The sequence below is a fragment of the Oncorhynchus clarkii genome, chromosome 10 (assembly GCF_045791955.1).
Source record: "Oncorhynchus clarkii lewisi isolate Uvic-CL-2024 chromosome 10, UVic_Ocla_1.0, whole genome shotgun sequence".
NCBI classification, from domain to species: Eukaryota; Metazoa; Chordata; class Actinopteri; order Salmoniformes; family Salmonidae; genus Oncorhynchus; species Oncorhynchus clarkii.
In genome coordinates this window covers 14507586-14579674 of record NC_092156.1, presented here as the reverse complement: position 1 = coordinate 14579674, position 72089 = coordinate 14507586, and the positions used below count along the sequence as shown (strand labels likewise).

Sequence of the window (72089 nt, the reverse complement as noted above, 5' to 3'; positions counted from 1 at the left end):
GGGGACCGCCACAGGAAAGGAAGACCGAGAGTTACCTCTGCTGCAGAGGATAAGTTCATTAGAGTTACCAGCCTCAGAAATTGCAGCCCAAATAAATGCTTCACAGAGTTCAAGAAACAGACACATCTCAACATCAACTGTTCAGAGGCGACTGCGTGAATCAGGCCTTCATGTTCGAATTGCAGCAAAGAAACCACTACTAAAGGACACCAATAATAAGAAGAGACTTGCTTGGGCCAAGAAACATGAGCAATGGACATTAGACCAGTGGAAATCTGTCCTTTGTTCTGATGAGTCCAAATGTTATATTTTCAATTCCAACCGCCGTGTCTTTGTGATATGCAGAGCAGGTGAACGGATGATCTCCGCATGTGTAGTTCCCACCGTGACACGTGGAGGAGGAGGTGTGGGGGTGCTTTTCTGGTGACACCGTCTGTGATTTATTTAGAATTCAGGGCACACTTAACCAGCATGGCTACCACAGCAATCTGCAGCAATATGCCATCCCATCTGGTTTGCGCATTGTGGGACTATCATTGTTTTCAGCAGGACAATGACCCAACACACCTCCAGGATGTGTAAGGGCTATTTGACCAATATGGAGAGTGATGGAGCGCTGCATCAGATGACCTGGCCTCCACAATCACTCAACCTCAACCCAATTGAGATGGTTTGGGATGAGTTGGACCACAGAGTGAAGGAAAAGCAGCCAACAAGTGCTCAGCATATGTGGGAACTCCTTCAAGACTGTTGGAAAAGCATTCCAGGTGAAGCTGGTTGATAGAATGCCAAGAGTGTGCAAAGCTGTCATCAAGGCAAGGGTTGCTACTTTGAAGAATATCAAATATAACATATATTTTTTATTTGTTTAACACTTTTTTGGTTACTACAGGATTCCATATGTGTTATTTCATAGTTTTGATGTCTTCACTATTACTCTACAATGTAGAAAATAGTACAAACAAAGAAAAACCATTGAATGAGTAGGTGTGTCCAAACTTTTGACTGGTACTGTATGTGTAGAATTTATTATACAATAGACAACATCCATAACATTTACATCACAATGACAGAGTCATGTCTTAAGTGCAAAACTAACAATTGCTCAATAATCCATGCCTTCTGGGAATGCTATAAAGTCCAAATGTTATGGACGGAGTTAGAAAATTGGCTGTCAAAAGTATTTTAAAATTACTTTTAATCCTTCTGTCTGCATATTTCAAGACATGTCATATGAGGGTGGAGTGAGATTTGTAGATTTGTAGTGTTTGAAAAAATAAATACAGTCGTAGATTGAGAAAATCTTATTACATGGCCCCTTTGCTCTAAACAGTTTTTGTGTATCACAAGAAGCAATGCATATGAACCATTCATAAAAGAACAATAGCATCAACATTAATAAATGGATGTATTTTCAGCTCTTAATCCCAGCAGCACCAGCAGCCTTCACAAGTAAATGGAGGATAGAAAATGTGGTAAGACTATTACAAGCGCCAGGATAATAAAGAACACAGCAAAAACTCCTATGTCTGATCTTGTGAATTTCTAAGCATTATGAGAGCCAAACAGCCTCTCTGAAGCCAAGGTCAAAAGTGGGGAGTGTCACACAGAAAAAAAAAATCATCCCAGACTTTTTTACAAGCTGGCAAAATCCATGGAAATAAAGGGAAATATTTAGAGAGCTGTTGCTAATTGGTTGCCTGAGTAGTGGTGAAAGCCGAGGATCAGACTTAACTTCTCACTCAGGGACAAAAAGGTCAAGGGAAGAGGGGATACCTAATCAGTTGTACAACTGAATGCATTCAACTGTAATGTGTCTTCCGCATTTAACCCAACCACTCTGAATCAAATTGTGGTGTGATGGTTAAGTAAATAATGGTGAGATGTGTGATGAAAACGAAAGCTCTGTAGCTACATATACTGCACATGGGACAGTGTGTCAATGGTACTAATGCATGTAGGCTAACAAGAGCACTTTCGTACAGTGGTGTAAAGTACTTAAGTAGTACTTTCAAGTATTTTTACTTAAGTCGTTTTTTTGGGGTATCTGTACTTTACTTTTTATATTTTTGACAACTTTTACTTTACTACATTTCTAAAGAAAATTATATACTTTTTACTCTATATATTTTCTCTGACACCCAAAAGTACTTACATTTTGAATGCTTAGCAAGACAGGAAAATTGTCAAATTCATGCACTTATCAAGAGAACATCCCTGGTCATCACTACTGCCTCTGATCTGGCGGACTCACTAAATACACATGCATCATTTGTAAATTATGTCTGAGTGTTGGAGTGTGACCCTGACTATCCGTAAATTAAAAAACAAGAAAATGTTGCCGTCTGGTTTGCTTAATATAAGTAATTTTAAATGATTTGTACTTTTACTTTCAATACTTAGGTATATTTCAGCAATTACATTTACTTTTGATACTTACGTATATTTAAAACCAAATACTTTTAGACTTTTACTCAAGTGGTATTTTACTGGGTGACTTTCACTTTTACTTGAGTCATTTTCTATTAAGGTATCTTTACTTTTACTCAAGTATGACAATTGGGTACTTTTTACACCACTGCTTTTTTTAATTAAATATTATTTACACAGTAATTATATGGATTACACCATTGCAACAACATGTCAAACAATTTATGAGTTTATGCAAGAAACACTATTTTCCACTGCTTCTTACAGAACTGCGGGACACTTTTCTTTTACCAATGTACTGTGTGGAATTGACCAGTAAGATACTTCATAATTCATAGGACCAAGGACTTAGCAAAGTGACTAAGGCTGACCCCTTGAGGAATAAGAAGGGAATTAGTGGAAGCAGTTGTTCTACAGTAACCTACAGGGCCAGTCTGGTCTTGTCTATCGGTGGACAAACATGATTTTTGCCCCTTTATCTGACTGTAAAATCCCAGCTCAGACTCAGAGAGCACAATGCCAACTTTCAACTTCACCATACCTGTCTATTTTCTGTCTATTGTCTGTCTGTAACTCCGTCACAGCACCATTTCACCAAGTCAAATTCCTGTACATGCAAATGATTTTGGCAAATCTGATCAAGGTTTCTAACAAAAATATGTGATTTGTTCTGTTTTTTAAATTTGTGGTATAATTACTTAGAATCAGATCAGTACTTTACAGTCTTAATTATAATTGTTCTTGTCTGTGTCACTGCCAGAGAATTCTAGAGGTTTAAGGAACATTCTTTCAAAATGAACTAGCATGTCCTATAGTGCTATATCAGAAGTCACATCACTCATTTTACAACACAAAATGATTTGGTCCAGTCTGGGATTGATCCAAATTCCCTGCAACAGATGTATTTAACCCATGGAAGAAGATATAGTGTGAAATAGAAAACCACTGGATTCATGAGACATTTTACTATGGTTGGAGCACTAATATATTACATACTCGCACATCATTTTTATCATCACATCTGTCAAGTGAAAAAATACTGACGCCAGAAGAATTATGCTTTAATTCGATGAGTCTGCCTTTATTTTTGATCCCGCAACTTATTTTCTCGATGGTGAACTACTTTCCAAGACAATAATGTAATGACAACCGTCTGTGGTATTTGATTAGTTGTCTATTACCAAGACACTTAAATCATGCACTTTGTACATGAAATCATATCCAAATTTCCCCCTCAAAGAAAACATCTATAATTCATAATTTCATCATGTCTAATACATTTTTTCAATTGATGAGAACAGTAAAGATATCATTATCATTTTGCCACAGTGACACCAATGGTACACTATATATACATAAGTATGTGGACACCCCTTCAAATTTGTGGATTTGGCTATTTCAGCCATACCTGTTGCTGACAGGTGTATAAAATCAAGCAATCTCCATAGACAAACATTGGCAGTAGAATGGTCCGTACTGAAGAGCTCAGTGACTTTCAACGTGGCACTGTCATAGGATGTCACCTTTCCAACAAGTCAGTTCATAAAATTTCTGCCCTGCTAGAGCTGCCCCGGTCAACTGTAAGTGCTGTTATTGTGAAGTGGAAATGTATAGGAGCAACAACGGCTCAGCCGCGAAGTGATAGGCCATATAAGCTCACAGAACGGGACCGCAGAGTGCTGAAGCGCGTAGTGTGTAAAAATCTTCTGTCCTCGGTTGCAACACTCGCAACAGAGTTCCAAACTGCCTCTGGGAGCAACGTCAGCACAAGAACTGTTCATCGGGAGCTTCATGAAATGCGTTTCCATGGCCGAGCAGCCGCACACAAGCCTAAGATCATCATGCGCAATGCCAAGCGTCGGTTGGAGTGGTATAAAGCTCACCACCATTGGACTCTGGAGCAGTGGAAACAAGTTATCTGGAGTGATGAATCACGCTTCACCATCTGGCAGTCCGACGGACGAATCTGGGTTTGGTGGATGCCAGGAGAACACTACCTCCCTGAATGCATAGTGCCAACTGTAAAGTTTGGTGGATGAGTAATGGACTGGGGCGGTTTTTCATAGTTCGCGCTAGGCCCCTTAGTTCCAGTGAAGGGAAATCTTAACTCTACAGCATACAATGACATTGTGCTTCCAACTTTGTGGCAACAGGTTGGGAACTTGACTGGTCTGCACAGAGCCCTGACCTCAACCCAATCGAACACCTTTGGGATGAATTGGAACTCAGACTGCGAGCCAGACCTAATCGCCCAACATCAGTGCCCGACCTCACTAATGCTCTTGTGGCTGAATGAAAGCATGTCGCAGCAGCAATGCTCCAACATCTCGTGGAAAGCCTTCCCAGAAGAGTGGAGTTTGTTATAGCAGCAATGTTCCAACATCTAGTGGAAAGTCTTCCCAGAAGAGTGGAGGTTGTTATAGCAGCAATGTTCCAACATCTCGTGGAAAGCCTTCCCAGAAGAGTGGAGTTTGTTATAGCAGCAATGTTCCAACATCTAGTGGAAAGTCTTCCCAGAAGAGTGGAGGTTGTTATAGCAGCAATGTTCCAACATCTCGTGGAAAGCCTTCCCAGAAGAGTGGAGGATGTTATTGGAGCAAAGGGGGGACCAACTCTATATTAATGCCCATTATTTTGGAATGAGATGTTGGACGAGCCTTCGCATACTTATGGCCATGTAGTGTATGTAGGCATGTACTAATGAGAACTGTCGGCTCAGTTGGCGATTGATTTACTTGTAAAACAAAAACTAAATATTATCCAGTGATATTAAATATTTTGCCGTTGTTTATCGGACAATACGGTCATTGAGCTGGATTTATGAGGGAGGGCCTTGTAATCGTTTCACTGCGGCTGGGGCTAGTCTGTGTGAAACTGGGAAAGGCGGGGTTAATTAAACCAATCCAAAACAAATAAATGTTTGGCAACCCATGAAAGGCTGTGGGAAACGTTCTGAGATTGAACCGGCTTTGGAATCCTAAACCTCAAGCTTTGATGGTTTTGACTTGATTCAGAGACTGAAAACAGAGATTGGATGTCCCAATTGGTGCTGAACTGTTTCACCCTCTTTTTATAACCAAACAGGCATGGCTATAATGCACACTGATACCTATTGTTAAATGTATATTTCTTAAAGTAATTGATTACATTTAAAATTCTCACACTGTATTTTCCCTTTTAGGACATCTGGATTCATGCAGCTGAGATTTCTCTTCACCCTGGATAATGTTATTACATGGAAATACTATCAGGAGATAAGCTACTGTATTACACAGGAAGCTGCTGTGTTACATGGGAAGCTGCTGTATTATATAGGAAGCTACAGTATTACACAGGAAGCTACAGTATTACACAGGAAGCTACAGTATTACACAGGAAGCTGCAGGACGATGTTGTGATGATAGTGTGGTAGTTATATCCTTGCAGAAAATAAACAATGACCCCTGAACAAGGTGATTCATAGTCAACTAACTCTGTCCCTGTAATGACAAGCGAAACCCAACCCTAAACCATACTTACTCATGTATTTGGGAGAGAGAGTTTGGTGAGAGTTTGTATGTGTGAGAAATAGATTTGAACAGGCTGCTTCTCACAGTATATCATCTAGTTGTGGATAAATCCTGGGAACAAACATTCTCCCAGGCCTGGTCGGCTACATTTAATTTACAGTGAAGTCACCCTGGAAGCGCTACACAATCAAACAGGCAAAACGTCAGTACAGAGACAAAGTGGAGTCGCAATTCAAGACGTATGTGGCAGGGATTACAAAAGGCTGTTCTTTTTGCTTCCGGACAAGCTACAGTGCCTTGCAAAAGTATTCATCCCCCATTGGCGTTTTATTTGGATTTCATGTAATGGACATACACATAATAGTTCAAGTGAAATGAAAAAAAATAACTTATTTCAAAAAATTCTAAACAATATAAACGGAAAAGTGGTGTGTGCATATGTATTCACCCCCTTTGCTATGAAGCCCCTAAATAAGATTTAAATACTATGCATGCCAGTCTCTCTTGGCTAAGAGCTGAGGAGAGACTGGCTCTCCAGAGGGTGGTGCGGTCTGCCCGAAGCATTACCGGGGGAAAACTACCTGCCCTCCAGAACACCTACAGCACCCGATGTCACAGGAAGGCCAAAAAGAATATCAAGGAGATCAACCACCCGAGCCAAGGTCTGTTCACCCCACTATCATCCAGAAGGTGAAGTCAGTACAGGTGCATCAAAACTGGGACCGAGAGACTGAAAAACAGCTTCTATCTCAAGGTCATCAGACTGTTATATAGCCATCACTAGCCAGCTTCGACCCGGTTTTACGCTACCCTGCACTTTAGAGGCTGCTGCCCTATATACATGGACTTGAAATCACTGGCCACTTTAATAATGGAACACATGCAGCTAACACAAATATTATTGAAATGTCTGCTCTACCCAAAATTACAACCAACTAATTACAGCATTACCACAAAAATGGAAGAGGAAAGTGGAACAAGTAAGGAACTTGTCTGTCAGCCCTGCATTTTAATTTATTTAACTAGCCAAGTCAGTTAAGAACAAATATTTTCAAGGACAGCCAAGTGGGTTAACTGCCTTGTTCAGGGGAAGAACAACAGATTTTTACCATGTCAGCTTGGGGATTTGACTTTTCGGTTACGAGTCCAACGCTCTAACCACTAGGCTACCTGCCGCCCAGCATTAAAGACCAAAATTGGTTCAAAATTGGGATACATAAAAATACATACCAGTTTCATTTAAGGTCCAAAAAATTGACAGCTGTGCCATATAGATTGCAACAATAGTTGGGAAGAGACTTGATTTACAGATTCCATGGCTCATGGCTCAAAACTTAGAACTTTTCAATTTAAATTATACAAAATGTTATGGGGGATACAACCTTCCCAGCTCTGCAGATTTTGCTGCGAGGAGGCAGAGTCATTAGATAATTTATTTCGGTACTGTCCATATGTAGCTCGTTTTTTGTCACAGGTCTAGGAATGGCTGAAAAATCACAACATTTACCTGGAGCAAACACAGCAGATTGCAATACTGGGTGATTTGAAAAGTCATAGTCAAATCGATCAACAATATAATAATTATTTTGGCAAAAATGTGTATCTTTAATTTACAAACTGTATAAACTATGAGAATAGAAAGGTTCAGAACTTTTGTGAAGCATCACAGTACAGTTAAAAAATATATGGCAAATAGACATCCAATATGGATGTTGTTAAGAGATAGATGGGAGGGGTTGAATTGAGATGAAGGGTGGGACTAATAACAACAAGATAACAAATGTAAAACATACGGGGTCTGTAAAATGTATATATGTTCAGAACTTTTGTGAAATAGCACAGTTACAAAAACTTGGCAAATAGAAATCAAATCAAACTGTATCAAACTGTATATATATATATATATATATACACACATACATACATACATACATACATACATACATACATACATACATACATAGGTTTAATAAAATAAATAATATATATACACACACATATGTGTGTGAAATATATATATATTTTTAAATATATGTGTATATATATATACATACAGTTGAAGTCGGAAGTTTACATTACACCTTAGCCAAATACATTTAAACTCAGTTTTTCCACAATTCCTGCCATTTAATCCAAGTAAAAATTCCCTGTTTTAGGTCAGTTAGGATCACCACTTTATTTTAAGAATGTGAAATGCCAGATTATTAGTTGAGGGAATTATTTCTTTCATCACATTCCCAGTGTGTCAGAAGTTTACATACACTAAATTAGTATTTGCTAGCATTGCCTTTATATTGCTTAACTTGGGTCAAACGTTTTGGGAAGCCTTCCACAATAAGTTGGGTGAATTTTGGCCCATTCCTCCTGACAGAGCTGGTGTAACAGAGTCAGGTTTGTAGGCCTCCTTGCTCGCATAAGCTTTTTCAGTTCTGCCCACACATTTTCTACATGATTGAGGTCAGGGCTTTGTGATGGCCACTCCAATACCTTGACTTTGTTGTCCTTAAGCCATTTTGCCACAACTTTGGAAGTATGCTTGTGGTCATTGTCTATTTTAAAGACCCATTTGCGACCAAGCTTTAACTTCCTGACTGATGTCTTGAGATGTTGCTTTAATATATCCACATAATTTTCCATCCTCATGATGCCATCTATTTTGTGAAATGCACCAGTCCCTCCTGCAGCAAAGCACCCCCACAACATGATGGTGCCACCCCCGTGCTTCACGGTTGGGATGGTGTTCTTCGGCTTGCAAGCCTCCCCCTTTTTCCTCCAAACATAACGATGGTCAATATGGCCAAACGGTTCCATTTTTGTTTCGTCAGACCAGAGGACATTTCTCAGAAAAGTACGATCTATGTCCCCATGTGCAGCTGCAAACCGTATTCTGGCATTTTTATGGCGGTTTTGCAGCAGTGGCTTCTTCCTTGCTGAGTGGCCTTTCAGGTTATGTCGATATAGGACTCGTTTTACTGTGGATATAGATACTTTTGTACCAGTTTCTTCCAGCATTTTCAAAATGTCCTTTGCTGTTTTTCTGGGATTGATTTGCACTTTTCGCACCAAAGTAAATTCATCTCTAGGAGACAGAACACGTCTCCTTCCTGAGTGGTATGACGGCTGCGTGGTTCCGTGGTGTTTATACTTGCGTACAATTGTTTGTACAGATGAACGTGGTACCTTCAGGCATTTGGAAATTGCTCCCAAGGATGAACCAGACTTGTGAAAATCTTGGCTGATTTATTTTGATTTCCCCATGATGTCAAGCAAAGAGGCACTGAATTTGAAGGTAGGCCTTGAAATACATCCACAGTTACACCTCCAATTGTCTCAAATGATGTCAATTAGCCTATCAGAAGCTTTTAAAGCCATGACATAATTTTTTAAAATTTTCCAAGCTGTTTAAAAGGCACAGTCAACTTAGTGTATGTAAACTTCTGACCCACTGGAATTGTGATCCAGTGAATTATAAGTGGAATAATCTGTGTGTAAATAATTGTTGGAAAAATTACTTGTGTCATGCACAAAGTAGATGTCCTAACCGACTTGCCAAAACTATAGTTTGTTAACAAGAAATGTGTGGAGTGGTTGAAAAACGAGTTTTAATGACTCCAAACTAAGTGTATGTACACAGGAAGAGAAGAAGGAAGGAAGAGAAGAGAAGAAGCAGCAACTTCAACTGTATATTTACCTAAAAAATATATGGGGGATTGGAAATGATGCTGACAGTTACATTGATGGAAGCTACAATCTATCCACCCCCTAAGAATAAAAAATACAAATAAATAAATAAAAATACAAAATGGAACACTTGTCACTTTAATAATGTTTAAATAATGTTTACATACTGCTTTACTCATCTCATATGTATATACTGTATTCTATTCTACTGTATTTTAGTCAATCCCACTCCGACATTGCTCAATCTAATATTTATATATTTCTTGAATCCATTCTTCTACATGTGTGTATTGTTGTTTTGAATTGTTAGATGCGACTGCACTGTTGAAGTTAGGAACACAAGCATTTCTCTACACCCGCAATAACATCTGCTAAATATATGTGACCAATAAAATTTGATGAAATCTGTTGTGGTTTCATGGAGAGCTACATTACAGGTTTGCTCTGGCAATGACAGAAAAAGATTAACCAACATACTGTATATCAATCAACTGTTATTGATTGTTATCAACTGTTATTTCTCTAGATTTTCTAAACTAGAACAACTGAAAACATTAATTCAGGCTAGATTGATCTCTTCTCTATAACACTGTAAAAATAGAAAGGCTCAAAACACAATGATTGTGTAATGAAACCATGAAAAGTGGTGCATCTAACCTGAGATCTGGTGTTTGGAGGGTATTTGAATGTAAAGTGTTATGATACACAAAAACTATTCTAAAACAGAATAGAAGTACTCTGAAATTGTTCTTCAATCTGAATATTGGTGTCTTTTATAGTGTGAAAACACTCAGCGCATGTAAAAGGCAGCATCAAAACATATATTTAGAAAACAATCAAATTACGAATGCAAATGGTTTTTGCCTAAATATTGATTGATGATAAGAGTCTTTGGAGAATGTTTTTTGTGGAATTCCACCTTCACTTTTTAATTGCTTTATTTATACAGATTAGAAACAGGAGACAGAGAAGGAATGAAAGTGGGACAAGCGGAAGCCGGAATTGGACCCCCGACTTCTGGGGCAGTAAGATCGTCTATTTAATTGGAATTTCATTTAAATGTACTTAATATAAATGTATGCAATGATTTGTTAATTTAATTTGACCAGGCCTCGCGGGTGGCGCAGTGGTTAAGGGCGCTGTACTGCAGCGTGTGCCATCAGAGTCCCTGGGTTTGCGCCCAGGCTCTGTCGTAACCGGACGCGACCGGGAGGTCTGTGGCCTAGCGTCATCCGGGTTAGGGAGGGATTGGTCGGTAGGGATCTCCTTGTCTCATCGTGCACCAGCAACTCCTGTGGCGGCAGGTCGCAGTGCCCGCTAGCCAAGGTTGCCAGGTGCACGGTGTAGCCTCCGACACATTGGTGCGGCTGGCTTCCGGGTTGGATGCGCGCTGTGTTAAGAAGCAGTACGACTGGTTGGGTTGTGTATCGGAGGACGCATGACATTCAGCCTCTGAGACAAGATAATACTACAACAATTGGATACCACGAAATTGGGGAGAAAAAAGGGGTAAAATTCAACAACAAAAAAATGACCAAAACATTTAAGAATAAATCCAACAATGTTTCTCAAAATATAAGTATATTTTAAAACAGGAATAACCTAGAGAAAATTGAGTGATTGAACGATTTCGAAGTCCGCTTTTAATCTCTTGCCGTGTGGCTATGTTTTTTTATTTAGGCCAGTTGAGCCAGTTCTCATTTACAACTGTGTGACAAAAACAACTGAACAAACATACAGTCAATAATACACTAGAAACATCTATGTACAGTGTGTGCAAATGTAGAAGAGTAGTAAAGGCAATAAATAGGCCATATAATCAAAATAATTACAAATTAGCATTAACACTGGAGTGATAGATGTGCAGATGATGATGTGCAAGTAGAGATACTGGGGTATCTTACCAAGAGGGTAAGTAACAATGAGGTAGTTGGGAGTGTTATATACAGATTGGCTGTGTACAGGTACAGTGATCGGTAAACTGCTCTGACAGCTGATGCTTAAAGTTAGAGAGGGTGATATAAGACTCCAGCTTCAGAGATTTTTGCAATTCTTTCCAGTCATTGGCAGCAGAGAACTGGAAAGAAAGGAGGCCAAAGCAAGTGTTGGCTTTGTGGATGACCAGTGAAATATACCTGCTGGAGCGCGTGCTATGGGTGGGTGTTGCTATGGTGACCTGTGAGCTGAGATAATGCGGGGCTTTACCTAGCAAAGACTTATAGATGACCTGGAGCCAGTGGGTTTGGCGATGAATATGAAGTGCGTGCCAGTCAACAAGAGCATACAGGTCGCAGTTGTGGGTAGTATATGGGGCTTTGGTGACAAAACGGTGACAAAACGGATGGCACTGTGATAGACTTCATCCAGTTTGCTGAGTAGAGAGTTGGAGGCTATTTTGTAAATTACATCGACAAAGTCAAGGATCGGTAGGATAGTCAGTTTTACGAGGGTATGTTTGGCAGCATGGGTGAAGGAGGCTTTGTTGTAAAATAGGAAGGCGATTCTAGATTTAATTTTGGATTGGGGATGGGGATGCTTAACGTGAGTTTACAGTCTAACCAGACACCTAGGTATTTGTAGTTGTCCGCACAAGTCAGAACCATCCAGAGTAGTGATGCTAGTCGGGCGGGAGGGTGCAGGCAGCAATCGGTTGAAGAGCATGCACTTAGTTTTACTAGCATTTAAAAGCAGTTGGAGACCACGGAAGGAGTGTTGTATGGCGTTGAAGCTTGTTTGGAGGTTTGTTAGCACAGTGTCCAAAGAAGGGTCAGATGTATACAGAATGGTGTTGTCTGCATAGAGGTGGATCAGAGAATCACCAGCAGCAAGAGCGACATCATTGATATGTGTTACCCCCATAGAGACTGCCAGCGGTACGGACAACATGGCCCTCCAATTTAAAACAATGAACTCTGTCTGAGAGGTAGTTGGTGAATCAGGTGAGGCAGTCATTTGAGTAGCCAAGGCTATTGAGTCTGCCGATAAGAATGCGGTGATTGACAGAGTCGAAAGCCTTGGCCAGGTCGATGAAGACGGCTGCACAGTACTGTCTTTTATCGATGGCGGTTATGATATCGTTTAGGACCTTGAGCGTGGCTGAGGTGCACCCATGACCAGCTCAGAAACCAGATTGCATAGTGGAGAAGATACGGTGGGATTTGAAATGGTTGGTGATCTGTTTGTTAACTTTGCTTTCGAAGATTTTAGAAAAGGCAGGGCAGGATGGATATAGGTCTATAACTGTTTGGGTCTAGAGTAGAGGTCGACCGATTGTGATTTTTCAACGCCGATACCGATTATTGGAGGACCAAAAAAGCCGATACCGATTAATCGGCCGATTTAAACTTTTTTTTTTTATGTATATGTAATAATAACTATTACAACAATACTGAATGAACACTTATTTTAACTTAATATAATACATCAATAAAATCAATTTAGTAAATAATGAAACATGTTCAATTTGGTTTAAATAATGCAAAAACCAAGTGTTGGAGAAGAAAGTAAAAGTGCAATATGTGCTATGTAAGAAAGCTAACGTTAACGTTCCTTGCTCAGAACATGAGAACATATGAAAGCTGGTGGTTCCTTTTAACATATTCAATATTCCCAGGTAAGAAGTATTAGGTTGTAGTTATTATAGGAATTATAGGACTATTTCCCTCTATACCATTTGTATTTAATTAACCGTTGACTATTGGATGTTCTTATAGTCACTTTAGTATTGCCAGTGTAACAGTATAGCTTTCGTCCCTCTCCTCGCTCCTCCCTGGGCTCGAACCAGCAACACAACGACAACAGCCACCACATCGAAGCAGCGTTATCCATGCAGAGCAATTGCAATAGAACTGTGACCATGATCACAATTGATAACTTCCAATTTCATCAACTAAAGATGGCCATTAATAATTGCATAATAACACAAGGCTACAACAACAATAAACTGAAGTTATAGGCTATTTATTAACCCATAAGATTCTAAGCCCTGTCTAGGCCCTAGGGTAGGGGGGTTCTACTAAGCAATATGAAATTGTTTTAAGAAGGTTAATTTTGCCATTTGATTTAGAATTTGAAGACCCCTTGAAGTATCAAAAAAATGTATACAAATATTTTTATGAAAAAATATTTTTGGCCTTACTGCTGTTAGCCCATACAAACACATTGAATAACAAATTCACTACATATTCACTGCATGGAACAACAGATAGTCCCCCTGAAAAAAAATCAAAAGGAAGTTTTTTCTGAAGTGTCTGTCCTATATCTGAGATATAACAATAATCAGGAAATATTCTTCAATTTTTTTAAACGTATTTAACCCCTTATTTTTTGGCAGGTTCTACTAAACTACAGTGCCTTTGGAAAGTATTCAGACCCCTTGAAGTTTTCCACATTTTGTTACATTACAAATGTATTCAAATAAAAATACTTATGTATGTAAGGTATTTCAGTTTTCAGACCTTTTGCTACTCGAAATTGAGCTCAGGTGCATGCTGTTTCCATTGATCACCCTTGAGATGTTCCTACAACTTGATTGGAGTCCACCTGTTGTAAATTCAATTGATTGGACACGATTTGGAAAGGCTCACATCTGTCTATATAAGGTCCCACAGTTGACAATGTACGTCAGAGAAAGAAAAAAAACATGAGGTCGAAGGAATTGTCCATAGAGCTCCAAGACAGGATTGTGTTGAAGCACAGATTTTTGGAAGGGAACCAAAAAATGTCTGCAGCATTGAAGGTCCCCAAGAACACAGTGGTCTCTATCATTCTTAAATGGAAGAAGTTTGGAACCACCAAGAGTCTTCCTAGAGCTGGCCGCCCGATCAATTTGAGCAATCGGGGGAGAAGGGCCTTGGTCAGGGAGGTGAACAGGAACCAGATGGTCACTCTGACAGAGCTCTAGAGTTCCTCTGTGGAAACGGGAGAACCTTCCAGAAGGACAACCATCTATGCAGCACTCCATCAATCAGGCCTTTATGGTAGTGGCCAGATGGAAGCCACTCTTCAGTAAAAGGCAGATTACAGCCCCCTTGGAGTTTGCCAAAAGGCCACTATAGGACTCTCAGACCATGAAAAATGAGATTCTCTGGTATGATGAAACCAAGGTTGAACTCTTTGACCGGAATGCCTAGCATCACGTCTGGAAGAAACCTGTCACCATCCCTACGGTGAAGCATGGTGGTGGCAGCATCATGCTGTGGGGAGGGTTTTCAGCAGCAGGGACTGGGAGACTAGTCAAGATCGAGGGAAAGATGAACGGCGCAAAGATGAAGTACAGAGAGATCCTTGATGAAAGGATAAACATTTGATAAACATTTTTATTTCACCTTAGTGCTATTAGCCCATACAAATTAATTGAATAACAGATTCATTACAGAGAACAGATATCCCCCCCCAAAAAAATCTAAATGAGGTTTGTTCTGTAGTGTCTGTGGGCAATTAAATATAACTGTGACCATGATCAAAATGGATAACTTTGAATTTCATTAACTAAACATGGCCATTAATAATTGCATAATAACACAAGGCTACAACAACAATAAACTGAAGTTATAGGCTATTTTTTACATCCATTTGCCAGCTCCAGGTAGGCTACACAAGTGGCAGGCCCCATCCACATCGACGGGGCAGCAGTGGAGCGGGTCGAGAGCTTCAAGTTCCTCGGTGTCCAAATCACTAAGGACTTAAAATGGTCCACACACACGCGCTGCCGTGAAGAAGGCGCCTCTTCCCCCTCAGGAGTTTGGAAAGGTTTGGCATGGGCCCTTTAATCCTCAAACAGTTCTACAGCTGCACCATTGAGAGCATCTTGACTGGCTGCATCACCACTTGGTATGAAAACAGCACCGCCCTCGATCGCATGATGCTACAGAGAGTGGTGAGGACAGCCCAGTGCATCACTGGGGCCGAGCTCCCTGCCATCAGGACCTCTATATCAGGCGTTGTGAAAGGAAGGCCCGGAAAAATTGTTAAAGACCACCCAAGCCATAGTAGACTGTTTCTCTGCTTCTGCATGGCAAGCGGTACATCAAGATGTGACAAGGCATTCGTTATTGAGAGACGCAAGCCTCCTCAAAGCTATCACATATGCCATGCTTTGAAGTAGACAACATCTCCTTTTGTTGTCTGAGTTCTTCACACTTTCCATTGAAAAAACAATAGATTGTAGATAGAGGAACATTTCTCAGTGGTGTTACACAACAAGCAAAAGATACAGCAAGTTTCCATTGCGTAACCGTCTGGAAGTTATTGCCCATTATGGCTTATCAGTTTGAAAATATGTTCATTTCAAAAGTATGATTGATTCAATTGTCATTTCTCTGTTCTAGGCTACATCTTGTCAAGGTACTATAGTACTAACTTGAGAATGAATCTTAACTAGGGCTTTGGATCTTTGTTTATTTTGTGGTCCAACCTTACCTTAAGGTGCAAATGGCACCAACACATCAACCAGAGTTACTTGCCAGGCAGCAGCAGAGTCATGAAATTAAGTTCAGGCATAGAGATACCATTCCATTCTTTGCCTCTTTGATGTGCAGCAGACACCTGGGGGGAGGGCAGGGATATGGAGGATCTGTTGATTAGAGGATCACATATTCAGTACACGTGTTGATGTTAAGTGCACTGAGGTGCAGGCCTCTGATATAGTGGCCGTACAAAAGCTTCAATACTGCAAATCTCTCACTTCTCTGAGCCAAACCTCTGCTGTGGTTATCAATGGAAAAAATATAAAAATTGTTTCATGTTGAACATTTTTGATTTGACACCTTGGCTCTTGGTTTATATTTAGTAAACCAGACATATTGATAACATATCTACGGAATGCTAAATAACCAATGTAATTATTGGCCTACCACAGTGGTACACTTTAGGGCAGGGATCATTAGCAAGATTCAGCCGGTGGCCAATTCTTTCTTTAGCGGATGGTCAGGGGGCCCAAACATAATTACAAATCATTTGTGGACTGGACATTTAGCGCAAGAAGTCCAAAAAGTAACACTTGACTAAAACATAATCATTTCAAACTTTGCTTACTTTTGTATACGATCACATACACTGAATGTACAAAACATTCCAAGACAGAGAAGGTGAATCCAGGTGAAAGCTATGATCCCTTATTGACGTCACGTGTTAAATTCAATTCAAATCAGTGTAGATGAAGTTTAGGATATAGGTTAAAGAAGGATTTTTAAGCCTTGAGACAATTGAGACATGGATTGTGTATGTTTGCCATTCAGAGGGTGAATTGGCAAGACAAAATATTTAAGTGCTTTTGAACGGGGTATGGTAGTAGGTGCCAGGAATGGTCCACTACTCAAAGTACATCCAGCCAACTTGACACAACTGTGGGAAGCCTTGGAGTCAACATAGGCCAGCATCCCTGTGGAATGATTTCCATGCCCCGAAGAATTGAGGCTGTTCTGAGGGCAAAAGGGGGTGCAACACAATATTAGAAAGGTGTTCCTAATATTTTGTCCACTCAGTGTATTTCTCTTATACTTTAGAATAGATTTCCCAAATTAAAAAAACTTGGAGCTGCTATGCTGGTGTTTTTAGTCTTTCGTGTCCAACAATTTACCAAAACACGTAGACAAAATTTGGGGGGGGCGAAATAAAATCACCTGCGGGTCAAATTAAAGACCACGGGCTGCCAGTTGGGGAACCCTGCTTTAGGGGGCGTATGCACCTGTGAGGCATATTGGGAAAAAGAAATTGGGCGATTGCAGCAATACTTTAGTTCCCACAAGAAAGCTTGTTCTATACTGGCAGCAGGTGCCTCTGAACATACATACATGATTATCAGCACAGATCTCTCCACTACTGAGAAACTGTCTGTTACCCATCTTACTACATTTCCTTGGACTACAGTGTATGGCAGCTAGATAAAGATCAGTCTCACACTTGCAACAAAACAAGACAACACAAGCAGGCGTGACTGTGGAGTGACTCAAGGCTCAACTGTTTGCGTTTCTGTGTACGCGTATGCGAGAACAGCTTTGACCACAGTCAAGCCTAGACATTTTTCGTACCTTCTAGCAACGTTCAGATAGGAAACACACATCTCTTTTTTCCCCTATATAATGCCAACTTCTGTGACGCTAAACTGACGAAAACCAAAGGCTTTCAAAGTACCCCTTTCATATTGTTTCAGCTCATCTGTGACATCACTAATGTTGTGCACCAGGACAACCAATATTAGACCATGGGGATTTCAAAAAGACGAAAGTACAGAAAATAACTGAATCTCCTACTAACTACTTATTGTATTCTGTGTCACCTCCTCTCTAAATAACATTTATATAAATTATGTTTTACTTAGAAGAGTGGAGACAATAAACAATCCCATCTTCAAAAACGTCAGTTACCATATTACATTATTGCCCATACCCACTGAGCAAAAACAGTTTGACTCAACATTGTTTCCACATCCTTTCATCCCAAAAATGTAATATAATGATGTTGAATCAACATGAAAAACTGAATGGATATTGAAAAAGTCATCAATGTAAGGGAGCGGTCGAAATTTACACAATTGTTACCCAGAGGAAAATCAGGAGGGTAATGCTTTAATCATTTCAGTCAGGGGGAGGGTTTAGTATTTCTTTATTTAGTCCAGGGGAGGGTCCTGTAATCGATGAAATGTCATATTGCTCAGGGTTTGAGAATTAGTTGGTTATAATATCTCGATGTGTGCCGTGATGGTGCCCCTCATCCATGATTCTCTGCTGGGGGCGCAATATCAAGTGTGTCTAGAATGGTCTCAATCAAATGATCTATAGCCTATACTTAAGCAATAAGGCAGGAGTGAGTGTGGTATATGGCCAATATACCACGGCTGAGGGCTGTTCTTCTGCACGACGCAATACGAAGTGCCTGCATACAGCCATTACCTGTGGTATATAGGCCATATACTACAAACCCCTGAGGTGCCTTATTGCTATTATAAACTGGTTGCCAACGTAATTAGAACATAAAGATACATGTTTGTCTGATATACCATGGCTTTCAGCCAATCAACATTCAGGGCTCGAACCACCCAGTTTATAATATAGGCTATAGGCCTAGGAAGAACATGATCGGAGAAGCACAGGGCAAAGTTATATTTCCAAGACAATGTACTTTCTTCCTGAGTGTTTGCACTGCTGGGATGGTGTAAACTACCGGTCAAAAGTTTGGACACCTACTCACTCATTCAAGGGTTTTTCTTTATTACATTTTTTTTTTACATTGTAGAATATTTGTATTATTTTTTTTTTAAATTTGTTTTTATTTATATTTTTATTGTAGAATATTAGTGAAGACATCAAAACTATGAAATAACACATATGGAATCATGGAAAAAAATGTAATGGACCTGATTATATAAAGCGATCTATAATGACTCTTTAGTCATTATGCTTTATGCTAGAAACTAGCTGTAAAATGCCGGGGAAAGACGTGACTCCTATGCATATGGGATATTATGTGACAATTTATTTCTTGCTATAGATTTTCAAGTTTCAAAACTGTAACTCAGCCACTCAGAAACATTCACTGCCTTCTTGGTAAGAAGCTCCAGTGTTTTGTGTTTTAGGTTATTGTCCTGCTGAAGGTGAATTTATCTCCCAGGGTCTGGTGGAAAGCAGATTGAACCAGATTTCCCTCTAGGACTTTACCTGTGCTTAGGTCCATTCCGTTTATTTTTTATTCAGTCCTTAACGATTAGAAGCATACCCATAACATGATGCTGCCACCACTATGCTTGAAAATATGGAGGGTGGTACTCAGTGATGTGTTGTATTGGATTTGCCCCAAATGTAACACTTTGTATTCAGGACAAAAAGTGAATTGCTGTGCTGAATTTCTTTGCAGTATTACTCAGATGCCTCGTTTCTCCGATCACAGCCGTTAAACTGTTTTAAAGTCGCCATTGGCCTCCTGGTGAAATCCCTTAGCGGCTTCTTTCCTCTCCAGCAAATGAGTTAGGAAGGACGCCTGTCTCTTTGTAATGACTGGATTTATTGACACAACATCCAAAGTGTAATTAATAACTTCACCATGCTCAAAGGGATATTCAATGTCTGCTTTTTTACCAATAGGTGCCCTTCTTTGCGAGGAATTGGAAAAACCTCCCTGGTCTTTGTGGTTGAATCTGTATTTGAAATTCACTGCTCGACTTAGGAACCTTACAGATAATTGTGTGTGTGGTGTACAGAGATGAGGTTGTCATTAAAAAATACACACAGAGTGGGTCCATGCAACTTATTATGTAACTTGTTCAGCACATTTTTTACTCCGCAACTTATTTAGGCTTGCCATAACAAAGGGGTTGAATTCTTATTGACTCAAGACATTTCGGCTTTTTCATTTTTGATTAATTAGTAAAATGTTTGAAAAACATAATTCCACTTTGACATTAGGGGGTATTGTGTGCAGGCTAGTGACATTTTTTAAATTATTTATTTATTTTTGAATCAATTTTAAACTCAGGCTGTAACACAACAAAATGTGTAAAAAGTCAAGGGGTGTGAGCACTTTCTGAAGGCACTGTAGATGTATGCAGTGCTTTTATTATAATGGAGATATTTTCACCCCTACTCTTGTCTGTGGTGGTCTGCAAATCCACAACCTTCTGGCTACTTTGCCATGTAATGCTTACAAAATGAAGAACAGTTTCTAAAACTGCATATCTAAGGCTCTGGTCTGTCCAAGAAACGAGGGTAAGCATAGGCATGTTCTCTGCTATCCACTTTGTTTTAATAATTATTTTTATTTACATTTGGTAAATCAGCTAACTTCACGTTAGCTGTCAACTCAACCAAACGTAAATCTAAACTAAACGTTGAACTGACAACTGTGCCCAGTGGGTAGTTTATTGAGGGTAGAAGGTCTTTGGAAAGTGACTATTTGAGTAGTAGCAGGAACATGGGGGAACAGCCTGGTCTCATTGACTAGACGTAATATAGTAAACGTAAACACTGCAATTAGTATAATATGTTACGTTTGGTATGGGTACATAAGACAGATAGTTACTTAAGGCAAAAATAAAAGTAAAATTGTTGGTTGGGGTGGATGGGTGAGTGTATAGCAACCCAAAGGCTGTGAGTTTAAATCTCATGGACAACTTTAACGTTTTAGCAACTTTTCAACTAAATACTACTTTTAGCTACTATAATGCGAACGTCTAGGAACCCAAAGAATGTGAGTTTGAAACGTACTACTTTTTAGTCACTTTGCAACTACTTAGCATATTAGCTAACCCTAACCCTAACCATTTTAGCTAATCCTTCCCCTATCCCTAGCCATTTTAGCTAACCCTTTCCCTAACCCTAACCTTAAAACCATTTAACCAAACTCCTAATCTTAACCTAAGCCAGCTAGCTAACATTACCCACCTAACTAGAATACGTAACATATCACACGCCATGTACAAAATGGGTGATGGACATCCACAAAATAATACATATCATACGAAACTTAAAATATCATACTAAAGCACAGATTCAAATTTACTGGGGGGGTGGGGAGGTCCAATATAGGGTAGGGTTGTCAAACTCTTAATTTGCTTTGGGGAGGTTGTGGGGTCATTTGGGGGTCACAGGAGAGGGTAGTGCGTTTTTTCACTGGTATACATTTGTTCTCCTGCTCGTATTTTCCCTTTAAACAATGACTTGGATTACTTTTTTGAAAGTTATATATATATATATACACACTCAGTTGAAGTCGTAAGTTTACATACGCTTAGGTTGGAGTCATTACAATTATTTACACACAGATTATTCCACTTATAATTCACTGTATCACAATTCCAGGGGGTCAGAAGTTTACATACAATAAATTCACTGTGCCTTTACACAGCTTGGAAAATTCCAGAAAATGATGTCATGGCTTTAGAAGCTTCTGATAGGCTAACATTTGAGTCAGTTGGAGGTGTACCTGTGGATGTATTTCAAGGCTGACCTTCAAACTCAGTGCCACTGCTTGACATCATGGGAAAATCAAAAGAAATCAGCCAATCAGCCCGTTTATAATAGCAATAAGGCACCTTGGGGTTTGTGGTATACATCACTTCGTGATGTGCGTTTTGTACTAAATTTGTGTTTCATTTATTTTTAATCCCAGCCTCCGTCCCTGCAGGAAGCCTTTTGCCTTCTAGTAGGCCGTCATTATAAATAAGAATTTGTTCTTAACTGACTTGCCTAGTTAAACAAAGGTTACATTTAAAAAAAGTAAAATGGCCAGTATACCACGGATAAGGGCTGTATCCACGCACTCCGCATTGCGTCGTGCCTAAGAACAGCCCTTAGCCGTGGTATATTGGCCATATACCATACCTCCTCATGCTTATATACAGTGGGCAAACAAGTATTTAGTCAGCCACCAATTGTGCAAGTTCTCCCACTTAAAAAGATGAGAGAGGCCTTTTTATCATAGTTACACTTCAACTATGACAGACAAAATGAGAAAAAGAAAATCTAGAAAATCACATTGTAGGATTTTTAATGAATTTATTTGCAAATTATGGTGGAAAATAAGTATTTGGGCAATAACAAAAGTTTATCTCAATACTTTGTTATATACCCTTTGTTGGCAATGACAGAGGTCAAATGTTTTCCGTAAGTCTTCACAAGGTTTTCACACACAGTTGCTGGTATTTTGGCCCATTCCTCCATGCAGATCTCCTCTAGAGCAACAATGTTTTGGGGCTGTTGCTGGGCAACACGGACTTTCAACTCCCTCCAACGATTTTCTATGGGGTTGAGATCTGGAGACTGGCTAGGCCACTCCAGGACCATGAAATGCTTCTTACAAAGCCACTCCTTTGTTGCCCGGGCGGTGTGTTTGGGATCATTGTCATGCTGAAAGACCCAGCCACGTTTCATCTTCAATGCCCTTGCTGATGGAAGGTTTTCACTCAGTCGTCCTGGTCCCTTTGCAGAAAAACAGCCCCAAAGCATGATGTTTCCACCCCCATGCTTCACAGTAGGAATGGTGTTCTTTGGATGCAACTCAGCATTCTTTGTCCTCCAAACACGACGAGTTGAGTTTTTCCCAAAAAGTTATATTTTGGTTTCATCTGACCATATGACATTCTCCCAATCTTCTTCTGGATCATCCAAATGCTCTCTAGCAAACTTCAGACGGGCCTGGACATGTACTGGCTTAAGCAGGGGGACACGTCTGGCACTGCAGGATTTGAGTCCCTGGCGGCGTAGTGTGTTACTGATGGTAGGCTTTGTTAATTTGGTCCTAGCTCTCTGCAGGTCATTCACTAGGTCCCCCCGTGTGGTTCTGGGATTTTTGCTCACCGTTCTTGTGATCATTTTGACCCCACGGTGCCGGATCTTGCGTGGAGCCCCAGATCGAGGGAGATTATCAGTGGTCTTGTATGTCTTCCATTTCCTAATAATTGCTCCCACAGTTGATTTCTTCAAACCAAGCTGCTTACCTATTGCACATTCAGTCTTCCCAGCCTGGTGTAGGTCTACAATTTTGTTTATGGTGTCCTTTGACAGCTCTTTGGTCTTGGCCATAGTGGAGTTTGGAGTGTGACTGTTTGAGGTTGTGGACAGGTGTCTTTTATACTGATAACAAGTTCAAACAGGTGCCATTAATACAGGTAACAAGTGGAGGACAGAGGAGCCTCTTAAAGAAGAAGTTACAGGAATGTGAGAGCCAGAAATCTTGCTTGTTTGTAGGTGACCAAATACTTATTTTCCACCATAATTTGCAAATAAATTCATTAAAAATCCTACAATGTGTTTTTCTGGATTTTTATTTCTCATTTTGTCTGTCATAGTTGAAGTGTATCTACGATGAAAATTACAGGCCTCTCTCATCTTTTTAAGTGGGAGAACTTGCACAATTGGTGGCTGACTAAATACTTTTTTGCCCCACTGTATATATAAACTCAGCAAAAAAAGAAACGTCTCTCATTGTCAACTGCGTTTATTTTCAGCAAACTTAACATTTGTAAATATTTGTACGAACATAACAAGATTCAACAACTGAGACATAAACTGAACAAGTTCCACAGACATGTGTCTAACAGAAATTGAATAATGTCCCCCTGAAAAAAGGGGGGGGGGTCAAAATCAAAAGTAACAGTCAGTATCTGGTGTGGCCACCAGCTGCATTAAGTACTGCAGTGCATCTCCTCCTCATGGATTGCACCAGATTTGCCAGTTCTTTCTGTGAGATGTTACCCCCCTCTTCCACCAAGGCACCTGCAAGTTCCCGGACATTTCTGGAGGGAATGGCTCTAGCCCTCACTCTCCGATGCAACAGGTCCCAGACGTGCTCAATGAGATTGAGATCCGGGCTCCGCTGGCCATTGCAGAACACTGACGTTCCTGTCTTGCAGGAACTCATGCACAGAAGAGCAGTATGGCTGGCGGCATTGTCATGCTCGAGGGTCATGTCAGGATGAGTCTGTAGGAAGGGTACCACATGAGAGAGGAGGATGTCTTCCCTGTAACGCACAGTGTTGAGATTGCCTGCAATGACAACAAGCTCAGTCCGATGGTGCTGTGACACAGCTCCCCAGACCATGACGGACCCTCCACCTCCAAATCGATCCCACTCAAGAGTGCAGGCCTCGGTGTAACGCTCATTCCATCGACGATAAACGCAAATCTGACCATCACTCCTGGTGAGACAAAACCGCGACTCGTCAGTGAAGAGCACTTTTTTTCCAGACCTGTCTGGTTCAGCGACGGTGGGTTTGTGCCCATAGGCGACGTTGTTGCCGGTGATGTCTGGTGAGGACCTGACTTATAACAGGCCTACAAGCCCTCAGTTCAGCCTCTCTTGGCTAATTGAGAACAGTCTGAGCACAGATGGAGGGATTGTGCAGGTGTTGCTACATGTGGTCTGCCACTGCGAGGATGATCAGCTGTCCATACTGTCTCCCTGTAGCACTATCTTAGGCATCTCACAGTAGGGACATTGCAATTTATTGCCCTGGCCACATCTGCAGTCCTTATGCCTCCTTGCAGCATGCCTAAGGCACATTCACACAGATGAACAGGGACCCTGGGCATCTTTCTTTTGGTGTTTTTCAGAGTCAGTAGAAAGGCCTCTTTAGTGTCCTAAGTTTTTATAACTGTGACCTTAATTGCCTACCGCCTGTAAGCTGTTAGTGTCTTAATGACCGTTCCACAGGTGTTCATTAATTGTTTATGGTTCATTGAACCATTGTTTCTCCTAGATGTTTCCACTTCACAATAACAACACTTATAGTTGACCGGGTCAGCTCTAGCAGGGCAAAAATTAGACTAACTGACTTGTTGGAAAGGTGGCACCCTATGACGGTGCCACGTTGAAAGTCACTGAGCTCTTCAATATGGCCATTCTCCTGTCAATGTTTGTCTATGGAGATTGCATGGCTCTGTGCTCAATATTATACACCTGTCAGCAACGGGGGTGCCTGAAATAGCCAAATCCACTAATTTGAATGGGCGTCCACATACTTTTGTAAATAAAAGTAATATGAATATCATACAGTAGACATCTAAGCCTTTGAATGTAATGCCCTGATACATTTAGTGCTCAAATCTCTGACAATGAACCGTGAGGTGGACAATTATTGTTTAAGGAAAGTAGCCTACCCACCCCCCCCCCCCCCCCCCCCCACCCCTCATAACAAATAGACTATAAAGTTTTGCAAATGCTACACATTGAAACACAAGGAATTGTGTTTTTGTAATGTGTTATAGGCTGTTTTTAATGATATGTTAATGTGGCTCATTTAGCTAACATCCCTCATTTATTGATGATGCTGGCTGCGTTGCGTTGGATCTGAATGGATATGGATGTCCATTAAATTTCTCAATTGTTCGGTAAATTAAAATCTTCCCTGTCATGTTTTCCGGCGCCAATTCTTCCTGAAGGAAACTCAGAAATGTTATGAAGATTTTAGAATATTCACATGAAACTCTGTCGCCAACTGGATGGGAACCTTGCTATTGACGCCCTAAGGTCTCTGGCAAGTGGGCTAGTCCAGTGTCACTTTGATTATGCCTGCACATCATAGTTCACCAGCAGCCCCAAACATCTAAAGAACAAGCTACAAGCCAAACAAACCTCTAAGAATTGTAGTCAAACTCCCCCCTCATCCTCATCTGGAGGTTGAGCATTGTTTTGTCTCTATCTCTGTATCTATGTAATTGTATACGTATTTATGTAAAAATTAAGGACACAATGGGAGTAAGTCCCCGACTTCATTGAGCACTTGTTTTCTTTTTTACTGACAAAAAAATCTATCAATCCTAACTGTGCAGTGGCCAATGGATGAATAGAAAGAGACATCTATTACAAAACACCCAAATGTTTAATGACATTCGAAGATTGTCAAGCCAAGCCTTCGATACTGGGTAAGGCTACGATACTGGGTAAGCCTACGATACTGGGTAAGCCTACAAGGTAGGGAGGGATCTATTTTCTGTTTGTGGAGATTGACATAGCCTATTTATTATGTTGATGAAAACGTAATACATGATTTTGAAGTGCCCAAAGTCTGTATGCTTTGTTTATTGGTTGTGTGGTGCATTGGCCCAGAAACTTGTTGGTTGAAAATTCGTTGCATATTTAATATAATTACAAATATGGCATCAAAATGTTGAAAATCTAACTTCCCCCTAGCTGATCATTGTCTGCAGCCAGCTCTGGTCGTAGTGTAATGAAACAGGAAGGGAGAGTGAGCTGTGGTGGTCGGTGAACCCTTAACCTTCTGGCTAGTAGCTCTGCCTGACATCGATTGTGCCACAAAAGCATGCTGAAGTGGTAAAGTCAACATCCATGTTTATAATCACAGGGTCACTACAGTTATTGTTAGGAGGGTCATGCGAAAATATGAGCATTTATTTTTATGAAACCTTGAGTTGGACTAAAGTTCGATCTGTCCCTGCATGGAGTGTCTTGGATTTACATACAGAATATTACTAAATGCTCTGAGCCCAAGTTGCAGGAAATGGGTGACGGACATCCACAAATGAATACATATCATACTAAATGGAGTCTTGGATTTACCTACAGAAAAATTTGAAATTCTCTGAGACCAGGTTGGAGAAAGAATATGATTTATGCAACCATAACCAGTCTGGGTTGTGCCAGTATACACCAGGCTCCAGTGAAGTCATTGACTCATGAGAGGCTTGGTTGGATGGGAGGGTTTTGGACCTCGCTTGAACCACTGTTTAGAAAAAGATGACATAGTGCTTTATTTATCCATATGTTGTAAATCATGGCATCTGTTTATAATATATTTATTTACTTTGTAGATGTGGGCTCTGGGTTGATTTACAGTTTCAGTTGTGTTTGTCTTCTTTGGGACATGATTGGCAGTTGGTGATGCCTGTTTGAAGTGTGCATTGGTTGGCTTTGATGCATGGGGATGAAAGGAGCATTCAGATATTACTTGAGGATAATATAAAAATGAATTTGGCTGCAACTTCAGGCGACTGACAGGCGACAACTGTGAAGTTGTTGATAAAATGTGATTCAGGATACAATGACACTTATACAAGAACAACAAAATACAATTTTGCATGTCCAAAAGAGCAGTTCAAAAAGTGAAGGAAATACCTTAACTTGAATTGATTAAAACATTCAAATAAAGAAAATAGACTCTGTGTCTGTGACAGACTGTTTCTTGGTTATGTATTATGCTGTTTATAACTGCTCTACTGTTACAATTCATATCACTAATTATCGTTTTCTGTCATGACTTACTTCAAGCCATCTTAAGGAAAATACAATTACAATCATAAAACACTGCATGATATCATTTTGGAATTAATCGATTATAACAGAAATTCAATGACAAAAACAGTCCCTATTTACTTTGAAGAATTAGCTCAAATGAAATAACATACCACTTAAAGTATTATTAATTAAAATAATATTTGAAATGTTGCAAATTGAACAGATCCATCAGATAGTTATGTACATGAGATTTAAATATTTTTCATAGTTAGTAGTTATTTTTGGGCCAACAGTATGAGAACGTTAACATCAATTACTTCAAAATGCTGAGGGTTTTCATTTAATTCAGGTGTTGCTATTTTATGTGATATTAATATGTTTATTAATATGAGAAATATTTTTTTTTAACTGAGTTAAACAGATATGTTTTTTAAAATCAGTATGTTGATCTTGTGAATAACATCAAAACCAAAAGTTTAATATAATTAAAAAAATACTAATTGTTTTAGTTCATACACTAACTTTTTATAATCAAACAAATAACTTCAAAAAATACTAAATTAAGACTTTGAGAGTGTCCGAATACCACAAAATGTAAAATTATTAGGAAAAAAAATTATAGGGACAGTACAGGGACTGACTACTCTTTACACATTTTGGCCCACATTTTCAGATATCAAAATACGTGAAAACGAACTGTAGGCCTAGTACTTCTGTCAGGAGGGACATCTCCCACCAGAGAACAAAATTAATTTGATGTTCTCAGTTGCCTTTTTTGTAATTTTATGAGAATTGTTTCAATGTGCTTTGTGGAAAGAGAGAGGAGTCACAGAACATTGATTACACTGTCATCTACTGGCCAAAACAGCTCACAGCATCTACCATGTCCTCTTTCAATGGCTGTTCTAACCCACCGGGCAGTTCAACGTCTAGTTGAACATTTGGTTGAGTTGTCAAATGTGAATTCAAAGTGAAATCAACCAAAAATGTCACCATGTCATTTAGATTTAGGTTAAAAGTTTCCCACGTTCCATCAGAGTCCTGGGTTCGCGCCCAGGCTCTGTCGTAACCGGCCGCGACCGGGAGGTCCGTGGGGCGACGCACAATTGGCCTAGCGTCGCCCGGGTTAGGGAGGGCTTGGTCGGTAGGGGTGTCCTTGTCTCATCGCGCACCAGCGACTCCTGTGGCGGGCTGGGCGCAGTGTACGCTAGCCAAGGTGGCCAGGTGCACGGTGTTTCCTCCGGCGCATTGGTGCGGCTGGCTTCCGGGTTGGACGTGCGCTGTGTTAAAGAAGCAGCAGCGGCTTGGTTGGTTGTGTATCGGAGGACGCATGACTTTCAACCTTCGTCTCTCCGGAGCCCGTACGGGAGTTGTAGCGATGAGACAAGATAGTAGCCACTACAACAATTGGATACTACGAAATTGGGGAGAAAAGGGGGTAAAATTCAAAAAAAAAAAAAAAAAGAAGTTTCCCACGTTGATTCAACGTGGAAAAAAGCCACTCTAGCACAGGTGGGATTACAAATGTTCATAAACGCGTGTAAAACAATCCACTTTCCAAACATCGTTATTTGGTTGGGTCTTTTGCCCAAAGCTCCCGCCTATTTCTCTCTTTGGATGGTGGATACATCTCATTACTTGAATATTATTCGATGAGGGGGTTTACATCAACCGCCTGTACTCAAAGGTGAGTGAGATGATATGCTAGTTTCATGAATATGCATAGCCCTTCTCAAGTTTTTCTCAAAGTTTCCGGGATGTCACGTGCATCACACTTATATCAGTACACAAGTAACAACCGTACGAAACTTCTATTAGATTAAAAAAGCCTCACGTATCAAAATAGCAATTCATTTTTACCCTGACTAAATTCAACACTCTCTCTTTTCCCCCATACAAAAACTCCTCACATGTTTAATAATTCATGATCTGCTTAATCTGGACAGATTTTGGGCGGTGTAAACACTCGTTTCGCCTCTTCCAGGCTCAGCCTTTTAACGTCTCATCTGAACACAGGGCAATTTATTATCTTGAGCATAATATCATTTATTTATATGACATTGAAAGTGAACTGGTATAGACGGTATCACATTGTAGTTATTTTCACTAGATAACCAGGAGGTATCTGCTGTCATCGGCACCCTATCTATGACAGAGGAAGCCATGGGGTTTGGCAGCGTTCCACACACCCACTTCTACACTATTCTATGAAGACATGTTACACAGAATTTCACAAAATATGCACCCATGCACTGCACGCACAAGGTTTAAAATTGTGCAGAAAAACAGTATGCTATGAGAACTGGCACTGAGGAGAAAAAAATAATAACTAAAAATAGCAACTGCGTGATGGATAGGCCTACACTTCACAATATGCAACATTTTGAATGTACAAAATGCCAATAAAAACAAGAGCATTTTGAGCATGATTTTGCCTATTCATCATTATCGGGCTCCTGAGTGGTGCAGTGGTCTACGGCACAGCATCTCAGTGCAAGAGGTATCATTACAGACTCTGGTTCGATTCCAGGCTGCATTACAACCCGCCGTGATTGGGAATCCCATAGGGAGGCGCACAATTAGCCCAGCGTAGTCTGTGTTTGGCCGGGGTAGGCCGTCATTGTAAATAAGAATTTGTTCTTAACTGACTTGCCTAAATAAATAAAATCACGACGAGGCCTACAGTGTTATGGATATAAATGGCATTCATCCCTAACCTTTTATTGAAATATTTCCATCATGAATAAGACTGTTTCTTTCCACTATTCATAGGCCAGACACTAACACAGTTGCTGGGCATGGATGCAGCTACTGCCCTACATACAGTGCCTTGCGAAAGTATTCGAGCTGTTTTGCAAGGAGGAATGGGAAAAAATGTCAGTCTCTCCGATGTGAAAAACTGATAGAGACATACCCCAAGCGACTTCCAGCTGTAATCGCAGCAAAAGGTGGCGCAACAAAGTATTAACTTAAGGGGGCTGAATAATTTTGCACGCCCAATTTTTCAGTTTTTGATTTGTTAAAAAAGTTTGAAATATCAAATAAATGTCGTTCCACTTCATGATTGTGTCCCACTTGTTGTTGATTCTTCACAAAAAAATATAAAACTGTATCTTTATGTTTGAAGCCTGAAATGTGGCAAAAGGTCGCAAAGTTCAAGGGGGCCGAATACTTTCTCAAGGCACTGTAGGTCGACTGAGATGAGTGCTTAAAATCAAATCAAAATGTATTTGTCACATGCACCATATACAACAGGTGCAGACCTTACAGTGAAATGCTTATACTTACAAACCCTTAACCAACATTGCAGTTTTTAGAAAAATACGTAAAGAAAAATAAGTAATAAAAGTAACAAATAATTAAAGGGCAGCAGTAGAATAACAATAGTGAGGCTATATACAGGGGGTACCAGTACAGAGTCAATGTGGAGACTATATACAGGGGGTACCGGTACAGAGTCAATGTGGAGGCTATATACAGGGGGTACCGGTACAGAGTCAATGTGGAGGCTATATACATGGGGGTACCGGTCAGTCGAATATAAACACGTAGGTTGAGTTATTAAAGTGATTTATGCTTAGATAATGACAGAGTAGCAGCAGCGTAAAATGGGGGGGGGGGGGGGGGGCAATGCAAATAGTCTGGGTAGCCATTTGATTAGATGTTCAGTAGTCTTATGGCCTGGGGGTAGAAGCTGTTCAGAAGCCTCTTGGACCTAGACTTGGCGCTCCGTAGCAGAGAGAACAGTCTATGACTAGGGTGGCTGTAGTCTTTGACAATTTTTAGGGCCTTCCTTTGACACCGCCTGGAGGTCCTGGATGGCAGGAAGCTTGGACCCAGTACTGTACTGGGGCGTGCTGTCAAAGGCAGTGATGCAACCAGTTAGGATGCTCTCAATGTCGCAAATCCTGGCTCTTCTCCTATGCGGACGGTTTTGGGTATAAGCACATAATGGTGGAGATATGTGATGAGGTAGGAAGAGATTATCCTAGATCTGTTGTAAACGGCGGCGGGTTTAAGCCTACTGATGATGCGATATGCAGGAATAAAAATATCAACAGCGCGTGCGCCACAAATAATGCAAGAGGCGAAGGCTTTTTTTCACACGCCTGCGTGACTTCTAGAGTGTGACGCTGTAGCACCTCCTCTTACCCCTCCCTTTGTCCAGTTGACAGGATCCTTCTCAGGCAGGATTGGAAACCACTGACAGAGGTATGTCGAAATGTAATACTGTTGCCTATTATGGTGCACTATTGTGATGGACATTGACCTCTTGGCTTAAATGTTAAGAGATGGCACGTGCATTCACCGCGAAATCAGAAGCAGCCCAGGAGGAGAGATGCTGATAGGCATGCAGCAATGTTAGCTAGCTAGCTGAACAAGGCCTCAAGTAGCTAATACCCTGCTTGAGGTCAACTAAGTGTGGCCAACAATTATTTGGATTTATTGAGTTTAGTTATTTTTTCCCTCTGCAAATTGATTAAAACCGCTAGCTATAACCACCGATTATGCGAGGTATGCAGTTGTCCCGTTGTCTACAAATTTCTTGCTAAACCCAGCAGCTAGCTGGGAAAGGAAACTTAAGATGTCCAAGCAGTGATGCTTGTGTCACCTTGTTTCATAACCCCTTAGGCATCACGTAGCCAGGTTGCCTGGAAACCCGACGATGAGTTGAATTCTATGTCGGCAGAAATGAGCGTTTGAATCAGGAAAGTTCTCTCATCACCTCTAATTTACAAGCCAGAATGTCGAATACAATTATATTTGAACTTACTTTACCGGTTGTCCGTGCGGTTGTTCCTTTTTCAGTTAGGAATGTAAGAAATAATTCCACAGGTACGCTGCAATTGAACTTTGAGTGACCCGACCAAATTCACATTGACACATCTAGATAATTTATTTCTCATTGAAATCTAGTCTAGGAAGCCGTAGATCTGTTCTATGTGCACTATTCATATGCTTCCCGTTAAGTTCCTTTTGCTTCTTTTACGTTCGGTTTTGTAAATGAACTTCAAACAGCTGAAAATATATTTTACAGCGGTTTAGATGGTACAATAATTGTCTACACAATTGAATTTCTGGATCCAGGAAATGGTGGAGCGATTTCTGCATATTGCACCCTTATATAAACGTCAAAGCGCGGCATGTGCACATTATGAAAATACATGCATGCATACACGCCAAGTTCATGCACTTATTTACATGGTTCTGCTTCAGGTGATAGAAATAGAAAAGGACCAATGTCAGAGCAATCGGCAGACTGTTTAAAGGTGCAATATGCAGAAATCGCCATTAACCTGGTTGCTACAATTCTAATAGTCAGGCTAATTTCAGTTTGACAAAACAAGCAATGTTTAGAGAATAGTTCTAGGGATGAGCGATTATGTCGGTGGACATATCGGAATAGGCCAATTATTAAACATGTCAACATCTGTATCGGCCCGATGTCTTGTTTAACACCTATGTTAAAAACCCATGTCAAAGCTACCGTGCATACCTATATAACGTATGTGCATGATGTAATGACGCCACATAACATTTTGTGCTACATGTACAACACAGCATTCCTAACCTAGCCCACAATGTCTGCTATGTGGATCAAGCAGTCAACAAGTCGAGCAGTCATTTGAAAGAGTAATAACATTTCAGCGAGACAACTCAAAGGTGAAATCCATTAAAGCCAAGAAAATGGAATTCATTGCCCTTGACAATCAACCGTTCTCTGTCGTGGGTGATGTTGACTTTCGCCGACTGGTCGAGCACTGGTATACACTACCAAGTGCGCTGTTTTTCAGATGTTGCTTTACCGGAGTTACACAGTAATAGCGTCACTGCTATTAGCTTCACGACATACATTCTATGGAACGCCGTTTGCGTCTTTACATGTCAAAAAATATACATTAGCACTGTTAAAGCTGTACAAAAAAGTCTGCAAACACTGGCCATGAACGATGTGTTTTACAATACCGCGTTGGTAATGAAGCATCATTTGTTTGACCAGTAGAAACTGATGTCATTTTCATTATTCTTAGCAATGATTTAGGAATCCTATTAGCTAGGCAAACAACCTAGTATTAGCTAGGTTGTTTGCCTATTGAAATTGAACTTCATGAAAATAAATACCTACCCTGTTGCCCAAAGCTAACGTTATAAGCAGCCAGCTAGCTTCATCTCATTCATATATCTTTATGTACATATTCTTTATCCCTTTACACTTGTGTGTGTATAAGGACATATCGGACGTTTTGGAATTGTTAGCTAGATTACTCGTTGGTTATTACTGCATTGTCGGAACTAGAAGCACAAGCATTTCGCTACACTCGCATTAACATCTGCTATGTGACAAATAAAATTTGATTTGATCTGGCTAGTGAGGCTCCACCGGAACAGGTTATTGTGGTAGCCACAACTGTGGATTTTTATTTATATATATATTTTACTTTTTACCCCCCTTTTTCTCCCCAATTTCGTGGTATCCAATTGTTAGTAGTTACTATCATGTCTCATCGCTGCAACTCCCGTACGGGCTCAGGAGAGACGAAGGTTGAAAGCCACTGCACGCATCCAACCCGGAGGAAACACCATGCTCCTGGTGACCTGGTTAGTGTGCACTGCGCAAGGCCCGCCACAGGAGTCGCTAGTGAACAATGAGACAAGGATATCCCTACCGGCCTAACCCGGACGATGCTAGGCCCATGGACCTCCCGGTTGCGGCCGGCTGCAACAGAGCCTGGGCTCGAACCCAGAGTCTCTGGTGGCACAGCTAGCTGCGATGCAGTGCCTTAGACCACCACCCGGGAGGCCACAACAGTGGAATTTGCGGTTTGCCTTCAAAATAAAGTAATTGACAGTGATGCAAATGAATACAAATAGTATAATTATGCCATACTTTTTATTTTGAAGGCTAGCTAATCCTTATTGTGGCTAGCTTCACATATGGGTCCGACCACCATTAATCAAATAAAAACTGGCTTATAAATTATTTTAGATAGCTAACTATAGCTACTGAAACAGATTCGTGTTATTTGACACGTAAAAAAGTGTTATTTGACGTATCTTTTTTGACACGCAAAGACCCAAACGGCATTCCATAGAAATCCTGGTTGAGAATGAAATGACTGAACAAAGGAACAACAAGTAAGTTCAAAAAATGTATTTATTGTTTTACTGGTTATGGGGACATAAATGCCAACAAAATTACCTTTTGGTCAATGTGGTGTGTGCATGTGTCAAACCTTTATTTAACTAAGCAAGTCAGTTAAGAACAAATTCTTATTTCCAATGATGGCCCAGACAACGCTGTTCCAATTGTGCCCCGCCCTATGGGACTCCCAATAACGGCCGGATGTGATGCAGCCTGGATTTGAACCAGGGACTGTAGTGACGCCTCTTGCACTGAGATGCATTGTCTTAGATCGCTTCGTGTGTGTTAACTGTTTAACTTTACAAAAATGCTTAAAAGGCCGCTAAAATTGAAATATCAGGTATTGGTGTCTGGTTTTTGGGCAAGGAAAGTATCGGTATCAACCAAAAATGTCATATCGATGCATCACTAGTGTCAATGCTGTGTCACTAGTGTCATGTGTGTGAGAGAGATTGAGAGATTGGAGATGTGTGTAATGTATGTGTTCTGGAATGCTTGACACTTCCTGTCCCCTTCCCAGTGTTCCCCTCTGCGCATGTGCCTGTTGGTCACTAGAGATTATAGTTAATTTTATGGGCTTGTGGAGGCTCGTATTATTTAACTTCAAAGTGTGATGAAATAAGGGTTGTGTAATGCTTGGTGTTGGGTGTCACTAAATCATGCATTTATTTACCACCGGGAGAACAAAGGTACATTTTATTTTTTTTATTTAACTAGGCAAGTCCGTTAAGAACAAATTCTTATTTACAATGACGGCCTACCGGGGAACAGTAGAACGACAGATTTTTACCTTGTCAAAGTGTGGTGATTTGAATGGTGTTTGAAGGATTTCAAAAAAGTGATATTGAACCTTTTATTTAACTAGGAAAGTCAATTAAGAACAAATTCTTATTTACAATGACTGTCTACACCGGCCTAACCCGGACGATGCTGGGCCAATTGTGCGCCGCCCTATGGGACTCCCAATCACGGACGGTTGTGATACAGCCTGGATTTGAACCAGGGTGTCTAGTGACGCCTCTAGCAGTGAGATGCAGTGCCTTAGACCGCTGCCCACTCGGGAGCCCTGAAGTTGTGGCTGTAGGCTGTGTGGCACACGCTGATGTACAAAATAGGTCTTTGGGTTATACTCTATTTGCAAATTAGCATTGTGCACACATGGGTAGAGGACAAGTGTGCAGTTTAAGCCTAGTCTTGGACTAAAAAGCAAGATCAATGGAGAATGTCAATTGACAATGCTTTTAATTCCAGGATTAGGCTTATTCTTTGTCAGTTAAACCACCCAATAATCTGCCAGCGTCTTTTTTGCAATCTGCAACAAGCAGGTGTTTTCTTATGTTATTTAACATGGAAATCTCTGCCCACTTGTTCTTACATAGTGGAGGTCGTCAATCCAATAATAAAACAAATCTAATCTGCAATTTAGAAATCACTTGTCTATTATTGAGATGGCCCAGTCTAGTGTATTCATTTTGACTGTTGTGAAATCACTATCCCGGCAAGTGTTATTTTTCTGATGAGTCAGAGTAAACGGGTGAGTCCGTCCAGGCACGGGTGTGCGCATGCCTGCCTGCTTTCCCAATCGGCCCACCCTATCCATCAATGACCCCCTCCATCCATCCCCTTCTCTCCCACGTCCTCCACCAGCAGTGTTCTCTCCCCAGCCTTCCTTGGTGTATCACTGAAGGCCCAGCACACTACTAGTTCTTTATGTCATTGGCGTTGCACGGAGGTTTGTGCCTAATATTTTATAACTAAACCAAGATCGACCACAGCCCGTCCTTTCAAAAGGGAACAAATTAGTCATAGTGGGCAGAACAGCTGTTTCATATTTATACATCCTTTGAAATATCTGTCTCATTGCTCTGTGTTTGTGCTTTAGTCAAACACAAAGCTCTCAAATTGTATTTTTTTTAAACAGATAATGGCCGTTCCTCCAACCTATGTTGACCTTGGCAAGTCAGCCAAGGATGTCTTCACCAAGGGATACGGTGAGCACCTCAGTACTTCTACTCACTATCCATCTACTCAGCCTTGGCTTCTGTCCTGCAGAGAATGAGGAATGGACTTCAGCCTAGCCTAGTTTTATATCTATTTGGTGAACCCTCTAGTTTAGACTGGCTGTCCTTGGGCAGTGTATTGACTGGGAGACACCGCTGCACAGAGACAGTGAGCCTCAGGCTGTACTATGGGGATTCTTTTGTAAATGGGCCTTGAATAGCCCTTGGGGTTAGCCATAGTACTTTCCTAGGCAAGGGTGGGACTGCCCAGTGGACCAGCACACTGATTCCAAGAGGGGGATGGGAAGCAAGCTGGGGTTGTGAACCGTGGCTGACGCCTGGTATGACAATGTACTCTCTAGCGTATAAACCACATCAAATCAACACACTCACCCGATCAGTCAATGTTATGTAATAGTTCTAATAGATGTAGTTCTAGGCTAGTATTTCTCAGAGGGATTTATTGAACGGTGGTTTATGTGTTCATGTGGTAAAATAAGTCTCCATGAGACTGCATGTGTATTATGGAAATAATTAGAAGCCACGTGTTTACGGATTGCCAGGAATGTTAGTGAAAAGAATTTAACAGAACAGAAATGTATCATCAGTTTGAAGAGCACTCCTAGAATGTTTTGTAATTACAACAGTTTGATTACATTTTCTTCCATGCCTCTCAGGTTTTGGTCTCATCAAGCTGGACTTGAAAACCAAGTCAGAGAATGGACTGGTGAGTTCCACAGCAGAGTTGGTCCGATTACCCCTTGGAGCCAAAAGAGGCACTTGACTCAGTGCTATAAATTAAGTAGTTATCTAGCCGTCTGTCATCATAGAACTTAGAGGCCCTCTAGTTATCTTGCTCATTGACAACTGTGAAAGACCTCTATTTCACTAGCTGCAAAGGAAAACAAACTATAACATATTTATACTCAAATACAATCAAACACATAGTCTACACACAGATCATTTTTGGCCCATGTGATCCTCAACAATCTAAATCCTCACTGCTTTATAGCATGATCACATCTCACCTTTGACCTCTGTTTGACTCCATTCCCAGGAGTTCACCAGCACAGGATCTGCCAACACGGAGACCAGCAAAGTGGCTGGCACCCTGGAGACCAAGTACAAGTGGGCGGAGCATGGGCTGACCTTCACTGAGAAGTGGAACACTGACAACACTCTGGGCACAGAGATCACTCTTGAGGACCAGGTCAGGATCAGGTGTTCTTTAGATCAGGTTGCAATGTACTCAACTCCGTTTTCTTCAATCAGCAATTGTTAGAAGGGGGCTATAAACCAAGGAGTAATCCCATCACAGGGCTGTTAATTTGGGAGGACGGGATCATGGTAATGACTGGAGCGGAATCATTGGAATGGTATCAAATGCATCAAACAGGTGTTTGATGCCATTCCATTTGTCCCGTTCCGGACATTATTATGAGCCGTCCTCCCCTCAGCAGCCTCCACTGAATCCCATAGTGTAAATATAAAAAAGACCAGCACTCACTGACTTGTTGCAGTTTCATTGATTTATTATATATTTTATGTAAGGGGTGGGAAATTCCAGTCCTCGAGGGCCTGATTGGTGTCACAGTTTTGCTCCAGCTAACTCACCTGACTCCAATAATCACCTAATCATGATCTTCAGTTTAGAATGCAATTTGATTAATCAGCTGTGTTTGGTAGGGATGTTGACACCAATCAGGCCCTCCAGGACTGGAGTTGCCCACCCATTTTATGGCAATAGGCATAGGCCTATATTTACATAACTTCACATGTTTAATCTGGTGTGTGGGAGTATCAGTTCCCTATGGACCCCGCCACCCTGTTAAGTGGTGAAATGCTCATAGTAATTCTAGTTCGGCCCATACCTTTTAAATACACAACCATGCTTTCTTAATCATTCTTTCCAACTGTCTCAGAAATTCATTTTTAAACAGTCATGAACAGTCATGGTTTTTCATGAAATTGGATGAAACCACATCAAAGTATGACAAATGACTTGCTTCTACATTGATAAAGTTTGATCATAAAATTATTGGTCCCCTCCCCTGTGTCAAACACTTGGATTCAGGAGGGGATTATTAAGAGGAGAAGGTGACATCACCCTAAATCTCATTTTAATACACCAATGGTAAAATTATATTCTCATACCACATTTAAATAAGTACCGCCTTGTAACCAACATTGGAGAAGGCGTGTTTGCAGAGGGGTGTGTTTTATGTAGCTAGATAGCGACTCTACTGGTGCCCAAATTTGACTGTAAGGTGTCAGCTAATATAATTAAAAGTTTTCCCTATTCATCTATGGCAAAGATACTTAGGTTTCCCCTTTCATCTGTCTGGTGTTAGCTAGTTACTGGCTAGCTAGGTCTTCTTCTGTGTCTGGTGTTAGCTAGTTACTGGCTAGCTAGGTCTTCTTCTGTGTCTGGTGTTAGCTAGTTACTGGCTAGCTAGGTCTTCTTCTGTGTCTGGTGTTAGCTAGTTACTGGCTAGCTAGGTCTTCTGTGTCTGGTGTTAGCTAGTTACTGGCTAGCTAGGTCTTCTTCTGTGTCTGGTGTTAGCTAGTTACTGTCTAGCTAGGTCTTCTGTGTCTGGTGTTAGCTAGTTACTGGCTAGCTAGGTCTTCTGTGTCTGGTGTTAGCTAGTTACTGGCTAGCTAGGTCTTCTTCTGTGTCTGGTGTTAGCTAGTTACTGTCTAGCTAGGTCTTCATCTGTGTCTGGTGTTAGCTAGTTACTGTCTAGCTAGGTCTTCATCTGTGTCTGGTGTTAGCTAGTTACTGTCTAGCTAGGTCTTCTGTGTCTGGTGTTAGCTAGTTACTGTCTAGCTAGGTCTTCATCTGTGTCTGGTGTTAGCTAGTTACTGTCTAGCTAGGTCTTCAGCTGTGTCTGGTGTTAGCTAGTTACTGGCTAGCTAGGTCTTCTTCTGTGTCTGGTGTTAGCTAGTTACTGTCTAGCTAGGTCTTCATCTGTGTCTGGTGTTAGCTAGTTACTGGCTAGCTAGGTCTTCTGTGTCTGGTGTTAGCTAGTTACTGGCTAGCTAGGTCTTCTTCTGTGTCTAGTGTTAGCTAGTTACTGTCTAGCTAGGTCTTCATCTGTGTCTGGTGTTAGCTAGTTACTGTCTAGCTAGGTCTTCATCTGTGTCTGGTGTTAGCTAGTTACTGTCTAGCTAGGTCTTCATCTGTGTCTGGTGTTAGCTAGTTACTGTCTAGCTAGGTCTTCTGTGTCTGGTGTTAGCTAGTTACTGTCTAGCTAGGTCTTCATCTGTGTCTGGTGTTAGCTAGTTACTGTCTAGCTAGGTCTTCATCTGTGTCTGGTGTTAGCTAGTTACTGGCTAGCTAGGTCTTCTTCTGTGTCTGGTGTTAGCTAGTTACTGTCTAGCTAGGTCTTCATCTGTGTCTGGTGTTAGCTAGTTACTGTCTAGCTAGGTCTTCATCTGTGTCTGGTGTTAGCTAGTTACTGTCTAGCTAGGTCTTCATCTGTGTCTGGTGTTAGCTAGTTACTGGCTAGCTAGGTCTTCTTCTGTGTCTGGTGTTAGCTAGTTACTGGCTAGCTAGGTCTTCTTCTGTGTCTGGTGTTAGCTAGTTACTAGCTAGCTAGGTCTTCTTCTGACACAGTATTCATGTCAACACATCTGGCAGTGCTGCTGTGAACCGCATCACAAGATACATGCCAAACGCTCAATGTATAAAAAATAACACCATTGATGCAATTTCAATGTTGTTTGAGTTGCTTTGTGTATCACCAAATTTGCTTGAGATGATTTTACTGCAACACTGCTCACTGCGTCCAAGTTGCTTGACATAGGTGTTTCAAAGAGCTGTCAGTCAAGGTGAGCTCATGAATATAAGCTCCATGCCCACTTAGCCTGTCTTTTCAAACTTCCTGGTAGTTAGCCATGAGAGAGAGTTTTCTCCATTTTTTTGCATTTCTATCCAAAACAAATATTATGGGTGATCTTTTAGTCATTCAAAAGGCTATTTATTTTACAAGGGAATCAGAATGACTGTTTGGGACCTATTTTATTTTTAATTTTTTTATTAAGGGTAACTCTCAACCCCAATATCACCCTTTGTCCAACCCCTTAAAAAAATGCATTCAGGTGAAGTTGTGGGTAGGGGGAATTGCTCATAAATATACATTTTGGGGGTGGGTGAATGTAATTGTACCTGAGCTCAACACTTTCTCGCTAAAGCATACTTACCTGAAGTCCAGTGATACGCTCTGATAATAAAATGATGTGCATCACGAGCAAATACGGCTGTGGACCTTTTAGCTCACAGTGGTATGCCACTGAGATTCTGACGGCTATTGCCACTGGCGGTATAAATTTGAATCCCTCATGGGGTGCACATTTGTTTAAAATTTGAAATGTGAACTCATGTTTATTGTGGTGTTGGGAAGAAAAATACAATTATCACCTTGACAATTAAGATTAGGGGCTCAATCCAACCCACATTGCAGTATTTACGCAGTACCTCTTTTTCTAACGGTCAAATTAACTGTATGAAAAACATACAACTACTACCAGGGCGAACCCGTTCACAGGTATGCTTTAACCTTTCAGAATTAAAGTGTGTGGGCACGGGATGACTATTGTAAATAAAGGATGAACAAATAATTAATCTGCTACATGTGGATTAGAACTCCCAGCCAGTGAAATATGAGTGACCTGTGTTTTAGAGGACTGCGCCTCCAATCAGTCATAGCAATTCGGGGAAAAATCTACTCGTTGATACGATGGTTGTAGCTACGAATATAAACATATATTCTCTTCATAGCCTACTTTTTTCCCCCCATTAAAGCACATAGCTTACTGTTTCATACACATCTAAAACCTTGAATTTAGACAAGGAAGCGTCATGCTAAATATATTGGCACACTCCACTTACCAAGACCATTGCCAAATAAGGCACGCTGTCACCTGCTTTTACAGTAAGCATTGAAGTGGTACCACCCAGCACATCTACAGTAGAAGGGAGTGTATTTCATACCACCCCCTCCCTTGAGGTGGTACCACCCAGCACATCTAGAAGGGAGTGTATTTCATACCAACCCCTCCCTTGAGGTGGTGCCACCCAGCACATCTAGAAGGGAGTGTATTTCATACCAACCCCTCCCTGTAGGTGGTACCACCCAGCACATCTAGAAGGGAGTGTATTTCATACCAACCCCTCCCTGTAGGTGGTACCACCCAGCACATCTAGAAGGGAGTGTATTTCATACCAACCCCTCCCTTGAGGTGGTACCACCCAGCACATCTAGAAGGGAGTGTATTTCATACCAACCCCTCCCTTGAGATGATATTAGGTGCCTCAACATCATGACTTCAGTGGTAGAGTTGAACTGCTAGGAGCAAAAAGAGCTAGATTTACTACTAAAAGACCAAAATATATCACTTGTGCAATGTACTGTCAAAATGAAGACTACTATAACTAAGCCTGAAACATCTGGTTTTGGATTATAATATTTTCTTCTTCATGAAAGTTACTCTTTAATTCTGATTCATTCACACTCTCCATCTCTCTCTTTTTCTCCCCTCAGTTGGCCAAAGGGCTTAAATTGACGTTTGATTCCTCCTTCTCGCCAAACACTGGGTAAGAAATTACTATCCATTTAATTGCTTCACATTATTAATGAATTGAAATAAATGTCATCACACAATACATGATGAAAAGGAATTTTCTGTTGAATATAGGTCATTGGATGTATCTTGCCATTCTGACACTGTATTACCTCACACTGACAAGTTCCTTCCGCCATCCCTCACCTCTCTGCTTTAGCAAGAAGAGTGGTAAGATCAAGACCGGCTATAAGAGGGAGCACCTCAACCTGGGCTGTGATGTGGACTATGACATCAACGGGACGGCAGTGCACGGCGTGGCGGTGGTGGGCTATGAGGGCTGGCTGGCCGGCTACCAGGTGACCTTCGAGGCCGGGAAGAACAGGGTCACCCAGAGCAACTTTGCCGTGGGCTACAAGACCGACGAGTTCCAGCTCCACACGAATGTGTAAGTAGATGGAATTAAATTAATAGATACGGAAATGTGGTTCAGGTAGGCCTCCGCGCTTCAGCAAACAATGGAAGTAAGATGGGTGCTCAACAACAACAACAACAATGACAGTAAGCCAGTAACGTGGGGCTTAACAACAATGACAGTAAGCCAGTGATCGGTCTTAACAACAATGACAGTAATCCAGTGATGGTGCTTAAGGACCCTGAACATGGTCTTTAGGGTCGATTTACAGTGATGAAGCATTTTGTTTATGTGACTCATTCAGGAGTAATACCCTCAACTGAGTGTTGCAAGCACCAAATCAAATGTTATTGGTCACGTACACATATTTATCTATCAGACCTACCATCCTTCAACCAACCAAGCCTTTTAAACCACTAGTGAGTAAAATGTTGTTTCCAGCTCTTTGAGAACTGACCTTGTCTGGACAATAGCAACTCTAAGCACTCTGTCTGGCCCCCTCAGATGCAGACTGGCAGTTATTTTAGTCCCACTGTATCCCACGGTGATGGGATTTGTGAAAGGGCTTTGTCAGAAGAGGAAGGTGGATAGTATAGTAAGCTAACCTCCTGCTGTGACCTGTCCTCCCAGTCATGATCACTTGTTTTGACAAGGTCAATTAGCTCTGAGACGTTGCTCTTTAATCCTTTGACAGCTCATCCTTGATATATACAGGTAACTGCCAAAATAAAGGAAACGCCAATCTAAAGTGCCTTAACAGGGTGTTGGGCCAGAACAGCTTCTATCCTCCTTGGCATAGATTCTACAAGTGTCTGGAACTCTATTGGAGGGATGCGACACCATTCTTCCACAAGAAATTCCATAATTTGCTGTTTTGTTGATGGTGGTGGAAAACACTGTCTCAGGCGCCGCTCCAGAATCTCCCATCAATGTTCATTTGGGTTGATATCTGGTGACTGAGACGGTCATGGCATATGGTTTAAATTTTTTCATGCTCACCAAACCATTCAGTGACCACTCGTGCCCTGTGGATAGGCGTATTGTCATCCTATGGGGGGGGGCATAGGCATGGTAGCCAAAATAATGGCCAGATTTTGTTTTTATACATGACCCTAAGCATGATGGGATGTCAATTGATTCATTCAGAAACCACATCTCTGTGGAACCAACTGCTTTCAATGTACTTTAGCCCTCATTTACTCAGGTGTTTCCATTATTTTTGGCAGTTACATGTAGGTCTGCTGGTTAAGATTGTGACATTGATCGTCTGATTGCAATTCATGTGATGGGTAATTCATGTTTTTGTATAGATCATGGATACTCTGTAAAGCAGTATCTTAAAAAAAAAATGAAATGCACAAGGCCTTGCTATGTCTATTGGAATGGATTTGGTTTTTTATATATATATATATGCTAGTTCCCACGGCCTTCAAAGTATCACCCTCATAGTGATGAATAAGCTTGTTTTTCATAACAGAAATGATGGCACAGAGTTTGGTGGGTCCATCTACCAGAAGGTGAATGACCAGCTGGAGACAGCAGTTAACCTGGCCTGGACCGCTGGTAACAGCAACACTCGCTTTGGCATCGCAGCCAAGTACCAGATCGATGCCGACGCAGCCTTCTCGGTAAGAGGCCACAAGCTAGTCCTCACTGGCTGAGACTTGACCTCTGCCTGGGTTTATGTTCTGGGCACGAGTAGAGAGCTGCTAGGCTAATCAGTTTAACATTATTTATTGAAGCATTGTTGTATTTAAGTACCTTTTGATTGAATCCTAAATGTTGGTTTTTCATGACCACTTTCCTGTTTCTCCTACAGGCCAAAGTGAACAATTCTAGTCTTGTTGGCCTGGGATACACTCAGACTCTGAAGCCTGGTGAGTATATTGTTTTACATTTATTATAAAACTGTTATTTGACAATTTTCCTCCATGCCAGTGACGTCTTGATGAAACGAGCAGTAAAAGGAAGTTGGAATGTCTTTCTGCTGTATGTAGGGCAGAAAGGACAACAGCAGTTCAGTGGTTGCTCCACTAAAGTTTTGTGGTTATGCTGCGGTACTTAGAAGTAATTTCTCATTTAGTACAGTACCCTGCGTCACCACTTCATTTCTCCAGACCAGTGCAAGGGGGAGTTAGAGCACTGCTTATGCTTTTGGGTCCTACTGTGTCTCTAACTGACAATGAGTGGGTGACATAAACCTAAATAGAAACTGATAATTGTGCACAACTTCAGTATTACTTTCTAAAACTGTTGTTACGCTAAGGTTTTTATTCTATTAGGATGATTTTGCTCTTACTGTAGGCCACTCCCAACTGGTCACATTGTACAAGCGCCTGAGTGGTGCAACGGTCTAAGACACTGTCTAGCAGTGCAAACTGTGTTGTTACAGATGCTGGTTCAATACCTGTGCCGGCCTCGACTGGGAGACCCATGAGATGACTGTAGGTTTTTGGTTTCTCTCCCTCTAAAAGCAGAAATAGATAATTCTAAGTAACAAACTGGCTTTATTTACAAATTAGTAAGTCTCACCCCATGTTCAGGAATAGCCTTTTTCTCTCTCATTTTACGTTATTTGAAAACAAAATAATCTCCAAATAGTTTTTTTAAACAAAGCGATGATTATTAATTTAGAATTATATAAAAGCCCCTTGGATATTCTCAGATATATTATTAACCCTGTTATTAGCAGGACAACATATATATTGGTCATATTGGTCATGGCTCCCGAGTGTCACACAATGGGATTTCCTTGCAGTTCTCCAGCTGTATCCACTATTATGTATCACATCCGACCGTGATTAGGAGTCCCATAGGGCGGCGCACAAATGGCCCAGTGTTTCTCTCCCTCTAAAAACAGAAATAAAATGTTTTGGCCTTTACAAATATTATTTTGGCCTTTTACTCAGATTACAATCATTCACTTTAGTATTTTTTTAAGGAAATAATCTCAAATATCGTTATATTATCCCTTACATATTACCATGAGTGAGTCACACATTCATGACTTTGGATCAAAATAAATAAGTTTAACCATTCATTCTGATAGTCTTTAATAAAGAAATGCTTTGGTTATCCTGACCTGGACACCATGTACAGTATTATAATATCCCATTATGGGCTATTAGCAAGACAATATACCTTTACCAACACCTCTCTGTATTTATACTTTGTGGATGGGGCCTCCCCAGTGGCGCAGCTGTCTAAGTCACCCCAAATGCGTTGCTACAGATGCAGGTTTGATACCCGTGCCGGCTGCCACCGGGAGACCCATGAGGCGGCTTTTGGTTTTAATTTAGAATCCTCCAATCCTCTATTATTGGCAGAGAGTCACGTTATATTTTTCGATATACTGTAGGCCTACCGTAGGCGACATGAGTCTCACTAGTGTTGAGTAATGTGCTGTTAAAAGTGATGTAGATCTTATTTATTTAAAGAACATATTGCACCTGTACTTAGCCAATCTGTAAACAGCCCATCTATCTACCTACCTCATCCCCATACTGGTATTTATTTATTTATTTTGCTCCTTTGCACCCCAGTATTTCTACCTGCACATTCATCTTCTGCCGATCTACCATTCCAGTGTTTAATTGTTATATTGTAATTACTTCGCCACCATGGCCTATTTATTTCCTTAACTTACCTCATTTGCACTCACTGTATATATACTTTTTGTTTTCTTTTGTTCTACTGTATTATTGACTGTATGTTTTGTTTATTCCATGTGTCGAATTGCTACGCTTTATCTTGGCCAGGTCGCAGTTGCAAATGAGAACTTGTTCTCAACTAGCCTAGCTGGTTAAATAAAGGTGAAATAAATAAAATAAATAAAAAAGTTAGACGCAATAGGAGTTGAAGCAATAGCCTACAACAATTTTTAGCACCATTTTGTATTGCTCTGAAACAAGCATGGGGACTGGTCTTGATAAATCAATCCAATTTTTATTTTGACTGAATCTCCGTTTGGGTATTGGATAGACTACAATTATGGTGTAGAAATGCTATGCTCTTAGTGTAACCTTTTATTTAACTAGGCAAGTCAGTTAAGAACAAATTCTTATTTACAAGGACAGCCTACTCCGTCCTCCCCGTCGGGGAATTGAACCCCGGTCTCCCATGTGCCCGCACGACACGGCGATTCTTTGACTAAATAGCCCAGTACTGTAGCCTACTCCCGACCGTCACTTTGTACAGCGCCATATTTTCCGTTCCATCCTAATGGAAAGCAAGAGTGTTTTTCATTTTTCTTGGAATAGGAACACCATAATATTAATCAAATTAATCCCAAACTCTAAAAGTAATTGGAAAGGTACAGTTGAAGTCGGAAGTTTACATACACCTTAGCCAAATACATTTAATCCTAGTAAAGATTCCCTGTCTTAGGTCAGTTAGGATCACCACTTTATTTTAAGAATGTGAAATGTCAGAATAATAGTAGAGTGATTTCTTTCAGCTTTTATTTCTTTCATCACATTTTCAGTGGGTCAGAAGTTTACATTCACTCAATTAGTATTTGATAGCATTGCCTTTAAATTGTTTAACTTGGGTCAAATGTTTCGGATAGCCTTCCACAAGCTTCCCACAATAGGTTGGGTGCATTTTGGCCCATTCCTCCTGACAGAGCTGGTGTAACTGAGTCAAATTTGTAGGCCTCCTTGCTTGCGCATGCTTTTTCAGTTCTACCCACAAATTTTCTATGAGGTTGAGGTCAGGGCTTTGTGATGGCCACTCCAATACCTTTTACTTTGTTTTCCTTAAGCCATTTTGCCACAACTTTGGAAAAATTACTTGTCATGCACAAAGTAGATGTCCTAACCGACTTGCCAAAACTATAGTTTGTTAACAAGAAATTTGTGGAGTGGTTGAAAACCGAGTTTTAATGACTCCAACCTAAGTGTATGTAAACTTCTGACTTCAACTGTAGATACAAGTGATTTGTGACATTGTGGTTACAATAAAGAATGTAAATAAGATGCTGTGTTTTTATTTACAGTAGTGATGGACAGCTGGTGGCATTTTGAAAACTTGTTTTCAAACACTTGTAGCCCGATTGGCAGGACAATATACCTTTACCAACACCTCTCTGTATTTTCATACTTTGTGGATGGGGGCTCCGCAGTGCAGCATGCGTTGCCACAGATGCAGGTTTGATACCCGTGCCGGCTGCCACCGGGAGACCCATGAGGCGGCTTTTGGTTTTAATTTAGAATCCTCCAATCCTCTATATGTAATTATTGGCGGAGAGTCACGTTATACTGTAGGCCTACCGTAGGCGACATGAGTCTCACTAGTGTTGAGTAATGTGGTGCAGGTCTTATTTATTTAAAGAGCATATTGAAGTTTGAAGCAATAGCCTACAACTATTTTAGCACTGTTTCGTGCTGCTCTGAAACAAGCATGGGGACTGGTCTTGATAAATCAATGCGATTTTTATTTTCCTTGAACTCCGTTTGGGTATTGGTTAGACTACAATTAGGGTGTAGAAATGTTATGCTCTTAGTGTAACCTTTTATTTAACTAGGCTAGTCGGTTAAGAACAAATTCTTATTTACAAGGACAGCCTACTCCTTCCTCCCCGTCGGGGAATTGAACCCCGGTCTCCCATGTGCCCGCACGACACGGCGATTCTTTAGCTAAATAGCCAGTACTGTAGCCTACTCCCAACCGTCACGTTGCATAGTGCCGTATTTTCCGTTCCATCCTAAAGGAAACCCAGAGGGTTTTTCTTGGAATTGAAACACCATAATATTAATCAAGCAAAATGTCTTAATCAGTCCCATATACTATGTTCTTACAAAAAAGGTTTTACATTCTCTAGTACAGCCACTATTGAAGGCTATCAAAGGCTTCTTAAAGATGCCCTCTGGTGGTCAAACTAGCACTAACTACCATTAATGGTACCAGTGGTTGGCACTTAAATAATTTGCCGTAGAATTCTGCGGCACCACGCAAGCTGTGCTGCAGTACGCTACAACATTTTAAAGGACGAATACTGTAGGCACTTGACCTCCTCAGCCTCAATGAGCCCTGATCTTGTCACTTGTAACTCCTGCCAAAGTCCCCTTGCTGATGCCTTGTCTTTCTGTCCGCAGGAATTAAGCTGACCCTCTCTGCTCTCCTGGATGGGAAAAATATTAACGCTGGTGGGCACAAGCTCGGTCTTGGACTCGAGTTTGAGGCATAAGGCATGGAACGCAACAACAAATATTTTATTGAAATAGCTATCCTCACAACCTTGTTTCCCTTACAGTAGATGTGCTATGGTTGAGGTGAGGCGGCAAACAAGGTCAAATCACGCTACAGTTGATATGCTACTTTTACAGGACCACTTCAGATAAATTATTTTGGAATACAGGGCCCAGTTTAGAATAAAACTATAACAAGTTTAAGGTAGAGTCTGCAAAATGTTAAAATGGGAAAGCTCTGTTGTGCATTTGTATTTCACTACAATCATGTAAACACTTTAATTTGATTATCTTTGTTTCAATAAGGATAAGAGAAAATAAGATCCTGATGGTCAAAAAAGGGCTTTGCAGGTGTTAGTAAACAGTTTACTTTCTGTCCACAAGGTGGGGCTGTTGCACGACATTCCTTGGCGAAGGTGATCTATTCCTCTGTACTGGAGTTCTCTCATTGTAAACTGACAAAGAAGGGAAGTGTCTAAGATATATTATTATGGGTTCGTGGTTTTTCACTTAAGCAGTAGTAGCTCTGAGGCACTAAAACCCTGTTGTGTAATCCAGGATTCATTCCAAATGACACTGTTCCCTATATAGGGAACTACATTTTAGGGAATAGGATGCTACTTGGGACAGATTCCGTTTTTTTATTTTTTTGTCTCACTTGTCTTTCTGTGCAGTTGGTGTGAATTGTCTTTTGTTACATTGGTCAAATAGAGCAAAAATACTATAATTCAATACTTAACCCACCTGTGATGTTTAAGACAAACCTCTGTCAATTGTTCCTAAAAAAGAACAGGGAAGGTAACATGTCCTGCACACTATTCAACATCCCTCTTAATACAAATGCTTTGGTGAAAAGAGATGAATGGTAGTCTTCCGATGATTGTGTTGGAACAGACCAACTGCACCTGACAGTGTTAAATAAATACCAACAACATCTTGAGTATGCCTTTGTGCTTTTTTTCACCCATAATGATTATGAAAATAAATGCCTTGGATTTGCTTTAGTGCTATATTCTCATATCTACCACAGATTGCTAAGTCGTACTGAAATTTGTCCCCCAAAACATGATCAGTGTCATTTTCATCATCCATGGCATTAGCCGGCTACCACCCCCAAACACACTTTTTTACTTGCAGAATTCATGTCTTTAAATCCATAACATACCAAATGCCTATGTAGTAAACATTTTACATTGTTTATCATATACCTATTTCTGCAACAAGATATCTCTATCTTAAAGGTGCAATATGCAGAAATCGCTCCGCCATTTCCTGGTTGTGAAAATTCTAATAATTCACCTAATTTCAGTTTGTGACAAAACAAGCAATGTAGATAATCCTTGTACCGTCTAAACATTGACAGAGCTGGTGTAACTGAGTCAGGTTTGTAGGCCTCTTTGCTCACACACGCTTTTTCAGTTCTGCCCACACATTTTCTATAGGACTGAGGTCAGGGCTTTGTGATGGCCACTCCAATACCTTGACTTTGTTGTCCTTAAGCCATTTTGCCACAACTTTGGAAGTATGCTTGGGGCATTGTCCATTTGTGACCAAGTTTTAACTTCCTGACTGATGTCTTGAGATGTTGCTTCAATATATCCACATAATTTTCCTACCTCATGATGCCATCTATTTTGTGGAGTGCACCAGTCTCTCCTGCAGAAAAGCACACCCACAACATGATACTGTCACCCCGTGCTTCACGGTTGGGATGGTGTTCTTCGTCTTACAAGCATCCCCCTTTTTCCTCCAAACATATTGATGGTCATTATGGCCAGATAGTTCTATTTTTGTTTCCTCAGACCAGAGGACATTTCTCCGAAAAGTACGATCTTTGTCCCTTTGTGCAGTTGCAAACCGTAGTCTGGCATTTTTATGGTGGTTTTGGAGCAGTGTCTTCTTCCTTGCGGAGCGGCCTTTCAGGTTATGTCGATGTAGGACTCGTTTTGCTGTGGATATAGATACTTTTGTACCTGTTTCCTTCAGCATCTTCATGAAGTCCTTTGCTGTTGTTCTGGGATTGATTTGCACTTTTCTCACCAAAGTACGTTCATCTCTAGGAGACAGAACGCATTTCCTTCCTGAGCGGTATCATGGCTGCACGGTCCCATGGTGTTTATACTTGCGTATTATTGTTTGTACAGATGAACGTGGTACCTTCAGGCATTTAGAAATTGCTCCCAAGGATGAACCAGACTTGTGGAGGTCTACAATTTTTTTTCTGAGGTCTTGGCTGATTTCTTTAGATTTTCCCGTGATGTCAAGCAAAGAGGCACTGAGTTTGAAGGTAGGCCTTGAAATACATCCACAGGTACACCTCCAATTGACTCAAATTATGTCAATTAGCCTATCAGAAGCTTCTAGAGCCATTTTCTGGAATTTTCCAAGCTGTTTAAAGGCACAGTCAACTTAGTGTATGTTAACTTCTGATCCACTGGAATTGTGATACAGTGAATTATAAGTGAAAAAATCTGTCTGTAAACAATTGTTGAAAAAAATACTTGTGTCATGCACAAAGTAGATGTCCTAACCGACTTGCCAAAACTATAGTTTGTTAACAAGACATTTGTGGAGTGGTTGAAAAACGAGTTTTAATGACTCCAACCTAAGTATATGTAAACTTCCAACTTCAACTGTATATACATTGGCTGCATTCCAAACACTTAACAGACACACCCTCAACCCACAAATTAGGTGGACATCTCTGATGACATATCATGACGTCTGATGAGTATACACTTAATTAAAATCTAATTCAAATAAAATGTTATTGGTCAAATGCACATGGTTAGCAGATGTTAATGTAGCAAAATGCTTGTGCTTCTAGTTCTGACAGTGCAGTAATATCTAACAAGTAATCTAACAATTCCCCAACAACTACCTAATACACGCATATCTAAAGGGATGGAATAAGAATATGTACATATAAATATATGGATGAGCGATGGCCGAGCGGCATAGGCATGGTGCAATAGATGGTATAAGGTACAGTATATACATATGAGATGAGTAATGTAAGATGTGTTAACATTATTAAAGTGGCATTGTTTAAAGTGACTAGTGATCCATTTATTAAAGTGGCTGATGATGTGAGTCTATGTAGGCAGCAGCCTCTCTGAGTTAGTGATTGCTGTTTAGCAGTCTGATGGCCTTGAGATCGAAGCTGTTTTTGAGTCTCTCGGTCCTAGCTTTGAAGCACCTGTACTGACTTCACCTTCTGGATGGTAGTGGGGTGAACAGGTGTAATGGATGTGAAATGGCTAGCTAGTTAGCGGTGCGCGCTAGTGGCGTTTCAATCGGTGACGTCACTTGCTCTGAGACCTTGAAGTAGTGGTTCCCCTTGCTCTGCAAGGGCCGCGGCTTTTGTGGAGCGATGGGTAACGATGCTTCAAGGGTGACTGTTGTTGATGTGTGCAGAGGGTCCCTGGTTCGCGCCCGGGTATGGGCGAGGGGACGGTATAAAGTTATACTGTTACATTGATGCTGTTGACCTGGATCACTGGTTGCTGCGGAAAAGGAGGAGGTCAATAGGGGGGTGAGTGTAACAGATGTGAAACGGCTAGCTAGTTAGCGGTGGTGCGCGCTAAATAGCGTTTCAATCGGTGACGTCACTTGCTCTGAGACCTTGAAGTAGTGGTTCCCCCTGCTCTGCAAGGGCCGTGGCTTTTGTGGAGCATTGGGTAACGATGCTTTGTGGGTGACTGTTGTTGATGTGTGCAGAGGGTCCCTGGTTCGCGCACGGGTATGGGCGAGGGGACGGTCTAAAGTTATACTGTTACACAGGCAGTGGCTCGGGTGGTTGTTGTCCTTGATGATCTTTTTGGCCTTCGTGACATCGGGTACTGTAGGTGTCTTGGAGGGCAGGTAGTTTGCCCCCGGTGATGTGTTGTGCAGACCGCACCACTCTCTGGACAGCCTTGCAGTTGCCATACCAGGCATTGATACAACCCAACAGGATGCTCTCGATTGTGCATCTGTAAAAGTTTGTCAGGGTTTTAGGTGACAAGCCAAATTTATTCCGCCTCCTGAGGTTGATGAGGCGTTGTTGCGCCTTCTTCACCACACTCTGTGTGGGTGGACCATTTCAGTTTGTCTGTGATGTGTATGCTGAAGAACTTAAAACTTTCTACCTTTCCACAGCCTACAGGGAGGAGGTGAAGGCATTTGGAGTGTGGTATCAGGAAAACCACCTCTCACTCAACATCAACAAAACAAAGGAGATGAACGTGGACTAAAGGAAACAGCAGAGGGAGCACCCCCTCTGGGACAGAGGGGGGTGCTCCCTCTGCTGAGCACACACCCTTGTGGGGCCCCAGTGTTGAGGGTCAGCGAAGTGGAGATGTTGTTTCCTACCTTCACCACCTGGGGGCGTCCAGTCAGAAAGTCCAGGACCCTATTGCACAGGGCTGGGTTGAGACCCAGGGCCTCCAGCTTAATGATAAGCTTGGAGGGTACTATGGTGTTGAATGCTGAGCTGTTGTCAATTAACAGCATTCTTACATAGGTATTCCTCTTGTCCAGATGGGATAGGGCAGTGTGATGGCGATTGCATCATCTTTGGACCTGTTGCAGCAGTATTCAAACTGAAGTGGGTCTAGTGTGGCAGGTAAGGTGGAGGTGATATGATCATTGACTAGTCTCTCAAAGCACTTCATGATGACAGAAGTGAGTGCTACAGGGCGGTAGTCATTTAGTTCAGTTATCTTTGCCTTCTTGGGTACAAGAACAATGGTGGCCATCTTGAAGCATGTGGGGACAGCAGACTGGGATAGGGAGCGATTGAATATGTCCGTAAACACTCCAGCCAGCTGGTCTGCACATGCCCTGAGGATGCAGCTAGGGATGCCGTCTGGGCCAGCAGCCTTGCGAGGGTTAACACGTTTAAATGTCTCACTCACGTTGGCCACAGAGAGGGTGGGGGCGCAGTCCTTGTTAGCGGGCTGCGATGGTGGCACTGCATTATCCTCAAAGCGGGCAAAGGTGTTTTGTTTGTCTGGAAGCGAGACGTCGGTGTCCGTAACGTGGCTGGTTTTCTTTTTGTAGTCTGTGATTTCCTGTAGACCCTGCCATGTATTGGAATAAATGACCAAACTATAAAACTAGCTAGCTACCTGACAGGAGTGCTAGTTAGATACGTTAGCTTACTAGGTACATTAATAGCTTTATGTCGGTTGTTTTTAAACTCAACTTCAAGATTTCCACCAAGGACGTTGCCTTTCCGATCATCACTCTCGCTTAGGCAAGGGACATTTAAGGTACACTCGGATGTGACAATGTAAAATGTAATTTGAGGGTTTTAGGGCCAATGCCTGCGTTTCAAACTCAAAGTAGACAGCCCTTAAACCCTCAGCCCTTGGGGGAATCCCCGCGGACATATTTGTCATCAGTACAAAATATATTTTTATTTGATTGAACTCTTATTTTACCATGGAGAGTTGACTGAGAACACATTCTCATTTACAGTAACGACCTGGGGAATAGTTACAGGGGAGAGGATGGGGAATGAATGACCCAATTGTAAACTGGGGATGATTATGTGACCATGATTAGCAAGCAAGGGAAGTTTGCAACGTAAGCCCCTCAGCCCTAATTTTTAATAGAGTTTGCGAGTGTACAATTATGTTCACTTCGGGGCCTGAAACGCGCCATAATTAAATTTGCGATGATTGTACATCCCCTAAAAAAATTCTGCCAAAACGTAAAACCTCAACGTCAATATGGAGTCAACATACAAGTGTAAGTAAAAACGAATGTAAATAAGTTAGAAATTGTGCTATTAATGCACCAACACGTCTCATAAAAGTAATTAGGTTTTTGTTTGGTTAGCTTTTGGAAATTGTAGAAATAAACCATTGTCCTTCTTCAGAAGTAGCTAGGCAGGCTAACTTTATTTAGCTAATTAATTTGCTATCTATCATACATTATACGCATATTAATAATTATTTAGTTAATATAGGTAGACATGCAATCATAATTGACTGTAGCGTATATAATCGCGGGATGAACGAGTGACACATTTCCTGGCAAGGGCGGTCCATTTAAAAATCATTCCTTCCTCCATCGCCCCTTACCCTGCAAGTGTATACTCGTCAGATGTTATGTAACGTCACTAGAAGTGTCCACTTAATTTGAGGGTTGAGGGGATTGGGTGTGTCATTTAAGTGTTTGGAATGCTGCCATTGTTTCTCGTTTCTGTTGTTCTCGGTCAGTTTTTCACTTCTTAACCACGTCCGTCAACAATCACCCACAACGAAGATGGCGGCTTGCAGGGAGACGAGACGTAACTGGACAATTCACTGTGCATTTGCTGTGTTTATCTTGTTAGAACAATTTCCTCTCAACTGTATTTCGGCACCGCTGGAACCCGAAAACGGTATGTTTAATATTCACCATGAAGTTGCCATGGAATATTTATGTTTAGTTTTATGTTGGGAGTATTACAACTCGAACTACACCTATATTTTATCTGAAGAAACATAAAATAACATTAAAGTAAAAAAAAAAAAATCACCACATGAATTTAGTTTCAAAGTTAAAATACTTAAAATAAATATAAGGTCAGGGGTTACAATTGTACAAACCTATGATAGCATTGTAAGAATAGTGTTTTTTGGTTGACTAATTCTAGAGATGATTAAATATTGGATTTCAAGTAAAACTATATTGCATTTGGGGACAAATTTCATATACAATTTACGAGAGAATTAAGAAATTAAGGACGAATTCAGTCGTAATATGTTATTATTCAAATGAAACATCTTTCATTGTAAATACATGGGTCTTATTAATGAAATTAAAACTGTAAATACTTAACTCGCTCCAAATTAACTGGAGTCACACTCATAAATGTGTATAATAGTTTCCCCTTTATCACATAAAAGGCATGTCCTCTTAAGTCCATGAATTTAGACAAGTTAAGTTATTGCAAGGGTATATTTTGTGCAAGATTTAAAGTTCATTTATTTTACTTGATTTGATATAGAACATTTGAGGGAGCAACCAAGCTTTCTTCCATTCAATTTCAGTATATGCATTCTAGAAGAATTTCACTCTAGGAGAGAGATTGTTTTTGGAGTTAAAAGTAATCTTAAGAATGTGTTATTACATTTATTATCCAGCAGGGGGCAACCTAACAAATTGTGCATCTATCTTGACATGTTCTCTGAAACACAGATGAGATTTCATTGAGTATGTCCTCAAGGTATTGCTTTGCATGTAGAATTAAATTATTTATTATGTACTGGTAGTTATGTTTCTAACTTTCTATAAGAGTATATTTCATCCTTTATCAATTAAATCAAGGACAAATATAACATTTCTTTCAAACCACTTAGGTAAGAACATGGACTTGTATTTAACAACAATATCTTTGTTGTTCCACAGAAGTGCCTTGTGTGGGGAGAAGTTGTGAACATAATATAGTTTCCAGGCTGAAAGGGCTTGTTCATGAAATGTGGACAGTTTGATGGATCATTTTGCTGGAGAATAGTTGCACTTCCACAAATTGAAGACCACCCAATTTCATAAAAATATGACAGGGAATGAAGTACCATATACATTCAGAGCTTTTTATACATTTATCCTTTTTATCCAGTTTACTTGAAAGGTATTGTTATCAATTAAATCTAGCACTTCAAGCCCACCATCAGCTCTTTAGTTGGATATTAGACTTAAGTTTTTTTTGTTAAAAAAAAAAAAAGTCTAGGGAAGTTTCATTGATATCCTTGCTGGTTTGATCAGCTCCAAATAGCGATAGAGCAGGGTAGACAACGTCAGACCCTCTGCTTTGGACAATAAAACCCTTCCAATAATAGAGGTCACGCAGGAACCAGTTATTAAAGAGGGAGTTCGTTTTCTTTATTCTCTGAGAGAATTTGAGATGTTGATGGAAAATATGGTTTTTCGCCATGTGCACCCCTAAATATTTCACATTCTTTCACTGGAATATTCAACAGAATGGTAATTTGAGTTATGTATGGATAATATTTCGCATTTATTGAAGTTAAGATCCAGAGCAGAAGAGAATGATTTTATAATAAGTGCAATAGCAACTTGATCCTTGTCTTTTAGAAACAGAGCTGTATTGTCTGCTAATTTAGATTTGTATTTATTTTCCAAATATTGAAATACCCTTTTAATTCAGGGTTGTTTAAAATGCTAGTAGATAGTAATTCTACAACTAAAAGGAATAAGAAAGCTGAAATAGGGCAACCCTGGCATACACTATGTTGAATATGAAATATCTTAGATGTTTTACAGCCCCGAAACCAGAAGTGTACAACGTATGTTTTAGGAATTTGTGTTCAATTGTATCAAATGTTTACAAAATTTGAGGAATAAAATAATAGCCTTTGAGTCAATTGAATCAGCGTAATCAAGTCTAAAGCTAACCTAATGTTACAGCTGATCTGGCGACCTTTCATGAAACCTGTTTGGGTTTCATTAATGAGGTGGTTTTGGCCCATTTAAGTCTATTAGCATATGCAAATGTTTATAATATGTATTTAATAATTTAATAGGTCTCAAATGATCTATGGAAAAGGGGATCTTTATCAGGTTTTGGTATTAAGGAAATAACCCCTTGTTTCATGGTAGTAATCATCGCCGCTAGACATTCTAGGAACATGTTGAATACTGGTCCCTCTAAATGTCCCCAACAGTGTAAATAATATTCCACAGAAAGACCATCTGTTCCAGGTGCTTTGCCCTTCTTCATAGATTTAAGAGCATCTCTAATCTCTACTATGGAAAACTAATCTTCACATATGGACCTGAACTCATCAGAAATAATTGGAAGATGATCATGGACATGTTCCATAAAATGTTCACATTCTATTAAAATGAGATGTATACAGATTTTCATAGAAAGAATACACAAAGCTAGAGATGATCTTGGGGGTCTTTACACAAGGTATATTTAATGTAGAAAGAGATTCTCTCCTAGTTCCTTTTTTCAAGAGCAAAAAAATAGCTTTTTTTTCTAACCCTCAACCCATTTTTTTTTAGCTCTTTAGCTATAACTCAATGTACATTTGATCTGTTTCTTCCTCTGCTGTAAGGGTATCCCTTTCTAAAAGAACATGTCATTTATTAACTGTAATGGTGATGTCTTACTTTTGAATTTAAATATTTCTCAATTACTTTCAGGCTTTGGTTCTAAATCATTTGAATTGAACAAGTTTATGGTCAAGTTCTTTATGCTGTGTTAAAAACTGGACAATTTAGGAGTTAATTATTATGTTTCCGGAATCCTCGAATGCCATTTGATTTTTCAGAACATTCTAACTTCAATAGTATCATTTTATGATCAGTCAAAGGAACATGTTTGACTTCTTGTACATACTGTACAAGTGGGGGAGAAATGAAACGGAAACTTTCTGGATCTGACCATCATTGACCTATTACACCAGGTGTATTCATTTAAGTTTGTGTTAAAGAAGCGCCATGGTTCAACCACTGTCAGTTTACTGCAAAATGAGGTGGTGTTACTATTCTGAGATCTTTGAGCTAGTCTAGGTGGAAATCTATCTAAAGAGTTATGAGGTGTTTCATTAAGTCTCCAGCTATTATAAGCCATGTATTTGTAGACTTGTTTTGCAGCTCAGTAAGCTTATCAGCAAGATCCAAAAAGAAAGTCTTATTTGAGGTGTGAGAATCAAATAACATTTTATTGGTCACATACACACATTTAGCAGATGTTATTGTGGGTGTCGCAAAATGCTTGTTCCTAGCTCCAACAGTGCAGTAATATCTAACAATTGTACACAATAAAACGCGCATTATTTAGATTGGAGATGAATATCTTCCATATTTGGACACGACTTTGAAATATCACCTCTAAACTTATGAAACAATATCATAGTGCCAGCTGAGTAGTTAGACCCCTGACTAATAAGCAGTATTTCCCCATTGTGATTTCCAAAAACTAGAATCTGAATCGCAGGAGTGAGTCTCCTGGAGTAGAATGGAATCTACATTTAGTGTTTTGTAAACCCCTGGCGTTTGGAGATACAATATTTAGTGCATTGAATTCAAAACGTTGCCTAACCTGACAAAAATAGGAAAACAATTACATTGTAGTGATATGAATAACTAGTTGAACTACTAAGCTGGGTAGCTAGTAAGGAAACCTGCGTTTATAGAGAACTGGATTACCCTAAACCGAGGTAGTTGTGATCAATCCGATGAACCCGTATTCACATTTGCCAACCTGGTGATATAAAACAGGGTGAATATAAAAATAACAATCGACTTATTACGAGTAGTTTAGCTAATTCAACATTTTCAGTTGACTTAGAAAGAATAGGACGACATAGATTAAGTCAATGTAGCTATATACCTGAGCACAGTGTTTTCAAAACATTCAGTACACATGACATTCACTTGACGTCCTGGCAATCGATCTTCTTTCCATCAAATGCAGAAGGGCTGCTGAAAGATGCTCTCTTCCCTTCTTCTCTTGCATTTTTTACCACTGGGCAACGTTTTCCCCTTGCAGCAGCATCTTCTGGAGTGAGAGCCTCTGATGCGTAGTTTGTTCTCCATGAGAAGCCTGGACTCCTTGGCTTCTTTCTGACAACATTGTAGATTCTTGTTGTGAACCGCATGATGGTTGTCTGCGGAGATCCGTCATCCCTTCACTTTCCCAGGCAGTGCACCACGTTGATGATGTCCGGGAGCTTGTCTGGAATCCTGGGTGCTACTTTGCTGAGGATGTCGATTAAAACGCTCTGTATGTTCTTCCCGTCTTCTTCTCACACCCCATGCAGTTTAAGGTTCCATCTCCGGCTGTGACGCTGGACTTCCATGACATTCTGTCGCAGCTGGAGATTTCACCTATTGCAGTTTCTGTATTTCAGCTTCCATTGTCAGTATTTTTTTTGCTGTGGGTTGACACCTGATTTGAGGAGTTGCTGCACAGTGGCTGAGAGTGACTCCATTGATTTGAAAATAGTCTGTCTTTTCAATGATGGCCAGTTTCTCAAAGATGGCCAGTTTCTCAAAGATGGCCAGTTTCTCAAAGATGGCCTTAAGAATGTCAGGGTTGGCAGAACAATTTGACTGCCCTGTATTTGGTAGGAGGGCTCTTACTCTGCGTCGGTGGCAGTGGTGAAAATAAGGATTCTTTTGCCATGAGTTCTGGAAGGTCTTCATGTGGGCTGCATGCTTTCGTTTCACTGCTAGCATCTGAGGGGGCAAACTACCTAACCTCCAAGACAGCTACAGCACCCGATGTCACGAAGGCCAAAAAGATAATCAAGGACAACAACCACCCGAGCCACTGCCTATTCACCCCGCTACCATACAGAAGGTGAGGTCAGTACAGGTGCATCAAAGCTAGGATAGAGAGACTCAATAACAGCTTCGATCTCAAGTCCATCAGACTGCTAAACCGCAATCACTAACTCAGAGAGGCTGCTGCCTACATAGACTCATATCACTGTCCACTTTAATAAATGGACCACTAGTCACTTTAATAATAACATATCTTACATTACTCATCTCATATGTGTATATACTGTACCCTATACCATTTATTGCACCTTGCCTATGCTGCTTGGCCATCCATATATTTACATATTCTTATTCCATCCCTTGAGTCTTGTGTAAGGTAGTTGTTGGGGAATTGTTAGATTACTTGTTAGATATTACTGCACTGTCAGACCTAGAAGCACAAGAATTTCGCTCCACTCGCATTAACATCTGTATGTCACCAATAAAATTTGATTTGAGGTGATAAGCATCTGTTCAGCTATGCCTTGCCTTTTTCAGTTTCTTCTGCCCATGTAGTAGTGTGATCTCCGTGTTTTCCAATCACCTTCTGTTACTTCATATAAGTAATCATTGATTATTGATCATAATCTTCCTAGTTTATTGGGACATACGTTCAAATACACCCGATCAAAGTGATGCCATTTTGGGCCATATCCACTCGGGCCTCTTTCAAGAGCTCTGAACATCACTGACGTCATGATCATTACATCTGTATTAGAGGTGCATGGGTAAAATCACTGGGAAGCCAAGGCAGTAAAAAAGCCATAGTACAACCTATGTTGTGATATTTGCATGTTTGCTAAATAACTTAGTTCATACGCCACCGTGATACCCAAAAGGATGTGACAACAAAGACAAGTCACACAGTGGTGGAATAAATTAAAGTTTTTTGTTTTATCACAAAACCCGAGAGCAACATCTGACAGGTGACGTCCACAAAGTAAGTATTGCATGTAACAAACAGTTATTTGGCCTGCAGCATGGTCAAGCAAGTTATTTTCGACAATTTACTAAACAACTACTGATTTAGAATCATGGCGTTATGTCAAGTCAGCACAAAGACAACAGGAGCAATGCGTCTGCTATTCCAGCACCATTTCAACTTAAACATGATCAGATCAACAAGGCTATATATGCTTACTTTAATACACTGAAAAAATGTAAAGATATAAACAATTTAGTCCAATGTTGCTAAATATCATGTGGCTGTCCAAGGTACTGTGCTAGGACAACCCACAGTTGCGCTAAGCTTGCATCAATCAATCAAATGCTACTGCATCAACATGTCATACTCTTGTTCCAGACAGCATCGGATACAAAGACTACACATACTGAGACAGAGGGGTGCTGTTTCCCTCGCTCGCATGATTTCTCTGGTTATAGTCAGCCACTTCCGAATTGACAGAAAATGAAGGAAACACATATTTGGGGAAGCCTGACTTCCCCTTGGCATCCATGAATACACAACACTGGACTTTAGTTATCTTCAGGTTAGAAATCAGCTGTAGAAAGATGCCAGTTTCCAATTTGGAGTTCTGATTTGGATAACTGTTAAATTATTTTTCATAGTCTGTGCTCGTCTCCCCCCCTTTAACATCAATTATCTAAACACAATGTTTTTACATATGTTGTAGCTTGGACCCTAATGTACATAATCTGAGGTTTATATGAGTTGTGCCCACCATTGGTTAACACAGCGTACTCTTGAATACAGGGTGTCATTTCAAAAGTAGAAATAAAATGCAGAGACTATTCCTTCAGACCACTGCAATTTAGTTGGTACACGTTAAATGGAACATTTTCAATTACTACCACACGGATGACCGTTAAATGAAAGTTTCTTTCTATTATTTGAATCCATTTCTTATGGCATATTGAAAGTGTAATTTAAAGGTAGACTCAGCGAAATGACGTTGCCATGAGCAGCACTGCAGATAATCCGATAAGCGAGATGCAAGACTCGGCAGATTGCGGAATGTGCACACAAACAATGTCTCTGCTGTAACAAAGAAGTTTGATCTTGACGTCTAGCCATTAATCTAGAAAGTTAGCAAACCAAATGCATAGCTGGAGCCCTGAGCTGGATATAGTTTATTTGACATCTTAGATTTGTTATATTTAACTTATAGCTAATAAGCAGTGCCGTAGCATGCAGCTCCTGCGAGGCGGGGGTGTCCCCAAACCGCACCCAAAAAACAAAATTGAAAATCATACTGTCGGTATTTCGAAATAGATCCTTTATACCGTATAACGGGGTATCGCCCAAGCCTAGTTCATGGTTATTTTCAACCTCTCCTTGTCCCAGTCTTTAATCTCCACATGTCTTCATTCCTGTTCCCAAGAACTCTAATGCTTCATGCCACACTGACTACTGGCCTTTATCACTCACATCTATAATCATTAAGTGATTTTTGAAAGGTTGGTTATGGCACACATCAACTCCATCATCCCAGACATCCTAGAACCCCTCCAATTTGCATCCCGATCCATCGACAATGCAATCTCAATTGCACTCCACACTGCCCTCATCCACCTAGATAAGAGGAATACCTATGTGACAATCCCAGGTAGCCGATAGCACCTTAATTGAAGAGGACAGGCTCCGAATAATGGCTGGAATGGAATAAAATTGAGCATGCCCCCATCCACACCGAAGGGGCTGCGGTGGAGTGTGTCAAGAGCTTCAAGTTCCTCGGTGTCAAATCACTAATGCGCACAGTTGTGAAGGTGGAAAAGGTTTGGTGTGGGTCCTCAATCACTGATGTTCTACAGCTGCACCATTTGAGAGCATCTTGACTTGCTTCATCACTGCTTATTATGGCAACAGCACCGCCCTCGATTGCGTGGTGCGGACAGCCCAGTACATTATTGGGGCCGAATTCCCTCCCATCCAGGACCTCTAAATCAGGTGGCGTGAAAGCAAGTCCCGGAATTTTTTTTATACTCCAGCCACAGACTGTTCTCTTTGCTTCCGCACAGCAAGTGGTACCGGTGGATCAAGTCTGGGACCAACCTGTTCCTGAGCAGCTTCTATCCCAAAGTCATTAGACTGCTAAATAGCTAACAAAATGTCTACATGGACTGAGTTGACCATTTATTTTTGCACCGTCTCTATGCACACTCACCGGACTCTACACTGACACCACACACAACATGCACACATTTATACTGACTGCACACACACTCCCGTACAATCAACATATGTTGCTGATACTCTGTTTATCATATCCTGATGCTTAGTCACCTTACCCCTATACATATCTACCTTTATCACTCCAGTATCCCTGCACATTGTAAATATGGTATTGGCACTGACCCTGTATATAGGCTAGCTTACTTCTCGTGTTCTTATTTCCTTTTTCTCATGTGTTTTTGTTCTACCTTTTTTATTTTTAGTGCTACATTGATATTGATTACTGCATTGTTGGGTTTCGAACTAGCAAGAAAGGGATTTCACTGTACTTGTGCACGTGCCATTAACTTGAATCCCAGCTACAGAGAGGTAGTTGGCTAGCTAGTAGCACAATGGATTAGTGTTTAGAATAGTCACTATAGATTACTCTCTTCGGTGTTGGCGAGCTAGCCTGTGTGCGCCTTGAGGGTCCTGGACTCTAATTTCAGGTGTGAGAAAAAGAGAGACTGTCTGACCAGGTGTCCCTCACCATATATCTGAAATAATAATAAGCATCCGTGTCAGTGAAATAGTGTCATTACACAAGGCTAGACATTTCCAACACGGAAATTTCAACAAGGGTATGTATGACCTTATCTAAGACAGGCCTATAGTTAGTTTTCTAAGTTTCTTAAATTTTTTTGTTGGGGGGTTGGGGGTTCTGTCTGCACATGATTTTAATGTCTGTTTGACCTGACAATGCTGTATTAGAGATTGTTATAAAGCTTGTCTTCATGGGAATACTTATATATATATATATATATATATTTAACTAGGCAAATCAGTTAAGAACAAATTCTTATTTACAATGACAGCCGCCCTATAGAACTCCCAATTACGGCCAGTTGTGACGTAACCTGGGAACGAACCAGGGTATGAAGTGATGCCTCTAGCGCTGCAATGCAGTGCCTTAGACCGTTGCGCCACTCAGGAGGCCAGGAATACTTTCCCAATAGCTTCCTTATTGCCTTCTAAAAGTGACTTACAAAAATCATATTTTGAGGAGAGATCACATTTTGCTAACATCTCTGGCCTTATCGTCTCATATAGCCAGTCTATGTTCCCTTTGTGTGCCGTAGCCAAACTGTTCAGAGTTCCTCTTAGGAGCATTGCTTGATGCCTCATTCAGGGAAACCATGTGGCCTGTTTTTACAGGCATCAAAATTGACATTGCATGCTATCCATAAGTGTTCTTCTCTGTGAGAAATCTAACCATTCCCAACAGTAGCCCATACACTGTGTGTGGAGATGCTGGGATTGCCCCAGAGTTTCTTGAGTTACAGAAAGAAAGGTGCCATCTGAGGTGTCGTCCTACGCCGTATTAGAGATTGTTATAAAGCTTGTCCTCATGGGAATACTTAAATATATATATATATATATATATATAACTAGGCAAATCAGTTAAGAACAAATGCTTATTTACAATAACGTCCTACGCCGACCGGTGTTTAACGTGTGAGGAGAACAGTAGTTCTGATGTAGACGTAGGAGAGATTGATGAGACATTGCAAGAGGGAAGAAATCGTTAGACTTGGGAACATTTCAGTAGACAACATGTTGCGTATTATTGGGATGTCCCTCCCTTTACAAAGCCTGACGGAGGATACTTTCCAGTCATTTACTATTTAGAGGGTGTGTTTAGTTGCAAATGAATGTGTAAGGCGATCGTTGCGACAAAGGTCTCCCTTTTTATTAAATATTTATGCTGGCAGTAGCCTCAGGAATGAATACTCCCTTCATGGGGACCGCTAACTTAGGGGCTCAATTCCTCCGACTTTCCACACCCAGCCAGCTTAACCCTCAGCTTGGACGACGCCTAGAAAAGTCCCAGGAGTAAAAAAAAACATGTTGACTCTAGTTGAATCGTGTCATTGATTGAGATGGAAGGTGCTAGAACAAACATCCCCCTCATTAGAAGCCCAACTGAACATCTTGTACACTTGACCTGCATATAAATTAAGCTGGTATTTACTGTACTTGCTGTACACTGCACATTTATACAGTGAGAAATGTATACTGAAACTTGGAGGGTAAAGAAACTAACGGTAAGTTATCTCATGCAAAGTGATGGCGCAATGACAACCATTGCAGGTCAGACACAGAATGATAAGATGTGTGTCGTGTAAAATTTGATTAGGCCTATTTCACCTGTCTACATTGTTCCAAATGTGATTGTTTTCAATTCCCATTTCTCTCATTTCCAGATTCAGTTGAGGTTCAACCACCTCTGAATCCAGGAGTTGTTGGTTTGGATCACTCCTTGCCTTTGGCAACCGCCAGCAAGGGTGCAGCAACAGCCGACAGCACTGGTACAACAGACAGCAAGGCAGACACCGTAACCAATGACAAAGCTAGAACATCTATCGATGTTGATAAAACAGCAGTCATTAAGGCTGTAACATCAGACCTAAAGGATGCTGCTGCTACACCCAATGAGAGTGCTACGCCTATCAAAGACGCTACCACACCCATCAAGGATGCTACCACACCTTTAGAAGATGCTACCACACCCATCAAGGATGCTACCACACCTTTAGAAGACGCTACCACACCCATCAAGGATGCTACCACACTCATCAATGATGCACCCATTGATGGCGTTACAACATATGTCGCACTGGCCACCAAAGGGGAGGTTATAGCTGTATCCCCTGCCATTATTAATAGAACAACTGTTGGCAAGGAAGCAGGACGGACTACTCAAGAACTACTTCCCAATCCCACTGATGCAGATGCTGCTGCCACCTTTACCATGGCTGCAGATCCAGCCATCAGCACCATCACATTCAAGCCCACCCTGGAGAAACCAAGCTCTGCCTCCAACACCAAGCTTGTCAGTCACATGAACCCTACAGAGGATGATCAAGAGGACAATCTAGAGTCCCAGGCAGAGACTGACGTGTACGACAGAGAAAATGACGACGACATCGATGACGGCGACTATGACCTGGGGCCAGCAGTTAAGGCTCCTCTGAACTTCAACGACGAGGAGGACGACATCATGGTGGACGCAGACAATGAACCGGTGGTGCTCAGACCAGCAGAGAATGCTGGGAAGATAGACGTGCGTATGAAGGACACCAACATCTACACCATCCAGGATGAGGACTCGCACTTCTTCTTCCACTTGGTCATCCTGGCCTTCCTGGTGGCCATCGTATACATCACCTACCACAACAAGAGGAAGGTAAGCAGAGGAAGAATACTGTATAAGTCCATTCAAGACAGTTGTATTCTGCTGTACTGAACCTCATCTTCAACAAAAATTTAAATGCAACATTTTAAGATTTTACTGTGTTACAGTTCGTAAGGAATTCATTAGACCCTGAACTATGGATTTCACATGACTGGGAATACACATTTATCTGTTGGTCATAGATACCTTAAATAAAAAGGGTAGGGGTGTGGATCAGAAAACCAGTCAGTATTTGGTGTGACCACCATTTGCCTCATGCAGTGCAACATCTCCTTCACACAGAGTTGATCAGGCTGTTGATTGTGGCCTATGGAATGTTGGCCCACTCCTCTTCAATGGCTGTGCCAAGTTGCTGGATATTAGTGTGAACTGGTACACGCTGTCGTACACTTCAATCCAGAGCATCTCAAACATGCTCATTGGGTGACATGTCTGAGTATGTGGGCCATGGAAGATCTGGGACATTTTCAGTTGCCAGGACTATTGTACATACCGTGCAACATGTACTGAGTTTTGTCCTCATCAATCTACACACAATACCCCATAATGACAAATCAAAACCAGATTTAGACATTTTGCAAATGTGATATTTCAGTAAAAAAATATACATTTACATACATATTCAGACCCTTTACTCAGTACTTTGTTGAAGCACCTTTGGCAGCGATTGCAGCCTCAATTCTTCTTGGGTATGACACCACAAGCTTGGCTCACCTGTATTTGGGGAGTTTCTGCAGATCCTCTCAGGTTGGATGGGGAGCGTCGCTGCACAGCTATTTTCATGTCTCTCCAGAAATGTTTGATCCGGTTTAAGTCTGGGCTCTGGCTGGGCCACTCAAGGACATTCGGAGACTTTTCCTGAAGTCACTCCTGCGTTGTCTTGGCTGTGTGCTTAGGGTAGTTTTCCTGTTGGAAGGTGAACACCCCAGTCTGAGGTCCTGAGTGCTCTAGAGCAGGTTTTCATCAAGGACCTCTCTGTACTTTGCTCTGTTCATCTTGGAGGCCACTGAACTTGGGAACCTTCAATGCTGCAGTAATGTTTTGGTACCCTTCCCCAGCTCTACGGACACTTCCTTTGACCTCACGGCTTGGTTTTTGCTCTGACATGCACTGTCAACTGTGGGACCTTATATAGACGGTGTATGTGCCTTTCCAAAACATGTCCAATCATTTGAATTGATCCCAGGTGGACTCCAATCAAATTGTAGAAACATCTCAAGGATGATCAATGGAAACAGGATGCACCTGAGCTCAGATTTGAGTCTTATAGCAAAGAGTCTGAATATTTCTGTATTATTATTTTATATTTAACAAACCATTTCTAAAAACCTGTTTTCACTTTCTCATTATGGGGTATTGTGTGTAGATTGAGGACGAAATTGTATTTAATACATTTTAGAATATTTTAGAATATGTAACGTAACAATGTGGAAAAAGTCAAGGGGTCTGAATACTTTCTGAATGCACTGTAGAAAATGCACATTAGGTTGGAGAGGCTAAAGCAGTGGGTAGCCACTTTGCTTAACCTGCAAAACGGCAGAGATGTAAGGAGAAGCACTGTATCTGTAGTAGGAAGGACCAAGCATGACTATTCTAAAACATATTTGGGTTGGTTTTCTTCAATTAGGCTTTGTCTTGAAATGGTCACTACACACACATTCCCACACGTATGATGATTTATGTAGCCTCCTTTTGCACTTAGGCTTTTTGAGAGACTTCATTAACCTAATGGGTAGACAAGCTACATTTTTAGTGTGGGGAATCCCCATTCACATCTCTTTTTGTGTTTCTTTGAACATCATCCTGATAGCGCTTAGTGCAGTTACTTTTTGGTCTGTATGTATGAAGCATTCTAGAGTAGTTCTAATTTAGGATCATTTTTCCCTTTTCAGAGTATGATTACATGGATAGAGAGGGCCTGAGCCTAGATCAGCTCTGCAACTCAGACGCTTTATGAATACTGGTTCAGGTTACCATTTTAAAAAGGTTAAAGGTCAATTTGAATATCCCCCTCTCTCCAGATCTTCCTCCTGGCCCAGAGTCGGCGCTGGAGGGACGGCCTGTGCTCTCGCAACAATGTGGAGTACCATCGGCTGGACCAGAATGTCAACGACGCCATGCCTTCCCTCAAGATGACTCAAGATTACATTTTCTGAGCAGAGAAGGAAGGCGAAAAGACTGACCTGAATTGAACAAACCTGTTTCCGGCTGCATTGTTGAAATGCTTGCTTGCCCACAAGCTTACCCCACTTCCTCTTGTTTCAGGATAATCCTGGACAGGAGGGAGTTTGATGGTACTTCATCTCTGTAATCGATAACCTACACGTTTTCAATGTTCATCCGCGTACATTGGAAATATTACTTTGTTTTGTTAACCATACTCTTGAGTTTTGAAATGATTTATTTGGGTGACAATTACACTGGTCTATATGAAAAACATTCCACCATGTTTAAGCCTTACTGTCCTTAATATAGTTTTGCTCTCCTTTTTTTTGTAGATTACACACACAGAAAATTTGGATGTATAGATTGTCAGAATCAATATCAAGATAAATATGTTGTGATACTTTGCTTGTTAGTAACTAGTTTGCCTAGCAATGAAGGAAGGCTATTTGTAGTTATTAGCCACAAAGCATTTGTAGTTGTAGAAGTTAATATTGTAGGGATACAGTATACTACACCAGTGTTTACCAAATCCTGTCCTTCAGTACCCCCCCCCCCAAAAAACATATTTTTGTTGTGGCCCCGGACAAGCACACCTGGTTTCTACTTGTCAACTAATCAAGCCATTGACAAGATGAATCAGGTGGGGTGGGGTGGGGTGGGGGGGGGGTACTGGAGGACTGGAGTTGGAAAACTATACTTCAATTATAGACCTTAATAAATAAAAAATGCAGATTTTTTTTTTTTTAAAGCAATACTGACAATTATTTACGTTGTGGTTCTTTCTTACGCTAAATCCATCCTCACTTGACTTTTGTAGACATGCGTGAACACACCACATTGATGTGGTGGCAGTTATTGATATGGTGGCAGTTATTCCTTGCCCAGATTGCTATACACTTATCCCAGGACTGGTCGTCCTTTCTATTTGTTCGGTCGTTCATTCTTCTCTTTATCAGAAATCTGCACTCTTCATGTGGCCTAATGTGCATGTAAAGCACCACTTGGACACCGATTACCTTAGATCAATCAGCTCTCTGTCCCTGCTCTGGGGGCATGTGCATCCCAAATGGCACCCTATTCCTTATGTAGTGCACTACTTTTGACCAGGGCCCTATGGCTTTGGTCAAAAGTAGTGCACTGTGTAGGGAAAGGGTTACCATTTGGGACGTAGCCTCAGTCTGGAGGAAACGATAACCACCGTTGCTCACTCGTCATTACCTTAACGAGCCTTCAGTTGTAATGCCATTATCCTGTGACATGAATCCAGAATTATCAATTCTCATGCACTTGTCAATCGCTGTTAAATTTCCACTGTCTTTTCAGTACAGAGAAGAAGCATTAGCCTGAGTGCCAGTCTGTTTATGCTAACGTGGCAACTTGTCACTCATTGTCATGAGGAGCATGTTTGCCTTAACAATGAGCGATGGCATTGGAAAGGGCGCAAAGGCTGCGTCAACACAAGCAGCCCAATTCGGATATTTTTTCCACTAATTGGTCTTTACACCAATTACATCAGATCTTTTTCAGAGCTGATCTGATTTGTCAAAAGGCCAATTTGAGATGGAGATGTCATGCATGGAACAGATACGGTGTTGTGTAGCTTTCATATAGCATGTGGTGTACGAACACTGCTTTTGCAATCAACTGTAGAGATTCTATAAAGCACAATTGTATATGGGTCCCTTTTTGTCTCTTGGTAATGCTTCATTTGCTACTAAATAAATGTTAATCTGTTTCTAATTGAATTTCTCCACAGCAGGTTGTAAGAGTCATCAAAAAGTTAGTTGTATTCATCGTGAAGAGAAATGAATGCTTTTTATTTTTACATTTGAGTCATTTAGCAGACGATCTCACCCACATTGAAAGCTCCATGCTCTACTAACTGAGCCACACGGGAATTCATGTATGTGGAAATGAGCCTGTCATGACCACATGACTTTACAGTAACTGCTGAATCATTCCATTGCTAAAGTTGTCTTGCATGATGACAGAAATATACTTTGCTCTGAGTTATACGAGTCGTATCTTTGTTCGTTGATTTATGCCAGCTCCCTAGTGAGTAATCCTGAATCCTAAGCGGTGTCAATGGCAGGGGTGGGAAATTCCAGTCCTCGGGGCGAGATTGGTGTCACACCTGACTCCAATAATCACCTAATCATGATCTTCAGTTTAGAATGCAATTTGATTAAGCAGCTGTGTTTGGTAGGCATGTGTGACACCAATCGGGCCCTCCAGGACTGGAGTTGCCCACCCCTGGTCAATGGCATTGTGACCTTTCATGGTTCTGCATGGGGCTGCAGTTAGCCTATTGGTTAGAGCATGTCAAACTCATTCCATGGAGGGCCTACTGTTTGCAGGTTTTTGCTTCTCCCTTGTGCTTGATTGATGAATTAAGGTCACTGATTAGTAAGGAACTCCCCTCACCTGGTTGTCTGTTTTAAATGAAAGGAAAAAACTCAAATCTGCAGCCATGGCCCTGCATGGAATGAGTTTGACACCCCTGTGTTAGAGCGGTGGGTTAGTAACTGAAAGGTTGCTGGATGAGTACCTGAGCCGACAAGGTGAAAACTGTATGTGCCCATGAGCAAGGCAACTTCAGTAACCCTAATTTGCTCCAGGGGTCCCTTACTACTATGGCTGATCCTGTAAAACAACACACTGGATGTGTGCAGTGAAATGTATGTGATGATAAAACATACTCAAACATTTTTTATTAACTGAATGATGACATTACTGAGAGAGCTTGATATGAGTTGGGTCCTGTGGGTAGGTCTTGAGGGAGGTAAAGGGCCTGTTCTATAGATAGACATAAGGCTGCAGTTGGTCACATCACCACTGGATGGCAGTAGAGGCACAACTCAGTGATGAGCAGACTGTAAACAGCAACTACGCTTGAGAACATTCAGAAGGGCACTTCTGGGAAGCTTCCAACTTAAGTAAAAGAAAATAACTTGGTAACTGTTTTAGCTTGAATGGATATGCCTATCATCCTAAAACCTGGCAAGCACAGAGTAGGCTAATTAATAACCATGTAAGTAAGTAAGTAGAACGTACTTAATTATTTACATGGTTGATTTCATGAACCCCCAATGCTGTCAATTGAAGTGAAACCAAAGATTCCATTGCTTCACAAAAGCACATGATAGTGGGTAAATAAAAAAACAAATTGGCAAAGCGTTGACAGTATGTAAACCCAAATCTGCAGTGATATTGATAACATGGGATGCCAAGGTCATGCAGGATGGTTGATTAAGGCTGATATTGGGCATTTTTGTTTTGTTATTTTGGTCTGCAGTCGGTAGGTGGGTGTTTCACCTACGGGGGGGGGGGGGGGGCTCCCCATGCTGATAGGTCAATATATGGACTGGAAACCGGGGGGCAAGCCTCCCTCCGCAGATAGATAAAACAACTGGAATACAGCCAATGCTTATCAAAGCACACATATCAGATGTATATGTTTTGGCTGTTGCTTTATCTTCACAGGGAGGTCAAGGTGTGCCTCATTGACAAGCTAGCTAGGTGTCAGGGCCTGCTGGAGGAAGGTTGCTGTTGTAGGCAATAGTTAGGATATATTATATTTTCATAGGTGCTGTGTTTCTGGATGCAGGCCCTGTCCAGGAACATGAGGAAAACACAAAGAACAATGATTTGAGGGCCAGTCCGCAAC

At 40.9% G+C, this 72089-nt stretch overlaps 2 protein-coding genes across 2 annotated transcripts; both read left to right on the top strand.

Annotated features, from left to right (window-relative positions):
- The first annotated feature begins 31418 nt into the window (after window positions 1-31418).
- LOC139418038 (voltage-dependent anion channel 1) lies at window positions 31419-49554 on the top strand. Its single transcript, XM_071167139.1, has 9 exons — window positions 31419-31517; window positions 36371-36440; window positions 37127-37176; window positions 37507-37659; window positions 41993-42045; window positions 42232-42459; window positions 43904-44054; window positions 44246-44303; window positions 48522-49554. The coding sequence occupies exons 2-9, from the start codon at window positions 36374-36376 to the stop codon at window positions 48611-48613; spliced, it is 852 nt and encodes a 283-aa protein (XP_071023240.1). The 5' UTR covers window positions 31419-31517; window positions 36371-36373; the 3' UTR covers window positions 48614-49554.
- Window positions 49555-53803: 4249 nt separating this feature from the next.
- On the top strand, window positions 53804-71768 carry LOC139418036 (trans-Golgi network integral membrane protein 1-like). The gene is made up of 4 exons (XM_071167138.1): window positions 53804-53869; window positions 54824-54987; window positions 65265-66247; window positions 68278-71768. The coding sequence occupies exons 2-4, from the start codon at window positions 54870-54872 to the stop codon at window positions 68410-68412; spliced, it is 1236 nt and encodes a 411-aa protein (XP_071023239.1). The 5' UTR covers window positions 53804-53869; window positions 54824-54869; the 3' UTR covers window positions 68413-71768.
- The last annotated feature ends 321 nt before the right edge of the window (window positions 71769-72089 follow it).

What these genes read in the sequence shown, in the direction of transcription:
- LOC139418038 (XM_071167139.1), top strand. Translation starts at nt 36,374, where the DNA reads ATGGCCGTTCCTCCAACCTATGTTGACCTTGGCAAGTCAGCCAAGGAT. An exon ending in TGTCTTCACCAAGGGATACG is followed by an intron (nt 36,441 to 37,126) that starts GTGAGCACCTCA and finishes CATGCCTCTCAG; the next exon opens with GTTTTGGTCTCATCAAGCTG. An exon ending in TCCTTCTCGCCAAACACTGG is followed by an intron (nt 42,046 to 42,231) that starts GTAAGAAATTAC and finishes TCTCTGCTTTAG; the next exon opens with CAAGAAGAGTGGTAAGATCA.
- LOC139418036 (XM_071167138.1), top strand. Translation starts at nt 54,870, where the DNA reads ATGGCGGCTTGCAGGGAGACGAGACGTAACTGGACAATTCACTGTGCA. An exon ending in ACCGCTGGAACCCGAAAACG is followed by an intron (nt 54,988 to 65,264) that starts GTATGTTTAATA and finishes TCTCATTTCCAG; the next exon opens with ATTCAGTTGAGGTTCAACCA. An exon ending in CCTACCACAACAAGAGGAAG is followed by an intron (nt 66,248 to 68,277) that starts GTAAGCAGAGGA and finishes CCCTCTCTCCAG; the next exon opens with ATCTTCCTCCTGGCCCAGAG.